Source organism: Magnolia sinica, chromosome 3 (assembly GCF_029962835.1).
Source record: "Magnolia sinica isolate HGM2019 chromosome 3, MsV1, whole genome shotgun sequence".
Lineage (NCBI taxonomy): Eukaryota > Viridiplantae > Streptophyta > Magnoliopsida > Magnoliales > Magnoliaceae > Magnolia > Magnolia sinica.
In genome coordinates this window covers 16,400,184-16,472,272 of record NC_080575.1, presented here as the reverse complement: position 1 = coordinate 16,472,272, position 72,089 = coordinate 16,400,184, and the positions used below count along the sequence as shown (strand labels likewise).

At 39.4% G+C, this 72,089-nt stretch overlaps 1 protein-coding gene across 4 annotated transcripts; it reads left to right on the top strand.

Moving 5' to 3' along the window:
* Nucleotides 1-15,711: 15,711 nt before the first annotated feature.
* LOC131239614 (cyclin-dependent kinase F-3) lies at nucleotides 15,712-59,659 on the top strand. Of its 4 annotated transcripts, none has more exons than XM_058237400.1 (18): nucleotides 15,714-15,924; nucleotides 35,470-35,862; nucleotides 35,973-36,051; nucleotides 44,095-44,163; nucleotides 48,287-48,376; nucleotides 51,056-51,194; nucleotides 51,322-51,424; nucleotides 51,552-51,604; nucleotides 54,701-54,767; nucleotides 54,886-54,994; nucleotides 55,082-55,147; nucleotides 55,268-55,336; nucleotides 55,413-55,476; nucleotides 55,600-55,707; nucleotides 56,054-56,088; nucleotides 56,569-56,614; nucleotides 58,649-58,733; nucleotides 59,195-59,659. In XM_058237400.1, exons 2-18 carry the CDS (start codon nucleotides 35,855-35,857, stop codon nucleotides 59,334-59,336), a joined length of 1,332 nt encoding a protein of 443 aa, XP_058093383.1. In that variant the 5' UTR covers nucleotides 15,714-15,924; nucleotides 35,470-35,854; the 3' UTR covers nucleotides 59,337-59,659. The 4 variants fall into 4 exon arrangements, with proteins under 4 accessions (XP_058093386.1, XP_058093383.1, XP_058093385.1 ...); XM_058237402.1 differs by having other exon boundaries at nucleotides 35,456-35,862; nucleotides 55,603-55,707; XM_058237399.1 differs by having other exon boundaries at nucleotides 35,456-35,862.
* Nucleotides 59,660-72,089: the final 12,430 nt, after the last annotated feature.

The following is a 72,089-nucleotide window of genomic DNA, read 5'->3' as shown; positions in this document are numbered from 1 at the left end:
TGGGCCCGCCTTCATTTCGAAGAAACACTGCGCGTTGCAAATTTCGAGAGAATCTTTACAATATGTCACATCAAATCAAGTCAAGTACACCACCATACCTCAATGCCACCTCACCCCATCACAAGTACAAGCAACCATCACTCTTTTTCCACAAGTCAACTCTCTCTCTCCCTACCCATCCCTCTTTTACAAAAAATTCAAACAAACTCATGCTTTTCCATTCCCCTTCCTTACAACACCCATCCCATATCAATCCATCATTCTTCTCTCTCTCTCATTCTCTAGCAATTCCCAACTTCCATGAGAGCTCCAACATCCAAGCTCTCTCTTCCAAAAACTAAGTGTGGCCCACTTTCCCACCCTCTCATCTCACATCTCAACCATCAAAACTTCATCATCTTCCATTGAAATCTAAGCTAAGACGACTACGAGTCCAAGGAGCTAAAGGAGAAGGCCAATAGGTGGGTGATCCACCGTTGATTCCTATTTTAAGGGCCCACTTGTTGTGGGACCCACTTGATGAATGCATTATATAAGGGAGGGCCCAATAGTGGTGGGGTACCTCCCCTTCACGTCCCTCTCTCTCTCTCTCTCTCTCTCTCTCTCTCTCTCATGGTGATGATGGTGTAGAGGTGTGTGGCCCACCTGGTGTGTGTGTGTGGCCACCACTTAGATGTGTGGTTTAAATCCACACCGTCCGTCCAAGCGTCCAGAGGGTCTGGACGTTGGACTCTTTTCTAAGTATAATATAAAATTATATTTATATCTATATATATAGTTATATATGCATTGGTGGGCCACGTGTGTGGGACCCACCATGTGGTATGGGTTATATCTATACCGTCCATCCGTCTGATTGGATGGACGCCAACAAGTCTGGGGGTACGATCATAAGGTATGTGTTGTATCACAACCGTCCCTCCATTGGATGCGGACCCCACCATGGCACACGTGAGTGGCCCACATGGATGTAGTGCACGTGGGTATCACTCACCTTATCTCAGCAGTATATATATACATATATATATATATATATATTATTATATTATATAATATATTATATTAATAGATGATATGGTGGGCCACCCTCACGTGGGACCCACCTCTAATATAAAATCTGCACCGTCCAGATAGGTCTGGACGGTGAGCATGGACAACATCCTACCCTTGTGCAGGTATATAAAATATAATATTATATTATATTATATATTATATAATGGTAATATATTGGTGGGCCACTACGTGGACCACACCATGATGTATGGTGTTATCTGCACCGTCCAGTTGCTGGACGGTGCAGCTGACCTGTTATCCAGACCGTCTATCTAATGGAACGGTCCTGGATCCTCCCCCATGATGCATGTATTGTATCCCTATCGTCCACATGCTCTGGACGGTAAGGCCTCTGCCTGTGTGAAATCCAAACCGTCCGTATGTGGGGACCACCATGATGTATGGGTCTTAGCCACACCATCCAGATGGCTGGACGGTGGGCGCCACACGCTGATGTATTTGTTATATTTAAACCGTCCATCTATTTGGCAAGACTCGTGTCAAGGTTTGGGACTAAAAATAAGGCAGATCCAGTTATCAGGTGGACCATGCTACAAAGAAATAGTGGATTGAACGCCCACCATTGAAATCCCTTTTGGGATTACAGAAGTTTTGAACCAATATGATATTTGTTTTTCCTCTAAATCCAGGTCTTTGTGACCTTATGAACAGACTGGATGGGAAATAAACCCTATGGTGGGGCCCACTAGAATTTAATAATGAAAATCTTTATCACCACTATTATTTGTGGTATGGTCCAGATGATCCTTTGGATATGATTTTTAAATAATGCTCTAAACTGATCTCTAACAATGGATGAAGGGAGTAGTTGGTACAGCCCATTGGTATGGCCCATTTAACATATTAGGGGCCCACTTGATGAGGCTCGATTTGATTTATTTGGGGACCCATTTGATTTGGCCCATTTATATCGGCCCAATTAACTTGGTCCATTTGATTCGACCCATCGACTCAACCCATTCATATCGGCCCATTCGTATCGGCCCATTTGATCGACCTGGCCCATTTGATTCGGCCCATTGACTCGGCCCAATTGATTTGGCCCATTTGTAACGGCCTATTTGATTCGACCCGTTGATATGACCCGATGTTATATACATTGGCTCATGAGTGAGGCCCAATGTGATGAGTATATGCCCCATAAGCGAGGCTCATGATGATGTGTATTAGACCCTTGTATGAGACCGTGGACCTATTATACGATTGACCATATGAGCGTCATTCCTTAGGAGCAAGGTTGGTTAAAGGTCCACATTGATGGGCAATAATGGTTGGAAGCTCACATTGTAACCTTCCCTTAGGCCTTGTTAGGCCCTTACTCATCGTTCTCTCGTGGGTTAACTCTAATCAGTGGGCCCCATTCGCCATAAACGGATGGTTTCGCGTTGTCGGGTTTGATATAACCACGGTTGAGGGCTGATCTTTATATTATGGTTCGATCGACTGTTCATATATGGACCCCGCTTTGCTTATAGACCGATTATCGATGCCGATTATCGATGTCGATTATCGATGTTGTTATTAAGGCCGATTCCGATTGTCGAGGCCGATTCCGATTGTCGAGATCGATTTTGATTATCAAGGCCGATTCTGATTATTGAGGCTGATTCTGATTGTCGAAGTCGATTCTGATTATCCAGGCCGATTTCGATTATTGAGGACGATTCCGATTGTCGAGGCCGATTCCAATTTTCAAGGCAGATTCCGATTATTGAGCTGATTCTGATTATTGAGGCCGACTCAGATTGTCGAGGCCGATTACCGAGGCCCATTATGATGTATATGCGGCCCGTATTTGAAGCCCATTCTGATGAGCATTCAGCCTCGGCTTGATGCATTTGAGGCCTATGTAATGTATGTGAGGCCTATTGTGGTATATTTGAGGGCCAGGCGATGAAGCCCGTTGTGTTGTATATTAGGCCCATGTGAAAGGCTCATCATGATGTATATTAAATTCTTGAGTGAGGCCCATGGTATCATATATTAGGCCCTTGTGTGAGGCCATGGGTCCACTATATGTTAGGCTCTATGCGGGCCATTCCTTGGAGGCAATGTTGGTTAAATGTCCACATTGTCGAGGCCGATTGTCGATGCCGGTTATTGATACCGATTATGAGTATGTGACAGCATAACATCATGATACATGCCCATACGTATCATCTGCATGTTTGTTATGAGATATGGTTGACCATTGCATATGTCATTAGGCAGGATGTTATGAGACTCCCTGATAGGCAGAGATTGTCTCACATGAGCACACGGTATGCGCAAGATTGATGCATGACTGGATTGTATGACTCATGCATCTGGCATTGTGTGTTGTGATTACTGTACGCCCTAACGACATCAGGGTCGTAGCCTCCATAGGCATATCGTGGATGGCCAGATGGGACATCTAAAATATGTTATTAGCATCGGGCTGCCATTGATGGCCTTGGGTGAAAATCCCTAAACCCTCTTGGTAGCAGAGGACGCACCAATGTCGAGACCGAGTGGATATATATGAGCGCATAAGGGCCATATACCAGTAGGTCGCGTCTCCTACTGTGTCATGGTTGGTTAGGAGGGGGTGTGGCCTTACCCGCTTAAGGGAGTAGGCAATGCTAGGCTGAATCTGACCAGCTCGTAAATGGGTCCACTATCGACGAGCGGGGCCGATATTGGTAGGTGGATAGTGAGGTCTCTTCCACTTACCCAGTTGTGCACTTAATGGGGCGGCAAGCTGGTATAGAGTGTACTAGACCCCGGTGATGATCCCAGAGATGTACAATACTAATTTGTGAAGCAGGAGTTGCATACTCATTCATTCACTATTCACTCGGGCTGGTGGTGCGCAACTATTTATTACGTGTACCTTCGCAATGGCCAATATTTCCGTTGGGGCGCGCGACTAACCTGAGATCAGGAGTTTACCACATTGAGTCTGACTATCTAAATTAGGAATGTGACTGGTTTGGATAGAAGTCCCTTGTGATGGACCCCATAGCCTGCGATACCATGTACTATCATCCTGACTTCACATTCCAGCTTGGTCATTTCATTCGCATCGCATATTGCATTACATTCGTAGGCATATGACATTTTGAGTTGTTATGTTTTTGCACTTATATGGCCTAGATGGACTTAGTAGGATTTACATATTTCATTGTACCCTTGGCATCTGATATTTGGCTTATTATGATCTGCATTATGTACTCTGATATTGTATGACCCGTGGACTTCCCAGTATGTTTCCTCTTACTTGATATTGTATGATTCATGATCTTGACAGTATTGCTAACATTGTAAGATTATGGTATCGTATTGAATACTTAGCACTTACCTTGTGCACACACATTCACCACCCTCTAAGCTTTGTATAAGCTTATGCATGATAGATGCGTGCAGGTGGCATTAGGTTATAGCAGCGTGGAGCTTAGAGCATGTAGCTGACTTTTGGAGCTTTGATTTCAATATATGTATTTCCCTTTCAGCATTGTATTCAAATATTTATATTAGTGGATATGTGATGATAATGATGTTGCCTTTGTGATTTGGGGTATACTTGTGGTTATACTTATTATGAGTTAAATGTACATTAGAAAATCCTCCTTGTAGGATCCCAAGATTGGAATATGGCGTATGGACGCTAGGAGCCGAGAATGGGATACAATAAAGGCTGTCGGCACCGGATTCGACGATCGAAAATTTTGTGAGCCTAGTTTTCGATTTTGGGGCGTAACATGCCTGACTTTATAGAGCTCACCAAATTTTATACATAAAATCCACTCCATCCATAGGCTTTATCCTCAATTTTAGGGCATGAAAAAAAAATCAACTAGACCCACTCCACAGGTAGCCCAAGCAAAGGAAACGGGGGGATGAGATGCCAACCATATCAAACCCAATAACCATGCTTAGGTTACCAAAACAAATGAAAGATATAAAAATTAACCTAATCCAAAAATAAGTAAACTCAATTAGCAAGCCATACCATAAGAACTAAGAGGTTTTAATAGCAATTTTAATTTTTAATTTTTTCTTTTGATATGGGAAAGGTAGTTTGCATGTCCAGTTAAAACAATAGTAATTAGTTAATGAAAGGTATGAATTTACATGTAAGACATAGTACATATAAAAAAATTGGAGAGGATTTCGGTCCATGGAGGGGGAGGAGAGCTAATTCCACTAGTTTCTCACATGGAAACAAGGCACAAGTGTGTAAAGATGAGAGCACTAGCCATCGTAACAATTTTGGATGGTATATCTAAAATTATGAGTGGTGAGATGTCGTGGGCTATAAGTGGAAGCTTGACAGAGCTAAGAAATGATAGATATGTCATAGATGGGTAAGGTAATTAAGACCAAATAAAAATTATACATTTCAAATACAATTGCTTACTTAAACTAATATGTAATTTAAACTAAGCAATGCAAAATTCTAAAACTTTCAAGCCATTAGATGGTCCAATCACATGACTTCGAAGGATATGACAATTAAGCAACTAATTTGTAAACATGATAATATATATGTATGTGTACGATATGTTAACTATTAACACCTAACATTCATTTTATTATGCAAATATATAATTAAACATTCACTACGTAAGCATAATTAAACAAGTGCTCAAATAACAATTATAAACACAAGCATGTCTAGTGATTTAGTTTACCTACTCCACTCGTGGCGGACTCACTCAACCCATAAGTATACCAAATTTTACTATCGGAAGTTTTAAATCAGGTTCACTTCTAACCTTTACAATTCTACACAAAGACTAGCTCCTGTAATAGACTTCACATAGTTTTCTATAGGCTCACTGTGAACCTCGGTCCTATACAAGAACCTACTAACGTACATTTCTGTCAGAGGCTCCCGCGGAAGATTTTAATTGGTTTTCTATAGGCTAACCAACAACCTTGGTCCTAATCCAAGGACCTATGTTTACTCCCGCCGGAGGCTCCCATGGAGACCAATACGTATGCACCCATGTCCAATGGCCTATATAAGAACTTTGATTTAGGCCCTACACAAGAACCTAGTTGAGTTTGATAATTCAAACTCTTACTCTTAAATTTGCACTTGTTGGAATATCTAAAAAAGGACAACAAACGTGTCTTGAGATATTGACTATTCAAGTTAAAACTTAAATTTACAAAATCTAATACTTTCAATTTCAATTTCTTCTTTTCTCCATTGCATACTACTTTCTATTTTTCTAATATAAATATTTGCACAGTTATTTAAGAGAAAAATAATGTCTTTTTGGTCGTGCTTAATATGAGATCAGTACAAGCCTTGCGGTGACCTCAACATCATTAACATGCTTTACAATATGTATTTGTATTATCGGTTGCTGTGATAATTTGATTTTGATTGTACATATGCATGTGTAGAAAATTATTTTCATCACCTTTCATATGATTAAAACAGAATTAATAATGTAGTCCTTCATGTAATCAGCCATTATACAATCTAAATCTCATAAGACTTAGAAACCGAATTAGCGTCAATAGTAGATTCTTTTACATACCTAGTGTAATATTCTTGAAAACTAACTCTATAGTAATGACATAAAAATCATCACGTGATACAATTATAATTATTGCTTAAATATCTCACGTTATTATTAAACCATCATCTTTGTTTTGGATTATTAGCGACAAAATTTACTTTAATAAACAAGTTTCACTTTTCAATTCTAAACAAAGTATTCTCTTTTTCATCGTAATAATAATACCTTCTCATTTATTATTATCTTATGCGTTTTTGTCACTTCTTGATTAGTAGAATCATTTCCATATTTTAAATAATTTTCTCATGTTTTCAATATGAGTTTATACTTCTTTTTACCATCTTTAAAAATAAGGGTTTAACGTCCTCAAGTTTAAAACTCATCATTCTTGCAAAATCCCTTTCATGGTTAATTGAAATATTTTTTTCTTTCAATTTATTAATTCTCAAATGCACCACCTAGCTAATGAACAATATAATTTATGCTTTTAAAAAAAATAAAAAATCCAACTTTATGCATTTTTAGATGCGAAAACACTAAAAATTCAAGCAATCTGATTTCTACGTTTTAAATATCAATATAAAATTTTAGATATAATTTTCTCATTATGATCAAGAGTGACTTAAAAAAATTTAAATTAGTCCGAGTTTAATAAGTAGAATTTGCGAACTTATGGTCTATCTAAAATTTAAAAAAGAAATTTTGATGATCTGATTTGTCTAAAAAAAATTACACAACAATTACTATCACTAAGAAAATATATCCATAAATTTTTAACTCAATCTGAGTTAAATGAATATGTTTTTCATTATCTAAAATGGTTATTTAGATAGAATGAAGAGTTGCTAGATTTCTGAAAATCATATTTTGATCATCACATAAAATTTAAACCACATTATCTTGGTATTTAATTAGAATTTTATATGACATTTTAACTCAATCAGATTTAGTCAAAATCTCTTTTCGAAAATATTGAATGCTTTATGCATCTAAAAGCATTAAAATTTTGAAAAAAAAAATGGATATCAAATAATCTATTTTTTTATGGAATCATCTTCACTGTAAATAAAAAATAATAATTTGAATTATTATTTTTTTGCTCAATTTGACTCATAAAGACTCGTGTTATGTTAGTCTGAGGATTTTACCAAACAAGGTCAATTTCAAAAAAAATTCAAATTTGGAAATTTTCATGTTTCAATATTTATCATTTTAGACACTGATCATAAATATGGTATTTTTCAAAAAAGATATTATCCTTTAATTATATTAAGGACATCTTAGTCTTAGCGAAAACAAAAATTTCTAATTATATATATATTTTTTCAAAACAAGAACCTTAAGCATGTCATTATTTTCATTTCATTCATGTAAGGAGCATTAACACGAGGGACACCAGGATAGGCTTCCACATCATTAGATCAAGTCAACATTCATGGGCATCACTAGGGTTTAGATACCCCAGGGACGTCCAAATAGATACCCCAGGGATGTCCAAACGTCTTCACTTATAGGTGAATGTGAGAACCCATCTTGAGATAGGGAAGGGCATGAAGTACTGATAAGCAGATCATCATCTTCCTCAAGTAAGCAAAACATTGAATCCACAACATAAAAGAAAAGAAAATTGAAATTGTATTATTTAATAAATCAATTTGGAATGCTCGACAACCCCACTTATATAAAAGACTTAAACCATAATAGAAGTCATAATTGAACTATAATAGAAATTACTCTAAATGATAATTTTTTTTTAAAATAGAAAGTTCTAAATTAATCTAACTAGAGAATTTTATAATTGAACTATAATCGAAATTACTCTAAATGATAATTTTTGAAAAAAAATAGAAAGTTCTAAATTAATCTAACTGGAGGATTCCTAACATGATTAGGAACAATTTAAAAAAAATGAAAATCTAAAACTCTAAAACGAATGAGATAATACAAAATTAGAATTTATTAAAAATAGTAATGTTTTTCTAAAATCACAATTTATATCTTCAAGTTGCACGTTTTTCAGAAAACTATTGTCGTTAACCCACTCTTTAGATCAAGATGACCCAATAAGCATCGTTACATAAAGATCAATAGGTTATGCGTTCCTTAACAATACTTGAATTAAAAGTTATGGCCGATTTATTGTCTAGACTTTAAACGACAAATTCTCCCTATATGAAATAAAATTTTTTGATCCAGACATGACTGGGGCCCAGTTACATCATGCCCTACGTAGGACTGAGCCCAAATCTGACATACCATGTTCACTTTCATTGAGGCTTCTTTTAATACAGTTGTATCAAGAATATGTCTATGGCCTGCTCTACGTTATATAATTTAGATTTGGGTCTTCTTCCAAAATTCTAAACATGAAAATCCATCATCTATAGTAGGTTTTAAAAGCAATTACAACACATGAGGATTAACATTGCAATTATAAGAAGAAGAAGAAGAAGAATAAATATATTCTAAAATAGAAATATGCATTCTTTACCATTTATAAAATAAGAAAATGAAAAATATATAGTAATGATAAAAACTTTTATAAAAATGAAAAAATTTAGCATTAAAGCTTTAAAACTTTAAAGGAGAATACATAAATTCTCCCATTAATTTACTTGTATTCTAAAACCAAATGCTATATTACTACTTTTGTTGGATTTTCAACTCATGAACAATTGTATACTACTTATATAAAGGATTGGGTACATTAATTCAATATAAGAGAAAAATAAAGAAAAATAAGGTTTATATTAGAACATCTCTTTGGTAAAAGACAATTTTCTACACCTTAATCTTCAAGCTACAAATCTTATTTAAGAGCTTTAACCTTCAAAAATTAAACATTTTAAGTTTTTATACTCGCATACCTTTTACGAACCCTAATTCTTAATCAGATAGAGAGAGAGAGAGAGAGAGAGAGAGAGAGAGAGAGGGGTAATATATACTCGGTAAATCCGAAGTTGATCCTCATGGACTGAAATTTGGTTAAAAATACTTCTAAAACTAAAGAGAATTTTAAGTTTTTAATCTATTGAATAAAAGAGTTGTAGAAACAATAATTAAAAGCAATCAAGGATCCAAGAATGTACTTCTAAGCAATTCACAGTGCCTAGTTTATCGATTCAACTTCAATAACTTAATTGGAATCAAATAAGGATTCCTTCAGATTGGAAGATAAAATAATTAATTCATAATTCAAAATTCCCAACAATATATGAATTTCAATTGAATAATTATCTCATGAAGTACTCAGTAATTGATCACTGAGAGTTCCAAGCATCTACTGTACCCTGAGTCGATAATAGATTAGTGAATTTTACAGATTAATATCTTCTCTAATCTAGCCAATTAATTGCAATTCTAAGCATCCAATGTTCTCGGAGTTTATAATGGATCAATAATTATCTAATTCAAAAAATTCTAACGTAAAATTCAAATCAATTCAATTAAATATCATCATTCAAACCAATGTATTGAATCAAATAAATTAAAACATAAAAAATTAACTAAAAGTTTTGCCCATTAGCCTTAGTTAAGAGATCAGCTAAGTATATGATGTAGGACAAGAAATTCAAGTATGATGTACAAGATTTTCAGGCTTTAGATCACACTAATTCAGAAACAGTTACACAAAATTTCACATCCCACACAAAAGTTCAAGTACTCAATCAAGGAAAATCTTATGCAGATCCAGGCCTACACATGCTAGGGCCGGATCAATCAAAATTATAGACCAAACAATAATTAAAGGAGAGTAAATTCATCCACACACGCACAAAAATAATTCCTTAGTCAAAGGGATTTACAGATTTCAATTCAGCGAACCTTAAAGTTGAAGAAAGTGCATAAAATTGGGGATTTAAATAATTTATGGTTAAGGTTAGGAATTTGGGTGAAAGAGGAGTGAAAGAGAGGAGAGAGACAAACCAGAGAAGCACCACACGCGTGGACAACAGCAACGACCCAGGCGCACGTGCTTGTGATCCCACCCGCATGTGTGTGGGGCCCATGAACCCAAAATCTCCCTCCTTGGGGCTAGTCGTCCAGGGGTGGGCTACAAAACTCCCGAATTTCAGCCCGATCCGATGCACAGTCTGTGCGTGGTGCTCCGCCGAAGTTTTAGCCTCATTGCAGGGCCAGATTCCGAAAATCTATTCTAGAGAGAAAAATGGTTGCAATAGAGGGTGGATTTGAAGCGTAGATGACTGTAGGAATAGGTGAATATGGAAGGTAAGAGATGGGGCGATTTGGGATAGGTGTGGCTCCGCACCACGGTAGTCAGCCATTCGAGGAGTGGAGGGTTTTACACCCAATTGGATCTCTACAATCCAGAAATTTAGAAGAGCATAAAAAAACATAGACCTTTTATTAATCTTCAATGAGAAAAAAGACTACAAAGGGTGCCTATTTATAATAAAACCCTATACCCCAAAACTCGCGCCATGTGCGCAACCTATTACTCGGAGACGAAGTAAATAAAAATAACAACTAATTAAAGCAATCTAAATCGTCCAGGATATTCCTAATAATAATAATAAGCAAAATCCAAAGTACTAGATTAATTAGAATAGTGGGCCATGATCATGAGAACCCATGGTGGGATTCACATGAATATCAGGTCCACTCTAACGAACTAAAACACAATTCTCTAATTAGGAGGCCCTCAGATCGATAGTGGGGCCCTCCTCCTTATGTACGTGTGTAAGGGGCGTGCGTGTGTGTGTAATGTCCCCATCAGTATAGTTAACAAAATAATGAAAACATAATATAGGAAGAAGAAATCGAATAAGTAACGCACCGATGAAACTCCGCCCTAGCTTTTTCTCTCACAAAACGCTAGGATGTTATCTAAACTCGTATAAAACCCTCGCTTAAATAGGAAAAATCCCACCGATTTAAGAAATTCATGAACTTTCGCACTTATGCGTACCATCAATCGATCGAAATCAATCGAGAACCATCGATCGATTAAAACTCTAATCCCCAATCGATTAAAATCATCCAAAACTATCCAACAAGCAATATTAAAAAATCTAGTAATTCTCAATTGATCGAACACATACTTTTGATCAATCGAAAGTGTCAAAAATAGTCCAGAGAGTTCAACCAAAAATTCTGATTTTCTCGATTCTTCTCTCAATCAATCGATGACCTATCGATCATATTGAATATCTGGTCAATGCATCGAAAATTATTATTTTTCTTTAACTTTATTTGCACTTGATCTTTGATCTTCTTTGTCCTTGAAATTCTTGCTTATTCATGATGTTCTAAACTGAAATTATTCATTACTTGATCTTTCTTGGGCTTCAACTCTCTATTTTTTAGCTAAATTTTCTCTTAGACTTCAAAATCCTTTTGCACATTGAAAATTAGTCTAACCGGGTCATATTGACATAGATTTTCATGGAGAAGCACTACAAAATAATGGATAAATGTGCAATATTTGGCGCTTAGCAGGGGAGTGAGACTTAAGGCTATAAATGAGTTGGATACCGTAATGCCCATGTCTGTTATTTGACAAATACATATTCAAATATTATCCAAAGAAGTTGGGGGGAGATTTCCAAGTCTTAAATGTGAGACCTAATTGGCTGTAAATGGGTTGGATACCGTAATGTCCATATTCAATATTCAACAAATACAGATTCAAATACTAACTAAAAGAAGTCATATATAACAAAGATACAAACAATAAAGTTGGAAATAAGTCAGGTAATCGAATATCCAACTAATATCTATTTTTTAAAATAAGTTAATTGCCTAATAAAATTATAACCAAATAAAAATAGAAAAAAAATAATATTTTTGCCATAGATAAACACCTATTAAATTAGTAATAAAAATAATTACTTCCTCATAACATAATTAATCAATGGTAAGCTAAAAATACTAAAGCATCAAATAAAATTTTATTGGTTTTAATAAAAGAAAAGGTCAATTAATAATAATGGTGACCACATTAACTTCATTATCTACATTTACATCTATCAACATCGAAGAATATAATATACCACATTTTAGTATTTAATATTTTAGTTAACAATCTTAATCCCTAGTTAAATTATGAAAATGCCCTCGAATAATTGAATACGCATATATGGATATGGAAACATCCATATCCGATCCGATTAGAAGTTGGGTAACTAGACAATTGGGTAGAATTTTTTTGAATTTGGTAAAAATCTCATATTTGTATATGATTTTCTCGTGTTAGATAGATTAATCAGGTAAAATGATATCTTTTGTTAGGCGGCCTAGTGACTCCTAGGATGTTCCTTGTGTATAGAGTTTCACATGGGCTTTGGTGAGTAGGCTTTCTCACTTAAATTGCATGTGAGCCATCAGCTATCACTAGGCACTTGGAATGTCTTCTCACGCATGCACTACACACCTTATTATGCACACCATCTTACAATTTTCTATATTATCATCGTTTTACCATCATGTGGGCCCGTCCCAAACATGATCCTACATGGTGATCACAAAATTTCACATTTGGATTTTGACAGATTACTACCTAAAGAAAACATATATTTAAAATATAAATCAACATTGTTTTTTTTTTTTTTTTTAAAACCTTTAACCTAAAACAATATACATGAACTCGCAGCTAACTAAGTCTGTCAACCTAAGTTATCTTTTATAGTGAAGCAATAGATACAACAAGATTACATACTATATATATTTATTTTGTTTGACTATTTATACCCTACACTTTCCACTATACTAACCTAATTATATGCTCATGTTATCTTGAGTACATGTGACTAACCCTTAGGTCTAAGGACATTTATATATGGTATTTATGAGTGTATGCTTCTTACATGAGACTTATGAGCATTCCTCATATGATATCATAATTCAGTATCCACACCAACTATATTGAATATACATGCCTATACTAATGTGAGTAAAAAAATCAAATTGATCGAGATGAAAAAACACCACTTAATACAAGTTATCGGATATGACAACTCTACTCATGTAGTAACACCAAAGATGTGATGGTTTTGAATAACGTTTTCATGGATAACGTAATCAAGGTCATATCTCTTATACAACACTGGCATAATCATATGTACAAGGCATGATACAATACTCGTGAAGAACTTCAATCACAAAGTCAATTATAATGCACATATTAGTGCAACCTTGATGCTTAGGGTTGTACGCATGGTTCATGTTACACTTGTTGAAACAATATTCATGAGAGTTTAAGGCATTAATTAGGTTTTTAGGGCACAAACCCAATAACAACCATTTCATTTGGGATGCAATATAATGTTTTACCCATTTATTTCTTTTGTAGGTTATATTTTTACCTAAGACTAGCGTGATTTTTGCAAATATATCTTCACATTTGTAGTGGACTTGATAGATGGATAAGATCTTGTATCCGTGTACCATGATTGCACATGTTTTTGGCATGTATAATACATTAACATTGAGGTCATTTGTACTCATGAATATGAAAAATGGATAAATAGCATACTTAACAGACCACTTGCATGCTCTATTCAAGCTGGGTAAGATCATCCTATGTGTGAACCATTTGCTATTTACCATTTTCTTGCATCATGCTTGACAAATGATGTGTTTTGAATGAAATAAGATGATATGTAATATGATATATATAATTTAGAAGACCTAACAGTAGATGGGTATTTTATGTATAGAGTTATTATTAAAATTTAGTATTTACTAGTTTTATTATTTACTTTTAATTAAATAGATATTAGAGTATTTTACAAACATTATACCATTCGAAAAATATTTTAAAATATAGTAGCTTTTACTGCACAGCCGACGAACACAACTTTTATTGCATGGCCCAAAATACCACAACCATCTTGGTTTGTATTGGTTCTATCTCCGATTCGCTAATCCATATGATTCTTTTTAGGGTCTTTTCCTTCTGTGATATGACTAGGGCGGTGGGTTCTTGATTTCTGCAGCTCGAATTCCTTTATTTTATTTTATTTTTATTTTATTTTATTTTATATGTGAATTGGGAACAATTGCCTGATTGAAGTGATTTTTTTTTAAAATTTATATTTTAAAATATAATAGCTTTTACTGCACAACCGATAAACCAATGTTATACTTCTCTTCTTAACCATTGACATGCAGCCCAAGTTGCCCAAGTTAAAAAGACCATGATACATCACATCAACTCTTATACCTCCGTGGCCCATCACATCACCATGCAAACCAAAAAACCTATGTAACCCTTCACATCCACTCTACAAAATAAACATTAGGGCTGCAATTTTGGTTTAGGTGAACTTAAACCAGACTAATTCAACTTAAGTTTGTGTTGGGTTGTCAATATCCTTAGGTTGGGTTTGGGGTAAAGAACACTAACCTGATTTGGAGCTGGGTTGGATTTGAGTTAGGTTAAGTTCTATTGGGAAAAATCAGATGTATTTGGGTCTGATTAGGTCAAGTGCGGAAGACTGCGGGTTGCATCCTCTTCTGGTTGGATTGCGCTTCGGTTGACCGAACACTCGACCCAACGGGCTTGCGCGACTTCTAAAAACCCGTGTTTGCATAACCAACGTCATTTGGGTTTCCTGTGTTAGGGTCGGAAAACAGAAATTCCTGTCACAAATCTACTCCGTTCATCAGTTTTGCAAGACAATGATAGGAGTTGATTTAAAGATTGAAACATATTCAAAACTCAACTGGGCCACACCACATGAAACAGCAGGGATTGAACGCCTACCGTTGGAAACTTTGCCGGGGCCACAAAAATTTTGTATCAGGATGATATTTGTTCCTACAAGTTATCTGAGTGGTAATAACCACACAAACGGTATAGATATATGAAAATCATGGTCGGAGGAAGGTTTCAACGGTGATCGTTTCTGATCCTATTGTTTCTTGTTGTGGGCCCACATGACCTTTGGATATGACTGATTTTTCGATTACTACTCTATCGTGGTCCTGCAAAACTGATGTACAGAGTAGATTTGTGACGTGAATATCTGTGAGCCCCACACTGCTTCTGACTACGTGAACAAGGTTACTTTCGTCATTTAAGTTGCTATTCTCGTAATTCTTGTAAAACGTGAGGGCGATTTCAGTAATTATGCATAAAAATATGGTAATCTATAGTGATCCTCTCCTTTTCCTTCCTCCCTCCCCTTATTCTCTCTCTTCGTTGTTTTCTTCCCTCTCCCCCTTCAAATCCTTTCTCATGGCGACATCAGAAATCGATTTCTCGCAGCCTTTTCTCTCCAATCCCTCTCTGTATTGCTGATCGAAAACCCTCTTTCCTTTCCTCCTCCGATCGCTTCCAACGGCCGCGATCCCTCCGTTGATCGTTTGATGAGCGATCGTGTGGTAAGTCTCATCGGCCCCCCCCCCCTCCCTTTTTTTTTTTCTTCTTTCTTCTTCTTGCCGTCTTTTCCTTTTCTTGAATTCTGCGTCTTGGATTTCTATTGTTTGTATTGGTTCTATCGCCGATTCGCTGATCCATATGATTCTTTTTAGGGTCTTTTCCTTCTGTGATTTGATTACGGTTTTTTTTTTTTTGGGTGAATTGGGAACGATCGCCCGATTGAAGTGATTTCTTCTTCTTTTTTTTTTTTTTTTAAATTTTCTGAAATCGTGTGAGTTTTCGATGTAGCTTTCGCTCTCAAGGGCTGATTTTTATGATATGAGCAAGTTAGAAAGTATTTGAGAACCGTACGTGTCATGTGGGCGTAGGGTATATGAGATCAGCTTGTTCTTATGGTGGGCTGATGTTCCATATCTCTATGCTTACACTAGACGGCTAATCGTAACCCTCCAGTGGAAGAACTTTGCCCTTTGAAGAATGCGGACCGTTACTTCTTTTTGCCTTTTGTTAATCTTTTAATGCACATTTGTAGGTTGCCATTCCGATGGTTAGGGTTTGTCCGGTCAATGTGGGTTGAGTTATGGACCCTGCACATATAGGGTCATGACCACCTTGGGTTTTGAGTTATGGACCCTGTACGTATAGGGCCATGACCACCTGGTGAGTGGTCAGGATCTCGTCCACATTTGCCATGTCCATGGTCTTTTGAAGTTGGAAGGACAGTTCCATGTCTGTGTCTGACAAAGAATTCGGATCTATTAATGGAGGAACATAGCATGCTATGCTCACCGTGATACAATTTTTCCTGCCAATGTGTCGCATGTGCAAGAGATCCGAGCCTTGCAACTGGTGGGACCTTCTGTGAAAATCGCTGATCCATTCATCAGTTGGGCCACACCTATATGTTGGGTCAGATCTTCTGATGTTCACGATCCAAGGAATGATCAACTTGATTTTTGCTCCAGGTGATCTGCACATAGGCCTCAACTATTGCTTGGCTGAGATCTCCTGCACATGTGAGTGTAGCGTGGTAAGCTTTTGTATGTGATCATTCCTCCAATTAATAGTTGACAATTGTTTGATCATTTAGACAGGTTATCGTCTCTGCAGATTACAATTTAACACTTGTCATTTGTGAAAGCATGTCTTTAGATGTGCTACTTATGATTTTTCTTACAGAACTTGCTGATTGAGGATGTTGGTTCCATATTGGTCTTTGATATCTCGGATGATATGATACATACATGTCAGATTTTTGGTCCCTGACATGGTTCAATATTTGCATCTACTGCCAATGCATCACTAAACCATCCAAAATTCATTTAGCTACCGATGATACATGGTGCGTATTGTCTGACATGCAACAGCGTTGTTTTGGGGGCTGTGATATGTGCTCCAATACCAAGACTTCAAATCTTGGATGTAAAATTAAATAGTTTGATATGTGAATTTGGTGATAGAGGTGCGTATTTGATATCTCTATGAGGTTCATTCTCATTTGGGTTAGAATTTGATATCTATGATGTTCATTGTCAAAAAAGAAAAAGAAAAAGAAAAAGAAAAAGAAAAAAAGACATCTATATTATGTTATTAAATATGTTCTATTGTTAGGAATCGGACAGGGATTGGAATTGTTGAGGCATTGGTTGTTGGAGAGACGTTACTTCGGAGATGTCTATAGGTTATTGTTCTATGTATTATTCAGCTCTGTATCAGTCAATGCATTAATTTGCCTTCTGCCTGAGAATTGTTTACTGGGGAACCAGGTTCTCTTGAATTTGTTATGAGTTTACAAGGTTGCTTACGTAATCATTTTGCAGCAGTTTGATTCAATTCCTGATAGTGACAGCTCGTGAATGAAGCATTTGGTTCCTTGCCGTTTTGTCTTGACTGTAACAGCTCACAGAAACATGTTTGGTGCCATATAAAAAAAACATAAAGAATTTGCTGCAAGTACCACTTCATTTTATAGAATAATGAAAAAGTTGAGAGAGGGATAGAAAGTCTGTTGCGTGGTGGAGGAGAGTTCCTTGGTCATATGCGTTCAGAAGCAACTAGTGCCATATCTCATGTCTTGCTTTTAGGAATGCACCTTGTGATGTTGAGATAATTCTTAGACCAAAATCCTAGACTTGCTCCAGACCAAAAATTTAAGGCTCTTCCTTGTTACAAATTTGGAGAACTTGTTGAATTTCTCTAGTACTAGATATGCGCACAATTGCTTCCAATTCAAAAAGCATTCATAACCTAATTTCAAGTCATTTTCTAATCTATTAATTATCTCTCTCTCTCTCTCTCTCTCTTAATTTTTTTTTTTTTTTTTTTAAAGATAACAGAAACTATATTAATAAAAACAGATTACAGAGAAGGAGGATCCTCCCGCTGAGTTAGCTGAAGGGAAGACCTCCGATAGAAAGCAAAATACATTCCTTAACATTTACTAAATTAGAGGCCCAATCTGCGAGATACTGCTGAGCTTTCTGAGCACTGAGCAGTTGAATCCGCCGATTTTGATATGCCATTGAAAGTTGAAACATCTCCCGTTTCTTTCTTCCCAAACAGACCACCAAACAGCCATCAGGCACATTCTCCAAAGTGTGGTTCTTTGTTTCCCGAGTTTTGGACCAAGCCAAGCTTGAAACAGACCATTGGCTGTGTTCGGGGAACACCAGGGAATGTTGAAGAATCTGAGAATAACTGACCACACCTGAACTGTGAAAGGGCAATGAACGAACAAATGATCCACTGATTCCTCAGAAGCCATGCAGCAGAGGCAAATGTTTGTGATCGTCATTCCCCTCTTCCTCAAGTTATCAACGGTCAGCACTCTCTTCTTTGCAACAAGCCAGCTGAAAGCTGCAATCTTTGGGGGGATTTTGAATTTCCACACTTTCCCTATCATGTCCTTAACCACCGCTGCAAAGTTTGAGTCTATATAAAAGTATAAAGACTTAACCGAGAACAGAACTGAGCTATCCCGCCTCCATACCTGTCTTCACTCGTCTGGTCAGGCTAACAGACGATGATGCGACGTTGAAGAGTCGCAAACTCCTCAATCTCCCAATCGTTAAGATTTCTTCTACAGATGATATTCCACACGTAATCATCCCTGACTTTTGAATAACAGTCAGCCACCTAATCTATTAATTATCTTGGATCATTTGAGCTGTATTTGCATGGATTTGGAGGGGTTTTTGTTCGATTTTTTTTTTCCTGAATGCTTCTTGTTGAAATAATGTGGCTGAGAAGCATAAGGTGGTTTGTTTGATTTCTTTTTGTGTGATATTGCAAAAATAAGATTTTACTAAAATAAAGAGGATATAATGGTGGGGCAAGGTTTTCTGTGGTGGTTATTATGATGATGAAAGATGAAAATAAAGGGCTGAAAGCCATAATACCGAAGGCCCCTATGAGGGAGGTTGCGAATGCCAAGTCATTCAGGCTTCCAGTTAATACAGAAATTTGGGGTTTTTCGGTTTCCTCTCATCAATCTCTATCGGATGAATTTCATGTGCTTTTAGTAAGAACCAAACTTCAAGGCTAATAAAATAAGATCCATTTCTATAAGAAATTCTACCATATAAGAAGCACTTAATTCATTGGACCTCCTCTTGTGGGCTTTGCTGGGTGTAGGCAAGTCTTGGAAAGTAGTCTGGCTTCTTGTTAATATGGGAATATTCTGGTTCATATAGAAGGACCATAGCAGTCTGCATTTCCAAAACACAGCTCTTCAGTTGATAGGGTAATTCACTCTGTCAATTGCGCTGTTTCGGAGTGGGTTCCTTATGTTCAAGCTGCACAGTCTGCTGATCTTTCTTTTTTGTTCTAGCCTTTCGGCTATGTTTTCTTTTCCCATTATCTTGCAGTTTTTTTTTTTTTCATATAAATTTCAGTTACCTATCAAAAGAAAAAAAAAGCTCTTAGATTTTCTCTGCAATGAGAACATTGAATTAGGCCACAAAGATTGAAGGGAACAAGTGTTGGTCTTCCAGAAATGGGATGCCATCACCAAGGTAGTGCATTGTCCTTTAACCATTTGATTAGGTTAAACAAGTTAAAAAATAACACTTCAATTGGTATTGTAGACTATGGTAGGCCTTTAATTCAACCCTAGTCCAAGGAATGCAAATGCCTTCATTGAACTCTATCACTCTGGTCAATCTAGAAAATCATAGATTACATGGTGCTTAGTATTGAGATAAATTCGCGTGGTAACCAAGGTATTCAAAATCGGTTACGTTTCGGCCATAACGGCCGATACATAACAGTAATGGTTAATACCGTTACGTGTTACGGGGTCGTAATGGCCACCCCCTCTTTTTTGTGCCCGTAACGGCCGTTACATTCCATAACATACCTTTTTTTTCTTTGTTTTTTTTTTCTTCTTCTTCTTCTCAGGCTGCTGCGGCTGCGGCTACGGCTACGGCCCTTCTTCTTCTTCTTCTTCTCCCTCTCTCTCCTTCTCCTTTCCCTCTTTTCTTTTCGGTTTCCCTCTCTTTCTTTTCATTTCGGTATTGGAGAAAGGAATGGACTGACAGCCATGCACTTAAAATTTCTTTTTTAACATGTTCTACGATGCATGCTGAATAGTGCACTTGCACTGTTTTGTTACGTGGGCCCCACCTTGATTTATGTGTAGTATATCCATGCCATCCACTATAATGTTTATTTTCCATCGAACCTGTTGATAAGGTCACATAGACTTTGACCTTGATGAAGGGAGAACACATAGTAGCTTGATCCAAAAAAAAAGTCTTAAGAAATTTTTAATGGTGGGAATTGAATCCACTTTTAAAGGGATATCACTAGTGGTCCACCTAAGATTTAGATCTATCTGAATTTTTGGACCATGCCTTAAAATGAGTTGGCAAAACAGATTGATGGCAAATACATCGAGGTGGCCCGCCTGGCCCACTAGTGGTCCACCTGAGATCTAGATTTACCTTTTTTTTTTTTTTTCCAATGCCCTTATAAATGAGTTGCCAAAACGGATGGATGACATGGATATATAATACATAATCGAGTGGACCCCAATACATGGCCCTAAAAATTTATACATGATGTATATATTAACTCAAAATTAACCAATTAAATTTTGGGACCATTGTTGCTAAGTCACAATCCCAAAATTAAATAATTCCTACAATTTTCACCATTAGTTTGCGGACACTTGTTTTTTGAAATAAGACCATTTGATATTTTTCATTTTTCATTGTCCAATAAATGTCCACCAATCCATTAGTGGGATAAGTGCCAATAGATTGCATTAATTTAAGGCTAGTTTGGGGCATCAAATGGTCCCCAAACCAGCCCCGAATTGACAACACTATTTACCTCAATTTAATTTTAATTTTTAAAAAGATTTATGGGGGAAGATGATATTAAATTGTTAGGTATATGAATTACATAATAGGATACAAAAGTCCCTAAACTCTATATATTGAAATTAAATGCATGTGATTCACAAAGTATGCAATGCACTAGTACTACAAATAAAAGGAAAACTTGAAAATATAAGATGTTTTGGTATTACATTCATTATAGTAAATTTATATAGCTATTATATAGTTACAAAACTAAATATAAAAGGTTTGTAATTAAATTCCAGGTTGTCAGGTTCATAAATCCATCAGACAACCTGTCACGCCCCAGACTCGGTAACCGGACTCACAAAGAACCCGATGGCCGGTTCTAGCCGCAACAGCCTCCGTAGTATCCTATTCTTGGCTCCTGAGCTGGTAGGGGAAGCAAACCGGAAGACTGAGGGTCCTGAGTCTGTGCCAGCTGGGTTGCGATACATACTGGACCCAGGGACCGGACATACGGATATCCCCTATGCTAGTGCTGCGGCTGCTGCTGTCTTTGCTGCTGTTGTCTCTGTTGAGGAGGTCTGCCTGGTTGCCTCCGCTGCTGAGGAGGAGCCCTAGGAGCGGCGGGTGGAAGCTGCGCTCTTTGCTGCTGTTGAGGAGGACAAGGAGGGGGCAACTGCGGTGGCCTCTGCTGCTGAATGGGGAGATGACACTCACGCCTCCGATGCCCGGCCTGTCCACAGCCGAAGTATACACCAGAAAAGGGGCCGAAAGATGAAGCGGCTGGCGGTGCTGATGATGAGGAAGAAGCTACTGTCTGAATCGCGGGCTGTCGAAACCCTGATCTGCCCCTCCGTCTTTGCTGACGGAGCTGCCTAGAACTGGCGGCTGGTGCTCTCCTCTTCCGGTCTCCACCGGAACTCTGTTCTTTCGATCTTTGGGTCATAGCCCAGTCCTCCTCATAAACCAGTGCCCGATGAACAACCTGGTCAAACGTCTCAAAATAATGCCCTACCACACGGCTACGAAGGGCAGGGCGCAAACCAGTCACAAAATGACGGGCCCTCATCTTCTCATCGCTGGTGAGATGAGGAGCAAATCTAGACAGCCAAGAAACGGGCCTCATACTGAGATACGGTCATATCACCCTGCACTAGGGTCTCAAACTCAATCGCCCGCTGGATCTGAACATGCTTAGGGAAGAACTTCTGGTCGAAACGAACCACGAACCCCTCCCATATCCAAACAAACTGAGGTCCGACAATCCTAGATACAGATGACCACCAATGACGGGCCTCACCCTGAAGAAGATAGGTCGTAAGGGATACTCTTTGACCCGCAGGACACTGAATAGTGTCAAAAATCCTCGCAACCTCAGTGTGCCAAGCCTCGGCGGCAGAAGGGTCAGGGTCACCACTAAACCTTGGGGGATCATGTTGCCGGAACTCTCGAGCTATCGCACTAGCACGTGGTAAATCAGACTGCCCAGAAACCTCGGCAGTAGCTGGCTAATGGGTCTGCAATGCGGTGGCAACAAGCTGCATTAGCTGCTGGAAATGCTCTGCTCCTATAGGTAATGTCGGAAAGGCAGGGGCGGCACTCGCCTCAGGCGGAGGCACGGGTGCAGCCGGTGGAGCAGGAGCCTCCGAAATCAGAACAACTGACTGAGGAGGGGGAATAGGTGGGGGAACCGGAGCAACTGGAGGAGTGGGCACTACAGGCTCAACTGGAGGAACAGGCTGGATCGGGACCTCTGGAATCGGATCCTCAACAAAAGGAGTAGGATGTGCTCGAATAGGACGGGTCCACGGGCACCACGATCACGGGCACCATGGCCACGGGTGCCTCGACCACGGGCACCACGTCCACGTAGCATTGTTTGCAAAATAATGACGACGTAAGGAATCAGGACAATTATAGGCTCAATACGGAGCGAAGGGAAGAATCTCGGAATACTACTTGTCCTATGTTCTTGGCAGACATGCGATGTTATCCTGAGTCATCCCAGAATTACTTGCTATGCTCTGATACCAACTCCTGTCACTTTATGGACAGCAAGGTCCAGATTTTTATCTTCCTGCTGTAGCAATGCTGCTGTCCCTGACTTTTGCACCCCATTTGAGTGGGCCCAGGTCCATGTAAATTTGGAAAAATGCAAGGACAACCTTCCTATACAAGTATACAGCAAGGTAGGGTCCACAATGGTGGCCCACCATTTCAAAATCAGGCTGATATTTATAATTTTCCAGCAAACAGTGTGGCTGAACAGTCCAGATTTTTCTGGACTGTCAACTCCTGTCACGCCCCAGACTCGGTAACTGGACTCACAAGGAACCCGATGGCCGGTTCTGGCCGCAACAGCCTCCGTAGTACCCCATTCTCGGCTCCTGAGGCAAGTTCCGATCCTGGGATCCTACAAGGAGGATTTCCATAACAGTATAATCATTCCAATACGAGCATACCCAAGATCACAACATGTATATCTGAGAATCACAAAGGGCACACATCACAAAATCCACTAAGAATTTGAACTTTTACAAGTTTACATCAGGCTCAAAAGGACATACATTAGATAATAGGAAAAGAGAGAGAAATCAACAACACTGGAGTCCTCAAGCTCAACTCTACTCCACGCTCTGCCTCTACGACGCTTGTTTAGGATCACTTGCATGCATCAATCGTGCATTAGCTTATAGAAGCTTAGAGGGTGGTGAAAGTGTGTCAATGGTGTACAGAAGAATAGCAAGAGGTACAAGGAAAGAACATGCTCAATGAGAATATCACTAGCCTTACGAAGGCTTATCATGAATACCATGTAATGAGTACCGGACGCCATACTAAGGCAATGCATGAAGGGGCTTACACAGCCAATGCTAATGCGATGCAAGTAATGCCAGTGCTCATATCCAAACCATATATCAAGTACATTTCCAATCATAAGGAAATCACCGGGGTCCAATACACTACTGAATGACTGCCGCTCTACAGACCCCGTGCAATTAAACAAGCGTAAGATACCTCACTACCCGCCTGTGGACAGCCAATCACCAGCAAGGCCCAACGGTAGCGGACCCATTTACGAGCTGGTCGGACTCAGCCTAGCAATGCCTCCTCACACCAAGCAGGTAAGGCCACACCTCTATCCAATCGACTATACGATAGTGGGAGTCGTGGCCTAACGGTATAAGGCTCTCGTGCGCTTATATATTCTACCCCGTCACAGCGTTGGAGCAGATCCTTGGTACCATGGAAGTTTTGGGAATTTCACCCATGGGCATCCTATGCACCTGGTATGCTCAAATAATATTTCTGGTGTCCACACATACGGTTATCCACGAACGTCCCTGTGGAGGCAAGGCCCTGATGAAGCAAGGGCTGTATCATCATGAAATGCGATGGCAATGCATGAGTCACACACACGAATCATGCACTAGCCGCAGGCACATAATGTGCACGAGAGGAGAAACTCCATCCCTCAATGACCACCACACAATGCAATCAATTCATACAGATGATGCATATGGGTCACGAAATTTAAGTGGGCTACCTGTGGAAATTATGGAATCCTCCATCCTAAGGAGGGTCAAGGTCTAGGCATGTAGACAGGTATTTTAAGAACAAGAGAAATCCTCTAGTAGGGGCCCAGTAATTTGGGATGGCCCACATGCTAAGAGAGAGCCATGGCCCTAAAGAGGGACGGTCCTAGCCAACCCAAGGTGGGCTTTTAACCACCTATAAAGGCCTCTATGGGCCTACCTTAGGGCCACCAAGGAGGACATCCAACCTCAACTGGGTCCCAAAAAGGTAGCCCGCTACGCATATGATAAGAGATCTAAAGTCTAAGCAATGTATAGTCTAGTGGGCCATACCCCAAGCCCAAATCATAAGCCATGAAGTGCCCTCAAGTGAAGTTTGGGCCCAACCATAAGGATCATGGGTTCACTCATTGTGGTGGGCCCAATGGACAACCCATTTTCCTAACATATGAGAAATCCTTATATTTAACACAGGTAAGTTGGGCCTCACATCTCGGCCCAAGTATGGATTTATTATAATGGGCAAGCAAGGGCCCAACTACTTGAGTATTTGGCCCATAAGACCCATCATAATGGTGAGGTAAATATAGGACCCAAGGGCCCAATGGGCCTATCAAAAGTTCCAGCCTAACCAAGGCTATAAGGCCCATTAACTAGAAGACTAGCCCGAGAAGAATCCAATTGAAATGAGCCTTTAATCATGCACTAATTAAGCCCAAAAATAAAATTAAAATTGTAAGATAACCGACTTAAATCTTCCCCAAATCTAATGGGCCATACTGCCCCAAAACAGACATTTATGGGGCGGCAACATTGGGCCCATTGCTGAATTTCCAGCCCACCCGTTTTCTGGGTTTGTTGGAGTCTAACAAATAAATTGATTTATAATATTTATTTTCTGATGACCCACACATCACTGTGGGTCCCACCAGATGAGAGGGGAATGCACAACACACACTAGGAGTGGGCCATGCTGCTGGAATACAGGTCCAACAATAGCCCAAGGTAGGGCCGTCCCATGGTGGGTAGCCCTACGGGCCTGGGTATTTGGCCCAAAATTGACCCAAATTTGCAGGCCGCACCATGGTTAGCTCGAATGTCAGTTGGGTCTGAAAATTTGCAGAGTGACACTTCCATGGGTGGGCCACACCCTCACAAAATTTCAGAATTTTTGGGTATTCCTAAGTATTTTAATTAATTTAAATAAAACATTCTGTCCAGAAAATCAGATTGACCTGGACGTCCCAACGTGGTGGGCCAGTCCGGCCCTTGCCACGGTGTGCACAGGGGTCCATTGGTCCCAAAATTTTGTAGGTGGGTCCCACCATGGGTGTACCACCTTCCTGTAAATTTTCATAATTTTTGGATACTCAGAAGTATTTTAATAAATTCAGGAGTTACAATGTGTCCAGGGTGGAATGTTGCTGGAAATAACTGTTCTGAATTTGGGCCTTCAAAATTTTTGAAATTTGGACCCAAGGTCCTTCATCAAGTCTACAACATGGTGGGACCCAGAAATATGGCCCACCTTCTTAGAAAGTATTTTTAAAATTTTGTTTTTATGGGACTGCTGCTGGACTGCATAGCAGAAATTTCTGGCAATCCAGTATGTTGGCCCACCCCTTTGGATGCCCAAATGGGATCCCTTGGCCCTGAAATTTTGTAGGTAGGTCCTACCATGGGTGGGACACCTCCCTGCAAAAATTTAGAATTTTTGGTATAGTAAAAATATTTTATTTAACTCCTGCAATTTATGGACAGCAAGGTCCAGATTTTTATTTTCCTGCTGCAGCAATGCTGCTGTCCCTGACTTTTGCACCCCATTTGACTGGGCCCAGGTCTATGTAAATTTGGAAAAATGCAAGGACAACCTTCCTATACAAGTATACAACAAGGTGGGGTCCACAAAGGTGGCCCACCATTTCAAAATCAGGCTGATATTTATGATTTTCCAGCAAAGTGTGGCTGGACAGTCCAGAAAAATCTGGACTGTCCACCCTCCTTGGCCCACCCTTTTAGGTGATCAAACAGGGACGGATGAGGGTGAAATTTGTCATACTTCTAGGTGGGGTCCACACCTCTAGAAATAATCAAATAGTGGAGGTAAAACATCCTTTAAATCAGTCCATAGACTATGCCAAAAACAATCCAAAAATAGTCCAGAATTTTTCTGGACAGCAAGGTATGTCTTGAAATAACTAATCATAACCACTAATTTAAAGGGGGAAATACCCTATAAGATTAGTGTTGTGGTCCACCTCAGTGGGCCCCACAAACTTCCAGACAAAAACCCCTTCACAAAACCCATTGCATGCATCCAAATAGGAGCAAATAGGGTGTCAACGTCCAAGGAATGGATAGCCATGGGCATCCACCTTGCTTGGATGGTCTGGATATTCCAGGGCCCCTAAGTGGGCCACACACATCAGAAATGAAGGATAGATTAAGGGAAAAAAAATTCGGCCACAAGGGAGGGTCTCCGCCACTATTGAGGCCCTCCCTTCATCACAACAAATACATGTCATGCATTGATTCACATACAAACTAGATCTAGCTCCATGCATGTACTAGGAATTAATCATATGGTGGGAGTGCCTTCTCCCACCAAAATCTATGGTCTAGATGACCCCTACATGATATGCATCAAAAGAAATTGCCATGATGGGGTCCATGGAGAATGGCCCCATCCATGGATCATGCATGCAAGAAAATAGGCCATTGGCCTCAATCATGGAGACATGGGGGACCTCCATCATCACTTGATGGGTCTCACAAGTCTCTAAAGATGAGATGAAGGAAGATTTAAGAGCACCCACCTTGTTTGGATCTTCAAAGTTCTTGATGCATTGAAATCCTTAGGCTTCAAGGACCATGAATGAAGGGTCAAGATGGAAAGTGGAGGATTAGATGAGGAGGGAGATGGAAGAAATGTGGCTGAAATTTTCAGTAAGGTAGGATGTTTGGGTGATCTTGCAAGGAAGAGATGAGAAAATGAAGGAAAAGAGAGAGAGATGGAAGAGTAGTAGAAGTGTAATGATGAGGGTGTAAGGTCATTATGAGTTTTGGTAAGAGAACCCATCATAGCACATGGGGTAGAGAATCCAATGCTGGTCTTGAGAAGAAAATCCATAATGAAATTGCTAGGCCAGGGCTATAAGTAATAGGCTAGGTAGCCATAGGTAATGATGGAATCTAGGGTGATGTCACCCATCTAGGAGAACGTGCACAAGCACCGGGTGGGTCTCACATCATGATCAACGGTCCAAATATTGCTCGGCCTACATCTTTTGATGGACACGTCGAATTTACGCATGAGACGCGACGATGGAACCGCAGCGATGATGCGGTTGCTATGACACTAAATTTAGGTCCATCCGGGTCGGGTCTACGTGACGGACTCGATGAAGAACGCAAACGCTAACCGAAAGTCGTGGGTCACCGGAATTCTACCGGTAGGACTGCGGGACCAAAATAAACGAGATGCATACTCTCAAACACATGCATACATGCGAACTCGGGTCGGGTCTCACAATCCTCCCCACCAACAAAGAAATTTCGTCCTCGAAATTGATAAAATCGGAACAATAAAGATGCATAAACATCATCATATATGTATACCTCAATCATCAAGCACAAGAGAAGATAATGCAAGAAATACAAGCAATCAATCATTGAATAAATGAGGATAACACTCTCTGATCTCGGCCTCGCGTTCCCAAGAGGAGCCTCGGCCTCCGAATGATGACCCCATTGCACTTTCACCAAGGCAATGACCTTGGTCCTGAAGACCTGCTCCTTCCGATCAAGAATACGAATCGGCTGCTCAATGTAAAAAGCATCCTCATGGACCTCAAGTGGCTACCAATCAATCACAAGGATAGTGTCTGACCTACATTTCCGCAACATAGAAACATGGAATACATCGTGGATCGCGGACAACTCGGGAGGTAAGGCAAGCCTATAGGCCACAGCGCCTACGCGCTCGGTAATCTCAAAAGGTCTAATAAATTTCGAGGCAAGCTTGCCCTTCACACCAAAACGAACCACGCCTTTTATAGGCGAGACCTTGAGATACACCATGTCCCCGACTGCGAACTCGAGGGGTCGATGCCGATGATCAGCAAAACTCTTCTGTCGGCTCTAAGCTGTGCATATCCTCTGCCTAATAACATCAATAGCCTCTGATGTTTGCTGCACAAGCTCAGGACCTAAGAGACAACGCTCTCCTATCTCGGCCCAACAACTAGGAGATCCGCACAGTCTACCATAAAGTGCCTCAAAAGGAGCCATGCCGATAGTCGCCTGATAGTTATTGTTGTACGCGAACTCGGCGAGGTGTATATGCTCATCCCAACTACCCACAAAGTCGATCACACAAGCCCTGAGCATATCCTCAAGGATCTGGTTGACCCTTTCGGTTTGCCCATCCATCTGCGGATGATAAGCGGTACTGAGACGCAAAGTAACCCCCAGCGCCTGCTGGAAACTCTTCCAAAACTGAGACGTAAATCTGGAGTCTCAGTCTGAAATGATCGAAACTGGAACGCCGTGCAGTCTCACAATCTCCTCAATGAACACCTTTGCAAGCCGGTCCATTGACCAGGAAGCACGCACTGGAATGAAATGAGCCGACTTCGTCAGATGGTCAACGATAACCCTGAGACGCAAAGTGACCCCCAGCGCCTGCTGGAAACTCCTCCAAAACTGAGACGTAAATATGGAGTCTCGGTTTGAAACGATCGAAATTGGAACGCCGTGTAGTCTCACAATCTCCTCAATGAACACCTTTGCAAGCCGGTCCATCGACCAGGAAGCATGCACTGGAATGAAATGAGCCGACTTCGTCAGACGGTCAACGATAACCCAGATGGTATCGTGATCGCGCTGAGTTCTCAGCAAACCTGCAATGAAGTCCATCGATACGTGCTCCTACTTCCACTCTGGAATGCTCAACGGCTGCAAGGGATCAGGGGGTCTCTGATGATCGGCCTTGACACGTTGACATGTGTTACACTCGGCCACAAAACTCGCAATCTGGCGCTTCATCCCTTGCTAGAAGTACTGCCTCCTCATATCACAATACATCTTCGTGGAGCCCGGGTGGATAGTAAGTCTCGATCGGTGTGCCTCGGCCATTAGATCACGACGCAACTCTGGTACGTCCGGGACACAATCGGCCTCTAAAGCGCAACCCACCATCGGAACCAATCTGCTAATCTGACTGCTCCACAGATGTGGCCTCTGCTCGGTACTCCTGAAGTGACTCGTCCGTTTGCTGAGCTTCAATCACCTTAGCCACCAAAGAGGGTTGAATCGATTAACTCGAAAGCTGAACAATGGAAGACTACAGGCCGAACTCAAAGTCATACTCTGAAACATCCTCGAGCATTTGCCACTCTCGCACCATCGTCTGTGCCACCAGGCCTCGTGGCTGACGGCTGAGCGCGTCCGCCACCACGTTTGCCTTGCCCGGGTGGTACTGAAGGTCAAAATCATAGTCTTTCAGCAACTCCATCCATCGCCTTTGTCGCAGGTTCAACTCGGACTATGAAAATAGATACTTCAAGCTCTCATGATCCGAGAAGAGCTCGAACCTGACCCCATATAGATAATGCCTCCACACCTTCAGTGCGAAAACGACTGCTGCGAGCTCCAAATCATGGGTGGGGTAGTTCAGCTCATGGACCTTAAGCTGGCGCGAGGTATATGCCACTGGCTTCCCGTGCTGCATCAGTACAACACCCAAGCCGACTCTAGAGGCATCGGTGAAAACAACAAAACCCTCACTCTCGTCAGGGAGAGTGAGAACAGGAGCGGACGTGAGGCGGTCCTTCAACTCCGTAAATGCCTTCTCGCAGGCGTCACCCTAGATGAACTCGGTGCCCTTCCGCGTCAACCGGGTCAGCGGTGCTGCAATATGGGAGAAACCCTCAATAAACCGTCGATAATATCCCGCTAGACCAAAGATATAGGCTGAGCAATATTTGGACCGTTGATCATGATGTGGGACCCACCCGGTGCTTGTGCACGTTCTCCTAGATGGGTGACATCACCTTAGATTCCATTATTACCTATGACTGCCTAACCTATTACTTATAGCCCTAGCCTAGCAATTTCATTATGGATTTTCTTCCCAAGACCATCATTGGATTCTCTACCCCATGTGCTATGATGGGTTCTCTTACCAAAACTCATAATGACCTTACACCCTCATCATTCCACCTCTACCACTCTTCCACATCTCTCTCTTCCTTCATTTTCTCTTCTCCCCCTTGCAAGATCACCCAAACATCCTACCTTGCTGAAAATTCCAGCCACATTTCTTTCGTCTCCCTCCTCATCTAACCCTCCACTTTCCATCTTGACCCTTCATCCATGGTCCTTGAAGCCTAAGGATTTCAATGCATCAAGAACTTTGAAGATCCAAGCAAGGCGGGTGCTCTTAAATCTTCCTTCATCTCATCTTTGGAGACTTGTGGGACCCATCAAGTGATGATGGAGGTCCCCCATATCTCCATGATTGAGACCAATGGCCTATTTTCTTGCATGCATGATCCATGGATGGGGCCATTCTCCGTGGACCCCATCATGGCAGTTTCTTTTGATGCATGTCATGTAGGGTTCATCTAGACCATAGATTTTGGTGGGAGAAGGCACTCCCACCATATGATTAATTCCTAGTACATGCATGGAGCTAGATCTAGTTTGTATGTGAATCAATGCATGACATGTATTTGTTGCGATGAAGAGAGGGCCTCAATAGTGGTGGAGACCCTCCCTTGTGGCCGGATTTCTCCCTTTTTTTCCCTTAATCTATCCTTCATTTCTGATGTGTGTGGCCCACTTAGGGGCCCTGGAATATCCAGACTGTCTAAGCAAGGTGGATGCCCATGGCTATCCATTCCTTGGACGTTGAGACCCTATTTGCTCCTATTTGGATGCATGCAATGGGTTTTGTGAAGGGGTTTTTGTTTGGAAGTTTGTGGGGCCCACTAAGGTGGACCACAACACTAATCTTATGAGGTATTTCCCCCTTTAAATTAGTGGTTATGATTAGTTATTTCAAGACATACCTTGCTGTCCAGAAAAATTCTGGACTGTTTTTGGATTGTTTTTGGCATAGTCTATGGACTGATTTGGAGGATGTTTTACCTCCACTATTTGATTATTTTTGGAGGTGTGGACCCCACCTAGAAGTATGACAAATTTCACCCTCATCCGTCCCTGTTTGATCACCCAAAAGAGTCAGCCAAGGAGGGTGGACAGTCCAGAATTTTTCTGGACAGCAAGGTATGTCTTAAAATAACTAATCATAACCGCTAATTTAAAGGGGGAAATACCCCATAAGATTAGTGTTGTGGTCCACCTCAGTGGGCCCCACAAACTTCCAGACAAAAATCCCTTCACAAAACCCATTGCATGCATCCAAATAGGAGCAAATAGGGTGTCAATGTCTAAGGAATGGATAGCTATGGGCATCCACCTTGCTTGGACGGTCTGGATATTCCAGGGCCCCTAAGTGGGCCACACACATCAGAAATGAAGGATAGATTAAGGGAAAAAAAAGGGAAAATCCGGCCACAAGGGAGGGTCTCCGCCACTATTGAGGCTCTCCTTTCATCACAACAAATACATGTCATGCATTGATTCACATACAAACTAGATCTAGCTTCATGCATGTATTAGGAATTAATCATATGGTGGGAGTGCCTTCTCCCACCAAAATCTATGGTCTAGATGACCCCTACATGACATGCATCAAAAGAAACTGCCATGATGGGGTCCACGGAGAATGGCCCCATCCATGGATCATGCATGCAAGAAAATAGGCCATTGGCCTCAATCATGGAGATATGGGGGACCTCCATCATCACTTGATGGGTCCCACAAGTCTCCAAAGATGAGATGAATGAAGATTTAAGAGCACCCGCCTTGCTTGGATCTTCAAAGTTCTTGATGCATTGAAATCCTTAGGCTTCAAGGACCATGGATGAAGGGTCAAGATGGAAAGTGGAGGGTTAGATGAGGAGGGAGATGGAAGAAATGTAGCTGGAATTTTCAGTAAGGTAGGATGTTTGGGTGATCTTGCAAGGAGGAGAAGAGAAAATGAAGGAATAGAGAGAGATATGAAAGAGTAGTAGAGGTGAAATGATGAGGGTGTAAGGTCATTATGAGTTTTGGTAAGAGAACCCATCATAACACATGGGGTAGAGAATCCAATGATGGTCTTGGGAAGAAAATCCATAATGAGATTGCTAGGCTAGGGCTATAAGTAATAGGCTAGGTAGCCATAGGTAATGATGAAATCTAGGGTGATGTCACCCATCTAGGAGAACGTGCACAAGCACCGGGTGGGTCCCACATCATGATCAACGGTCCAAATATTGCTCGGCCTATATCTTTTGATGGACATGTCGGATTTACACATGAGACGCGGCGATGGAACCACGGCGACGATGCGGTCGCTATGACACTAAATTTGGGTCGATCCGGGTCGGGTCTACGTGACCGAACTCGAGGAAGACCGCAAACGCTAACCAAAAGTCGTGGGTCGCCAGAATTCGACCGGTAGGACCGCGGGACCAAAATAAACGAGATGCATACTCACACACACACATGCACACATGCGAACTCGGGTCGGGTCTCACACAACCCGATATAACATCCTCACCAAAGAGTGGACTGTTACACCACCATAAACATGTTCCAAATTATAAATGAATGCATATTTGGAATATTTAGAATATTCCGGATTTAATGGGTATTTTTCCATAATTTTTTGACCAAAAAATAAAATAAAATTGCACCGTTGCACAACCCGTATCGGCCGTTACGGCCTTGTATCGGTCGATATGGGGCGTATCCGTATTGGTAACGGTGGGCACCGTTAAGCCCACTGATACCGTTACGGAACACCTTGGTGGTAACCCTGCAACCACATCTAGAAATGAACTTCAACCAGCTGCCAAGGGAAGCTTCCTACCCGGATGGAGAACATGCATTAGGGGCATAGGTCCTGCATTATCGATTCAATACTTATTTGGGCCTAAACTATTCCATGGTTTTTTACCTTTCAAAAAGAAGAAAAAAAGGAAGAAAAAAGGTTTCTGCTTGTTTTCGCTCTGATTGGAAACAAGTGGGCTATCTGTTTTATGTATAGAAACAAACATGCTATCTGTTTTATGTAAGCATTTACAGATATCAATCCCATTCGATGTCTATTTCACTACATCAAAACACACCCGTAAAAGTTGCATTCTGAATTGAATCTCCAGCTGACAAGGATATTGACAAGGTGGGTAATACAATTTGGAAAGATTGTGCCCCTGAATAAACAATCCTTTTAAAGGAAAGATTGCTATGGTTCACTAGAAATATTATATTTCAAACATCCCCTGAGTTTTTCGGGAAACTCGTAAAATCCCTATAAAACCTATCCATGGGAGATGAAACATAAGGATAATTATTTCATCATCATCATCGTCTAAGCCTTATTCCAATTAATTAGGGTCAGCTACATGAATCCGGTTTCGCCATTCCACTATCAGGGGCCATACCTTCAGTTAGGCCATGGGTCATCATGTCTTTTCTTACTCCATCCATGTCCTTTTGGGCTTTACCCTTGCCATTTTAGACCCTATAACTTGTACCAACTCACTCCTAACTGGCGTGGTTCTTGGTCTCCTTTGCACATGACCAAAACCATCTAAGTTTACTTTCCCTCCTCTTATTACCTAATGGTGTTGCTCCTAATTCCCTCGAATGCATTCATTCTAATTTTATCCTTCCTCATCTTGCCACTTGTCCATCTTAACATCCTCCTTTCAGCTACACTCATCTTATAGGGCATGTTGTTCCTTAACTGCCCAACATTCTGCTCCATAAAGCATGGCTGGTCTTTATAGCTATGCTATAAAGTTTCCTTTCAGTTTGAGTCGTACATGACAATCACATAAAACTCTAGAGGCACATTCCATTTCTTCCACCCAGCTTGAATTCTATGGTAAAAGGATAATAAATTAAGTTATTTTATTATATGCTTCTATGAGAAAAGAATGAAAGAAAAGAGAAAATTTACTCTATTCAAACCATGCTTTTAAAAACCAAAAACATGACTCAATTTGAAAATTGACTCAACTCGACTGGAAAGAATCTTGATAAGATCTTGAGTATCAAGACCAAATTCTAAAATATAATAAAAATGTTAAAAATTTTAAGGAAAGGAAAAATAGGAAAGCCCCCCTTTTGTTTCTTTTGTTTGCAAAGAAATCTTTTCTTTATGTTCGAGAATGAGTCTTTCTTAGAAAAGACAAGACTTGTTGAAATCTCTGTAAGTTGAGATGTGCATATTTGCTTTCAGATTTAGTTTTGGTGAAGTGAGCTCAAAATATGGTTGACTTGATTTGAGTTCTCATACCACGATTCAAACAGTTATCTGAGCGATTTTGTTCCATTTCTTGTAATGAGTGTTTCAAACATGAAGGGGTGGTTGAATATTATTTTTGAATGATCCAAAGCAAAATTTGTACGCTCTTGGTCGTTTAGATCTGAATTGTCAATGCAGAACTGGGCTTATTGTTTCTTATTTACCAAAGATGACTTGTTACACCTGCTTTCTGTTGTTACGTCCTACTCTTCATTTACTGAAGCTTTTAACTTGGATTTCTACTGATTCTTTTTCCTCATTTCCAGCTAAGTTGCCCCAGTTTCTGACAGCTGGGTAATATCTGAGGTAAATGGAGCAGACATTCATCACTGTTTGGGATTTTCTTCAGATTCAGTTTGACAGTTCTCCAGCTGGAGTTGTGCCAGAGCTGCCAGAAACACCATTGGTTGTTTTTAGATGATATTTGTTGATTGCAGCTGATAGAGGCTGCACTTAAGCATGTCGATCATCTTCTGGGTGATGCTTAGTCACTCATATCATGAGAAGTGGGCTTTTCACAACATTTTGTATTTCATACCACCATTCACCAGTAATCTCTACTTACAAGCAAGTGAAACTGAAAGACACTGCAATGTCAGTGTAGAAGCCTTTTTTCAAAGTTCATTGGGACACTGCTAACCTTCTCACTGGGTACAACTCTAACAATGGAAAGGTGAGTTGTTGCATTGTTGGGAAAATTTCTCATATTCCATTACTTTCTCACCTTTGCATTGCATTGATGCGGGTTTAAAGTGTGCTTCTTAATGTGCAATTGGGCTGCAGATACAAAGCTATGAGAGAGCTTGGAGATGGAACTTGTGGAAGCGTGTATAAGGCAGTCAATCTAGAAGCCAACGAGATTGTAAGTAATAATGTCCTTTATGAGAAACTTTTGAAGGCTTATACTGGGTGGCAGTTGGACATAACACTGTGGCCTAATTTCTAGTTGATTTCGGATGAGGTTTGTATATGTAGGGACTTTTGGCTAAACCTTTCTTAATGTACCCTAAGGGCTAAAAAGTTAAGATTTACTCAGTGTTGTCTGTGCTGGACATTTACTAGGAACTATCATGCTGCTCGACGCCAAGGGTCCAAGTTAAGATTAATTGTCAATAGGCCTGTCTATAACCGAGCATAAAATGTATTTCAAAATTATTATTATATATTTTCTTCTTGAGTAAAATTAGATTCCTTGTAATCTGTTTATTGCCTCGTGAGATAATATATGTTCTTCGTCTACATTACATTTGAGTTATATATATATATTGAAAGATGATGTAATTTTATTAAGGCCAAAAGAAAGAGAAAATAACAAAAACACAAGAACACAAAACAGAAAAGGAAGAATACAATCCGCAATTCTGCACCCAGAAATCAAAGAGGACCTGTTTAAGAACTACATTTGCTGGGCTACTCAGATTCCGGAAAACACGATTATTCCCTTCCAACCAGATTGTCTAGATAATAGCCAGCAGCGCAAGTCTCCATCTACAGGACCCAAAAGCCCAGCGCTCCCCCCACCCAAAATGTTTGGCACAGAAAAGACTATCTTTCAAAGAAGGCATCACCTAGGAAATACTTGCAGACTGTAGGATGCCAGACCACACCACCCCTGGAGAAGGAAGAGTGAATGAAGAGGTGATCCACAGGCTCCTTAGCATCCAAACACAGCAGATACATGGAGATCCATGGACTCTGCATATATTTGAGTTATATATTGTTGACACTAGAGTATTATATGCATGCATATCTATAGAAGAGAATTTTGTGTGCTTGTAAAAATTTCATAGTTTACCAACCTATTGGATAAGTGGCTCACTTCCCTATCCTGAGTGACCATCAAATACACTTTAATATGAAAATTCTTTAGGGAAAACAACAATTCTTCAAGGAATGGAAAATTTTATTGTCCTTACTGATGTCATTAGTCTTCACTTTAGGTTATTTAAATAAACTTCAACTCCTGGCTCCAATAGCCTCAACTATGCTGCTAGGTCAACCAATACTAACCTTGTAGGCGATAGGCTGTTTTGCTTCTCATCGCACATGCAAAGGTGTAAAAATCAAATGCATTAATATGGGATATCTTGTATGAAGTCACCTTGATGTAGGATAATGGAAACTACCCTAGGATGCAAGAAGAGAGATCAATTTACACATTAATTTCAGCAATCAACTTGTAAAATCAAACATAGCCACATAATAGATTCGGAAATTCAGATTTATAACATGAAGGTCCTAGCATATACACGGTGCACAAAAATATAAAATAATTCAAGAGTGGTCTACTTGGAAGTAGGGACTTCTAATCTAGCGTGGGTAATGCAACAACCACATGGACAGACGATGATGCAAGCAAAATTCTAATTTGGGGAAAATTTCACAAAAAAATTCAGATTTTCATTAGGGTTTTGTATTCATGAATGGAGATTTAAGAATAGGGTTTCTAGGGATTCAAAGGATCTAGGGATTAGGGAGTTTTGGAGGGAAATCAAAGAGGGAAAACCCCAAACGGGGGCCCACACGTGGCTGCCGGTATGGGTGCCCATGCGTGCGTGCGTGCATGTGCACATGCGGGTCCACACATGGCTAGGTAAAGGGGAAGAAAGAGAGGGAGGATTTAGCAGGGTTTTAATGGGTTTAGAAGGTTGTAATGGAAGGGAAATGAGGAAGACGAGAAGAAGAATACCTATTGAAGAAGAAAAAGAGGAAGGACGCACCTTGGGAAATCCACCACCAAACAAGCCTCTACGTTTTCACAATTCAATTGGAAGGGAGGGCTTCTCACAAATCCTATAACACAAGGAGGAAAATTCCTTCACACAAGAGAGTTTCTCTTTATTTTCTTCTCAATAACTCCACTAGGGTTGGACGTCCACCCCTCTTGTGCTTTTATAATTAAAAATTTGGAATAAATAACTATGCAACTCACTTAAGTGAAATGGCCCGTCATCCAAAATAAGAAAACTAAAGCACTTATTATCGATCTCATTTATCAAATAAATCCTATATATATATATATATATATATATATATATATATATATATATATATATATATAAGAAACAAGATCAAAGTCCAAGGGGCCCATATCTGGAAGATTTGGTGGCCCGATGGCCTGATTGACAAGATCCAACGGTCGGATCGACACAAAAAAAAAAATCCCATGACTAAAATGGTCTCCTAAGCAGCCCACATGCATCATCTCAAAGTGGGGTCTTCCTAATTCATGTCCAATGCATGTGGGGTCTTCAAAATGGCCCGGCGGGCTATCTGGAACTCGTTTCCCATCCACAAAAAAACTGCGCTAATGTGGGTGGTTGCCTCCGTCTCTGGTACACCCGAGTAGGTCCTCTGATGTCCCCATCACACCCATTACAGTTAAGTTGTATTAACTTAGGTAATGGAGGTTCCAACAGCCTAACATAATCTGTTAGGTTGGAACTTGCATCAATGACTGTTAATCTGAGGTCATAGAGGCAAGGCCAACTGAGCCCAGGCACAAAACCAGTGCTGCCATATCATGGCATAGAATTTTTATAACAAATTACTGAAAATAATCTTTAGCTCACCATTGCCAAAAAAAAAGAAGGAAAAAAAGAGAACAAAAGTAAAAATCTGTCCCCCATTTTTTATCCATAAACTCTTTTATTTCCAAAGTTTTTCTACATTTTCATCCTTCCCACGTGTGTAACTTCTAGCTGGACTGCCAGCAGTTGTCATTGATTTGTGTTCTGTGTTGCATGTCCTTATCTTTATAGACCTCTTACAATGACCTTCTTAGTATTTTTCTTCCTGTTGCTTCATAAAATTCAAACCATGCACTTGATAGAAAAAGCGACACAAAAACTTTGATTCCGTTTACCTAATTCTTTTTGGCTGGCAAGCCGAAGGAGTGATCATCAAGAGACTCATCCAGCAATTGTTACTCTAACCAAACTCCTATTTATTTAAGAAAGTATCCAATGCTAAATGTATATAAGTCAGTTATCAAGCACTCAATCTTATTACATGTGGGACACATGTAAGAGATCCAGATGATTCATCTATTGTGCTTTGCTTAGGAACTTGATATACCTGCTGTGAAAATCACCATTTAGATGATCTTAGCCATCAATAGAGAATTTTTGTCCATTGAATGCTTGACTATTGGTTGGACCTTTTTATGGCCACCCATTTGTAAAAGAATCCTCAATGGTTGGCTAGAATCACTTGACTGGTTTTGCTCCCCATAGACGTGAGTTCAATTCCCTTCCTCGTGCTTTACTTGATGCACGTGGTTTGCTGGTGATTGTGTGCATTCATAGGGAATAGTCTCGCCTTAAAAAGGGGCGGGGACACCCTGTCATCATAAAAAAAATCACTTAATTGGTTCAATTTTTTTGATATCCTCCGCCATGTTAGGCCCCAACAGATGAAAGGTCCAGATCTCGTGTATACTTGTGTGAGTGTATTCTAATTAACTCAGAATGCATTTTTGAAGAGGCCATATGTATATATTTGTGCATGTGTGCGTGCGTGCGTCTGCGTCTAACATTTTTTGCAGAAAATAAAATATAATAAACCATCAAGGTCTATTGATAGGGGATCTAATGTCATGTTGGATTGGTTGGCCCACTGCTATAATTGCATAAAATCAAATCCCTCGAAAGGGGTGATGTCACAAGTAGAGCTGGGCACGGGACCACTCGACTCGACAAACTCGACTCATCCGACTTGTTCAGACCCAACTCGATTCATCCGACTTGTTCAGACCCAACTCGATCCGAACCGAGTGGGTGGGTCGATCCGAACTGAGTAGACTTCCTCCAATCTGAACTCAAACCGAATTGAGTTCGAGTCACCTAGTAACTTGGTTCGACTCGACCCAAAATCCAACTCGGTACTGACTTGACGTGATTCGAAACCTGATCCGCGCGCGTGCGCCCACACACATATAAACCTCATATTTGACGTTTTAGATTTGAGATGCCGTGTAGCTAATGGAGAGGCTACAATTCTGGTAGGTTCACTTAGGTTTTGAGTTGTGATTTCAGCCCGTGGATAGCTATTTGCACCCGACCTGACTCGGTGCCGACTCGGCCCGACTCGGTACTTGTGACCGGGTCGGACTCGGTCCGGATTAGTCCAGCAGGCCAGGCTCGGATTGGGTCAAGCATGCTGGACTCGGTATTGAGTTGGGTCGAGTTCGGGTCAGGTCTATTTCAAAACCGGATCGAGTTTTTTTTTTTTTTTTTTTTGAAAGATAACTTGTATTAAAGAGTAAAAAGAAGGAAAAAAACAGAGACAAGGAAACTGCTGAGATAGCAGATCCTAGGAATCGTGAAGAAACACTAGATCAACGTTAATCCCATTGATATGGGAGGCCCATTCAGCAATGAAGCACTTAACAAAAGAGCACACTAGGAGAGGGGTCTTGGATTCGTTCCGAAAACACCGATTGTTCCTTTCGATCCACACAGCCCACCAGGTCGCCAAAATCGCCATACGCCATAAATGAGATAGAGGTTTGCCTAATCGAACCCCATGCCAGGCCTTGAGTAACATATCCACATCTCTAGGGAAGCACCAGTTTAATCTGAAGCAAGCAAGAATGGCTGCCCAGATTGAGCTGACAAAAGAGCAGTGGATCATGAGGTGGTTCACTGTTTCTTCATCGGACATGCAGCATAAGCACACGTTAGGGAGGATCATTCCTTTTTTCTTGAGGTTATCAACGGTGAGGATTCAACTCTTTCCAACCAGCCATCCAAAAACATGAAGTTTAGGGGGGACGACATACTTCCAGATGAAATGAGGATGTTGCGTAGGGGGATCATTGATAGAAGCCAATAGTTGCTTGAAGAAAGATCTGACGGAGAAGACAGACGTTTTGCCTACTCTCCAGATGATGCTATCCTTACAGGCGTGAGAAGGGAGGATGTGATGGAAATTGCTTTGGAGTTTGGTCAGCCCTAACTCGGTCCGACTCAACTCAATGCCCATCTCTAGTCACAAGCATTGGAGTCTTATGGGATATGTCTCCATTGTTAAGATTCGTTTGTGCACGAGGGCTAATGCCATGCAATGGAGAAATACACGCATGGAGGAGATAAGATGGGTGAGTTTCCAGCCATGTGAGTCTCAAACCCCGGTAAACGGTTTCATAGGAGAGTGTGCATGCGTGGAGAGGCATAGTGCTATAGGACTCATCATGAGTTGGTTTTAGAGAAATTGTAGGAACTTTTCCTCACATAAATAGGGTTTGTTGAATAATTTCTTTTGTTTCTATAGTTGGTTATTTAGTAGTCGCTTTGATTTGGTGACTCAAGCGTCCTCATTGGACTTGCCTTTTTTTATTTGTATTGTAAGGGCTTCTTATAAAAGCTTACGTATGAAGGGATGAAGGAGTTTTTTTTTTTTTTTTTTTTTTTGTTTTGAGTGAGAGTGTTTTTTGATCTTGTTGTTTATCTCTAGAGATATAGTTAAGTATACAATGTATTTTATCGATCTCTTTGATTTGTCTTTCACTAAATCTCCATTATCTTTCCTACTAAATTGTGTACTGTGTCAAGTGGTACCAGAGCAGTTTCTTTCAATACCTTAGGGCCACAATTACTTGTAGACTCTAGTTGATCCAGAGGTATTTGTACATAGATCCAATGGTCGGATTTGATCCAAATCAATCTGGAAAGTTTTGCACAGCAATTCAAACGGTGACCAAGGTGGAAATGGAGCTGGAAGAGTGACTAATCCCCAAGACGGTGATAATGGGAGTATTCCAGTAGCACGTGACACAAATGTAATTTCAACAGCTTCAGTGACCTACTAATGAGATTTGGACTTTGTTGGGGCAGTTAGTTAGAAACATGGGCATGATACCTTGCATGGCTCTGGTGATTCAATCGTGAACCTTTGTCCACCCCATCAACCTCCATGTCTGGGAACAACTATGTTTGGTAAGTCGAGTAGTGAGGAGGAAATTGAGCACCAACCACATGGTCATCAGCGTGGACTAGGGGGTGGTGATCACAGAGTGGGCTGCGTGGACTAGGGGGTGGTGATCACAGATTGGGCTTGAGAGTTTCAAGTTAAAGTGGATTTTCCTGAAGGACTCCAGTGTTGCAGAAGTCCCTGCCTTGTTGCAAGCCATCAAAGCGGCGTTGCAGTTCAAACTTTTCCTGGTTGACATTGAAGGAGATTCACTCGATGAAATTTCATTGGCTAAGTCTAAAGTGAGCCCATGGAGGGTTGGCTGATCTGTGGAAGGAAGTTTTCAGTCTATGTGATCATCAGTGCACTTTGTGCGTGTGCTTAGAGAGGCAGCGATGAGCGGGATTGACCTTCCAAGAAGGGTGCTCTCTGTCCTATTCTTCACATGGAATGATTGAAGATAGAATATGAGCATGGCGCTGATTTTTCTTTGGCTTCCGGTGTCTTGTTTGGAGTTGATTGGGGCCTCTGCTATTGAGCCCTTTGCTTGTTCTATATCTTTATCCTTTAATAAAATTTTGATTTACCCACCAAAAAGCAGATTTACTCAAATTTTAAAGTCCAAATTGAGGAATTCCTTGATTGGATTGTTTAGTGGTGGTAGGTAGGTTCTCTGTTTATATGGAAATTAGTGATGATTGGAGGGTAAAATTGGTGGTGAAAGTCAATGGATGCATGTTGGCATGCTGGGAGCAACTTCAAATCAAGTATTACATGTAGGCACTCAAGAAAGATGTATTGACAGTTTTCCTCCATGACGCGTGGTGTGTACATGATACATCAAGTTAACCATCATCATTGTAGGTGAAATTGTTTCCTGTGTACATGACATGTGTGCCCTTGTTATGACCATGTTCTTTTATAAAGTGCATAATTATGATGGTGTTGTATCTTTCCTATGAATTATGGAGGTTTATACAATGATCAGGCTGAAAAGAGATGCAGTGCTGCAGGGTTTTGGGATTGTACAACCTGGGCCCAGTGCTCAATGATCCTTGCTTGGTATGGCAGGCCTTACCATCAAAGGGTGATGGATCAAAAACCCCCCAGATGAAGATCCTAGCTGTATAAAATTTGTACTTTTTCTAGGTTGAATGCACCCGTTGTTGTATAATCTCTCTTAATCACCTATCTATTGACCACCTATTGAATGGTTAGGAGTCTACCAATCTAGGGGATATATGGTGCATGACCATACATGGTGGGTTCTATAATTTCAACAGTTTGGATGAGAACCATGTATCCCACTTGCCCTCGCACAAAATGAAAACAGAAACTCCGTTGCACAAGCTTTCTGTCCCAGCATGTATAATACCTTGAAAGTATACCATATGACTGTGCTCTATATTGTATTAATGATTCATGCGTATATAATATTTGAAGTGATGATGCCCCCACTTGCACAAAATCAAAACAGAAACTGCGTTGTACAAGCTTTCTGTCCCATCATGTATAATACCTTTTTTTTTTTTTTTTGGGTTAGCTTGTTAGTACACCCCACTGTCAGTCCACACTCCACTGTTAGCCACCCCCACTAGGGAATCGATACCATGACCTCAGGTGTTGAAACGAGGTATCTTCTCTCAGTCTACCATCATGTATAATACATTGAAAGTATACCATATGACTGTGCTCTATGTTGTATTAACGATTCATGCATATATAATATTTGAAGTGATAATATTTGATATTGGTTAGTAATAATCATGAAACAATTATTGAATTGTATAGGCAAACATGGTGAATGATATGATATTGTGTAGATTTCTCTCTACTTGACATTTATGTGATTCTCTATGTTTAAATAGGTTATGCCACCTCCTAACTGCTAGCTATCACTGAAATTCCATTCCTTCCAAGGGTTGGAGGGATTTTTCTTTCTTTTTAATCATGACAAAAGGTTGGAAGTTGACATCTTGCATATTGATCATAGGTTGCTATCAAGAAAATGAAGAGAAAGTTTTACTCTTGGGAAGAGTGCATGAATCTGCGTGAAGTCAAGGTATGTTACTCATGCTGGATGCCATTTTTATTTTATTTCTTAGGGGCTGTTTGGCTTTGCTAGAAAAAAGCTTTTTTTTTTTTTTTTAAAATTAATTTGAAAATCAAAATTTTAGACTTTTAGTGTGTTTGGTTACCCCACTTAATTAATCAATTTTAGAACAACAAATTTCCAAATTTGCATTTTTTTTTTCACGCATAGGCCCTGTTTCCTATAGTTGTTTCCACTTCTACTAACTTGTGTAAAGCATTCATAAGATTGAAGACCTCCCTTGTTGGAAGGTTTGTTAGTTGCACATGAGTGTAGAGCCATACACCTCCACTCATGTGCCATCATGGTACATAGGTCTGAGAGCAATTCAATCCATCAGTTGGTCTGACCATTTTTTCCCTAAAATTAATCTGGTCCACTCAAAACGTGGGTACTAATATTGGAAACAAGTGGATAGGTTAGAAAACTTAAGCCAAGTGTTTTAGAGCTATACATGAGGTGTTCAAAAATGGTTACGTATCGGCCGTAACAGCTGATACGTAATGGTAACGGCCGTGACCGTTACGCGTTACGGGGTCGTAACGGCCACCCCATTTTTTTTGTGCCCGTAACGGCCGTTACAGTCCATAACGGCCATTACGGTACCGTAAAAACTGCTACGAGCCTAAAGAAAATAGGAAAAAATGAAAAAAAAAATGAAAAAAAAACATACTTTTTTTTTTCTTCTTCCTCTTCTTCTCCTTCTTCTTCTCGGGCTGCGGCTGTGGCCCTGGTGTGTCTCCCCCTCTCGTTTTCTCCTTCTTTCTCTGTTTCCCTTTCTTTCCCTCTCGTTTTCTCCTTCTCTCTCATTTCCCCTTTCTTTCCCTCTCATTTTTTCTTTTTCCGTCTTATTTCTCTCTCCCTCTCTCTTGGTCTTGAAAAAACAGCCACGCACCTTATTTTTTTAAGTGGTCTGCGGCGCACGCTGCTTAGTGCACTTGCACTGTTTTAGTGCATCACCTTGATTTATGTATCGTATTATATATCCATGCCACCCATCAGTTTTTCCTTATCATTTCAAGATATGGTCCCTAAAATAAAGCAGATCCAGATCTCAAGTGGACCGCATAGTAGGATTGAATGCCCATTGTGCACTTGCATTGTTTTAGTGCATGTGGTCCACCTTGATTTGTGTGTTGTATTATATATCCATGCTACCCATCAGTTTTTCCTGATCATTTCAAGGCATGGTCCCTAACATGATGCAAATCCATATCTCAAGTGGACCGCACAACAGGATTGAATGCCCATTGTTAAAAACTTATTATGGCCCACTGTAATGTTTATTTACCATTGAAACTACTGATAAGGTTGCATGGACCTGGATCAAGGAAAACACAAGTCGCAGCTAAAAAATAAAAAAATAAAATAATAACACAAGTCATAAATCAAGGATCTTCTCGGTTAAATCTTTCTATAGGCATATCGAAAAAGTAGCTGCAAAGGAAGAAGAGATTCACACTGACAAGGTTTGGAAGTACCAAGCTCCCCCAAAGATTGTGGGGTTTGCCTGGCTAGTGGCCAAAAATAGAGTTCTTACGGTGGATAATTTGAGAAAAAGAGGGATGATCATTACAAATATTTGTTTATGCTGTATGTCTAGTGAGGAATCGGTGGATCATCTGTTCATCCATTGCCCCTTCATCTTCCGTATTTGGACAAATATCCTATCTCACTTTGATATAGCATGGGTTGCCCCTAATTCCATAGGTAACTTTTTAAAGGCCTGGCATGGCTCATCGTTGGGTAAAAGAAGGACAAAGTTGTGGAGAATGGCTTTCCTTGCAGTCTGGTGGGTAGTTTGGGAAGAGAAAAATGGTATGTTTCAATGGGACTTCAAAATCGGCGGAACAAGTTGCTACTAGAGCTAGGTTGTTTGTAGTCGAATGGGCGGTGAATGTTGATAAGTTAAAGGGTTGTAATTTGCTTTTCTTAGGTGCGTAGTTGGCGGAGCCGCTCTCTCGGCGGTGTCGCCTTACGCCTTTTGTTTTTCTCTCTTTGTTTTTTCTCTTTATTAATTACAATCAGTAACTTTTCAAAAAAATAAAATAAAATAATAATAATAATAATAGAAGTTTTAATTGTGGGAATTCAATCCCTACTGTGTGGTCCACCAAAGATTTGGATTTGCCTCATTTTTTGGACCATGCCCTAGAATGAGTTGGCAAAAAGGATGGACAACATGGACATACAACAAATGCATCAAGGATTCAAGGTGCGTCCTATGTTCAGGGCGTCATTCACTAGCGGTCCACCTAAGGTTTAAATCTGCCTGTTTTTTTGGATCATGCTTTAAAATGAGCTGGCAAAATAGATTGACGGCACGGATATACAAGTACATTAAGGTGGACCCCAATTTCAAGGCCTCACCCACTAGTGGTCCACCTTAGAAATGGATCTACCTCATTTTTGGACCATGCCTTAAAATGATTTGATAAAACGGATGGATGTCATTAATATACAATACATACAACGTGGTGGGCCCTATGTACATGGCTGTAAAAATTGTCCATGAGGCATACATTAACTCAAAATTAATAAATTAAATTATGGCACTATTTTTGCCATGTCACAATTCCAAAATTAAATTATTTAAATGATTTTCACTGTTAATTTGCAAACACTTGTTTTTCTGAAATAGGATCATTTGATATTTTTCATTCTTCACTATTCAATAAATATCCACCAATCCATTAGTGAGATAAGTGCCAATAGATTGCATGAATTTAACGTTGATTTGGGCCATCAAATGGTCCACCAAATCAGCTCTAAATCGACAACACTATTTACTTGAATATAATTTCAAATTTTTTCTTAAGATTTATTGGGAAATATTATATTAATTTGTTAGATATATGAATTATATGATGGGACATAAAAGTCCCTAGATTGTATGTTGTAATAAAATGTACACAAGTCACAAGGTATGTAATACACCAATACTTACAAATATGAGATATTTTGGTATTAGATTCATTCTAATTAATTCATATTGATATTATATAGTTAGATAATTAAATATAAAAGATATATAGCCAATACTAGGTTGTCAGGTTCATAAGTTCATTGGGCAGTCCGTTACAACTTCTCTTACACCACCATAAACATGTTCCAAATTATAAATGAATGCATATTTGGAATATTTAGAATATTCCGGATTTAATGGATATTTTTTCATAATTTTTTGAGGAAAAAAAATTGCACTGTTACAGCCCCGTATCGGCCAATATGGGGTGTATCCGTATGGGTAACGGTGGGCACCGTTATGCCCACCGATACCGATATGGAATACCTTGACTATACATCAAACGTATCGAGAATGTATGGATCGAGTGAAATACTATTGAATAGCTTTTGGGTGATGGCGTTTCATACTCAAACTTTGCTCTCATAATCGTAATTAAGTACAACATGAGAATTTGGCGAGCATCCTGTTTTGCGAACTGTGGCCAACCCGACCAGTGGTTCAATCTAATTCTTGGGCTAGAGCATCAATATAGTTGTGCCTTTCTAATGAATGGATTGGATGTTTGACCTACGTCCCATGATGGTAAAAGTTAGGCATGTACATGAGTTGCATTGCACACACACATGGGCTTAGCAGATTTCATATCTAGAGAAGCCGGATGGACGCGGCTTTCCTATAACAACAAACCCCACCCCCTGCGTGCATTGTGGGGCCCACTGCGATGACCATGCGGCATCCTCTTTGTCCATCCGTTTCACCATATCATGCTAGTCTCCGAAAATGAGGTAGATCTAAGACTTAGTGGGCCATTCCATAGGAAACACTGAGGATTCAATGCTCAACATCGAAACCTTTGTGGGGATATTGTTTTCCTTGTGCATGTTTACCAAACATGCACACTGCACACTTGTTCACACAAGCAATTCTCAAGAAACAATTCCAGAGAATTATTTCCTGAGAATCAATTATGCAGTTGCCAGAAGCAACTCCAAATAGGCCCTTGGTAACAGAATGCAGGCTTTACCAATAGCTCTGCAGACCTGGTGTTCCTTCCCTTGTTCTTAAATTAATATAATACAATGTTTCTTCTGCAATTAATCTAAACGTACATTGTTTATTTTGCAGTCCCTTCGTAAATTGAATCATCCCAACATTGTCAAGTTGAAGGAGGTCGTTAGGGAAAACCATGAGCTTTTCTTCATATTTGAATACATGGTGAGGAATTTGAGTTTTTGTATTCATTTTCTTTTTCTTATGTAAGTACTGATTCATTGTATTGGTTATGCCAAAACTTAATTTCTAATTTGTACTCCTTGCATAGTATTAATGTCAGCAGCGGAATGCAGGGAAATCAAACAAAAGCAAAATTGCAAGCAAATGTAGATTTTATCAGTTTTCATGACCAAATTAATATTTAATTAATGATGCAATTTGTCTAAATCTTGCCCTTCAAAAAATTGTTTACTGATGATCCTAGTGAGGCCAATTGTATTGCACATACTCTCGTTAAGGGCGCTTAAGCCCTATATTTGTATATGACCATCCTATCCATTGCCTCAACTGACCTTAAAAAAAAAATCCATTGCCCCTACTGACCCTTGTAAGTAGTGATTTCTAGTCCATTGGGCTTCTCAAAATAAAAAAAAAAGGAGAGAGAGAGAGAGAGAGAGAGAGAGAGAGAGAGAGAGAGAGAGAGAGGACCAATGGTTCAAAAACTCACTAATCAACGAAAAAGTCTTTTTGGGTTTTTGCTTGATGACAGTTGGGTACACTCTAACATGCCTGGATGCAGTGTTCAAAGTATTGGTATCGTTAATGTATCAATGATTGGGGATACGGAAACATGTGCCAGTAAGAAGCGAATTGCGTCCTACCCCCACCCGTCTTTAGCCAGGAACGGGCAGGTCTGTGTGGGGGCTCACTGTGATGTATATGTTTATCCATGCTGATCATTTTAAGGTATGAGCCCAGAAATGAGGCAGAACCAACACTCAAGTGGATCACACGACAGATGACTCTGGCATTCAATGCAACGCAAGATGACTTGCATTTAATGCTCTGTGCATTTAATGCAATCCAAGCTTACTATTTGGTGTGGTCCACTTGAGCGTTGGATCTGCCTCATTTTTGGGCTCATACCTTAAAATGATCTGAGAAAAGAGATGACATCACAGTGGGCCTCCACACAGATCTGCCCGTTCTTGGCTAGAGACGGGTGGGGGTAGGACGCAATCTGCTTCTGTGTCGGTATTGCTGATATTATTGCCGATACTCGTACAAGTATTGCTGTCTTAGGGAAACATTGGGGGAACGTTGGGAAAAAGTGGAGTTTTCAGTGAAACTTTAGGAGATGTTAAAAGACACATGTTTATTGTTTATGCATGTAGGAATCAAAATATTGAAAAAAAAAACAACTATAGTTAATAAGTTTCCATTTTATATGGGCTTAACCATCTGTTGTCGAAAAAATTAGTGTAAAATAAATAAATAAAATTTGAAGTCAAACAATAGATTGGCCAACACTCATTAATATATAAAATTTCCACATTAGTTAACAGTGAAGAATACATTTCCCAATATAAAAAATGGAAAAATTAGGACATTCCCAATTTCCTTCATTTTTCAATTAAATGTTAGTTTTTCCACCACAGATGCATGTCAATGCGTAAGAATCATGCATAGACATGAATTTCCATTGCAATCCATGGCAATGTTTGAAAAAAAAAAGTTTCTATGGACCTTTTGTCACCTTTGAGTTCCAGCCCATCTTGGTTTCAAGTCGAGATTTCTATCCAAATCCAGATTCTTATTCAATAAAAACCAAGAGTGATCGAAATCGCTTTAGGAACAAAATTCAAAAAGAAGAAGAAGAAGAAGAAGAGGAGATTTTTTTAGGTTTTGTAAATTTTCTCAAATTTCTGTCAATTTTCGCCTACTTACAGATGTTTCCTTGGTGTTGGGTTATTATCGCCACTATTGAGGATGTTATTGACAGTATTGCCAATACCAGTGAACTTTGATAAGGGATTCTTCTAGTTTGGATTTCTGGCCCACCATCAATTGTTTATTAGGTTGGATTTCTAGTAATCGGGAACTATGTAATTGTCCTTTCCTAATTGCCTTTGTTTTTGTTTTTGTTTTTTTTTTTTTTTTTGGGTGTTTTCATTGATTTGTTTTCTTTTTGACTTTATTTATCAATTTATTTGTAACTAAACAATATTTACTAGTGTCCCCATGTCTGGATAGTTGACATTTACCATGCCAGATTTGTAAACTTTTCCTTGATTTTTTCAACCTCCTATGGTCATTACTGTGATTTTTCTCATCTAACTTGCTTGAAGCATTGCTCAGATTTGGTTCTTTTGTAAACTATTAGATGGTCTTGAACCTTGATATTTGGATTTGTCAAAGCCACATCCTTGGTTATCTCACACATTGACACCTATAGACTTTAATAGGCCCTTCTGGTTTTTGTTATGATTGTGAATTTTGTGTCTAACCCCCTTTCTTATTGAAAGTCTAATCCTTCGCCAAATGTTGTACTTGCATCCCATAGTTGTGGAAGTCAGCTAACACCTTACCATTAACACTAAAATTACGTGGATTCATGCCAGTTCAAGGAATCTGTGGAAACAATTACCCATGTAGCCAACGAGAAATGCAGATTACTGATTTAAGTCCTGCACACAAGCCTTAGATACTATAGAACTTCTCTATGGTCTTGTCTTTTTGTTCAAATCAAAATTTCTGGTTAGGGGTATGATATTGTCATGTGACATTGTTGGAAGTGGTTTCATATTAGGTTTAGAGGCTTCTAAAAAAAGCCTACCGTTTTCAGTTCTGGTCGAATTAACAGATTTGATTGTTATTGTTTCTGGTATTATATGTACCCAGGAATATAATCTATATCAGATCATGAGGGACCGTCAAAGCCCTTTTTCAGAGGCAGAGATACGGAGCCTTTTGTCTCAAGTATTGCAAGGGCTTGCCTACATGCATAGAAATTGTTACTTCCATCGGGACTTAAAACCTGGTATTTCCATGCCCCATCTTGGAATTTAGTGGTTTTTGGTTCATGCAGAAAACCTTTCTCCATATCTTAATATGAGAGAGATTAGAATGTACTTGTTTATGGCTGAATATCCTTTGTCTCTATCAAGAGAATCTGCTGGTGACGGGAGACGTTATTAAAATTGCTGATTTTGGACTGGCAAGAGAAGTGACATCTAGACCTCCTTATACTGATTATGTTTCTACACGGTGGTGAGTCTGCTTAGTTATATCAGATCATTTCTTTTCTTATGTCTTCTGTGCTTATTGAAAAAAGTTACAAGTTTTCAATGCGTCATTCTATAGCTTTTTGTAAGTTTTGCTTCGTTATGTGTGCAAGGTATCGAGCACCAGAAGTTTTGTTGCAGTCTTCATCGTACACCCCAGCAATTGGTATGATATATACTATTTCCTTTTCATTTCATGTGTTCCTCAAGTATTTGTTTTAAGATATAGAATTTTCTGCCTCCATTCAGGGAAAATCTTAAACAAGGGATGCTGTGAACAGCCACGCGGATAGTTAAGAAAATGTTGACATAGCGGGCAGGCTGATTTTCAAAACAGTGAAAATCCTACATTAATTCTCAGACATTAAATGTCAGCAGTCAATTGTTCCTACCATGAATCTTAAAGTGCCTCCTTGTTAGTGTTTTTTTTTTTTTTTATTTAAAATTTTAATTTAAAATTTTTTTTTTAAATTTTTATAGAAAGATAAGAATTTATTAGAAACGGCAGCGAAGGCCACCCAAACAACTGTACAAAAAAAAAAAAATAATAATAAAAATCCCCCCACGCTCCAAACACGCAAACTCCCCTAACCTCAAGGAGCCCAATCATGAAACAGAACCAACACTTTAGAAAAAACTACAGTTGAGGAAACATTGAGATTTATGAAAACATGATTGTTCCTTTCTGCCCACACAGCCCAAAGAACAGCCATCAAGATGGACCGCCACTTTCTTCTGCCCAAATTTCACCCTGATCTGCATGCCACATGCAAACAAGCTGATCCAGATAAAGGGGCATTCCCCAAGAGATATCTGTGAGACGGAGGACACTCCACCAAATTTCCATGGCGAAGGGACAGTGGATGAATAAATGATCGATGGACTCCTTCTTGAGACACAAGGGACACACATTCGGCAGCATCATCCCTCACAGGATTCTGTTCCTACAAACAAGCCATCCAAAAGCAGCCGCCTTGGGGGGATACAGTAAGCCCATACCGACCCTGTATGACAGCAGGAAGAGGAAGAGGACCTAGCACTAGAGAGAACAGTATAGAGGGATTTGACCGTGAAAACTCCAGATTTGGTCTGATTCCAGATTTTGAAGAGTGAAGTTTATAAACCTGCCTTAAGCAGTCTTCTAATATGGGTACATGTGGACCCATATATTGGTTTCCAAAACCAGCCAAACTTGGCTCTATGCCATTCAACTAAGCAGCCCCTAAACATCCTATGTTACTAGACTAAACATACAGCTGGCAACGGGATAGGCCTGGGTTGAGCAAATGACAAATTTGAATAGGTCTCTAGCCTGATAGTTCCGAAACCTGCAGTTCAAAATTTGGGCCTGGAGCCTCTCTAGGGCCAACGGTTGGTGGTGGCCTCCTCTATGTAAATGTCCCCTTACATGCCTCTAGTGTAACCTTCTTAAGCAATAATGCTAAAGTTTCTTGGGTTCCTTGGGTGATATCGGCACAATGTCAAGATGATATCAGCACAATTGCCGTTGAAATAAAAGATGTCAGTGAATTGTGAAGTGGATGTTACCAAAAGACCCCAAAAACTTGTGTTGTTCTTCCTGTTTTCCCCTTTCATATCTATATTGCACAACCAATATTGGGGGATCCTTATTGACAGCGACGACGGCGACAGTGATGATCTGCCACAACCAATTTGGGGCCCTTATTGATGATAATGATTATCTGCTGCACAACCAATTTGGACCCCTTATTGATGATAATGATAATCTGGCCCTTTTAATGTTTTCAATCCCTATTCCTTTATTTCTTCACACATGATATTGTGTGCCACTTTTAGTTAGGGTCATCTGACCATCTATTTGGGCTGCATCATTTTGCATGATCTGTTTCTGTTCAGTCTTTATGGAAGTTGCATCCCAGTTATCTTGATTAAGTATATAAATATGTTCACGACTTCACATTCATTTGCAGATTCTAACTACTGTCCATTGAAATACTCATTTGATATTTGACAAAATTTTTGCCACCAACCAATGTCTTCAGTATTGGTATCGATGCATGTGTCACACCCTTGGTATACAGAAACATATCAGGAATTGCACAGGAAATTTCTCAAGTATCGTGTAATGTATTGCTTTTTTTGGCAAAATTGGGAAATTGGTCGAGTGTTTCAATGAAACTTCAAGGGATGTTAGAAAAGACATTATTATACACTTAGAACTCAAAAGATCACAAAAAAAAGTATACATAATAAGTTTCCTTTGTATAGGGCCCTAACCTATGCGCTGTTTGACATAAGTGATGCAATTATATTCACAATGAGTTCATATATAATTTATAGATCACAGAAGACATTTATCAAAGTTGAAAATCGGAGGCCAAAATCGAAAATCGGATTTCTCCCAATTTTCCCAAATTTGAAAATTGAAGGCTAAAAGGCATGCTAGATCATTCAGAACATGTAAAATCATGGATTATGAACTTCTTTTCACTGATTCCAAGTGATTTAATCAAGAAAAAACTGTTGATATTTGAAAAAACTCACCGATTTCGTTTCTACTGCCACGCTCTCCAATCTCGATTCCACACCCAAATTCCCTTGTCTCCAAACAATCGAAAAGGAGTGATTGAAAGCACCTTAGGAAGATAACCAAAGCAAAAAGTTTCACAAAAAAAAGTGGATTTTTGGGAATTTTGGTGAATTTTTCAAAACATTTTGCATAGGGGGCTGAGATGGTATCAACAAAACATATCGATGGTATTGGTGATACACAAGAGTTTATATTTATGATATTTTCAAAATATTGCAATGTGTCGATATATTGTCAATACATTGCGATATTTCCCAAATATCTGCATGATATGGGGAAGAAAGTGAACTTAAGCTCAGTTTCATATCACCCACATGTGATATCAGTAGTATCGGCCAATGCTATAGATACTGCAATCATTAACACCAACCAACGATGGGCCTTGGTAGTTACAGCCGGATATATCCGAACCAATTTCATGTAATATCTCTTCCATCAAAATGTCTGAGACATTAGTAAACAATTAAAAAAAGTATACTTGATGCTTAAGACATCCTTATCAACAGGCACCCCGAAAAAGAAGTTTGTAGTTTGTACTATTAACTTGGTACACCTATAGCATTTAGTTTATATTATAGGTCAAGAAATTCTTCGTGTTTCTATATTATTCTATTTAGTATTAATTTTTTCCCCTATTTTTTGTTGCCTTTGCCTCATGGATAGATGAGTAATAATTGGATGTTTTTGCAGATATGTGGGCTGTTGGTGCAATACTAGCTGAGCTTTTCACGTTGTGTCCTCTTTTTCCTGGAGAAAGGTAAGATTCCATCTCCCTGGGCCCAAAATCCTTAATCCCTGGCAGAAAGTTCATGATATCATATTGGCTTCCCTTTGCAAGTATTCAGCTTTTGTGACTGTTTTCCTTTTCCATGCAGTGAAACAGATCAAATATACAAAATATGCTGTGTCCTTGGTACGCCTGATTATACTACATGGCCTGAAGGGATGAACCTTTCACGCTTACTCAATTTTAGGTTTTCAGAGGTAAGCTGTTATTTTCCAGTCATCATTAAATGGGTTCTCTTCATTGATCCATCCTTCATTATCCCTTTTTTTTTTTCAAACTTACAGGTCATGCCAGCCAATCTTTCTGATATCATTCCAAATGCCAGCTTAGAAGCAATTGATTTGATTGCGGTAGGTCTTGCTGATTCATCTGTATCCCTTTTTTAAAATTAGCGTCAATTGTGGTGATTTTTGTGTGGTTATATGGATTCTTTTCATATGTTAATGCCCATGGGATGGAACTTCTTATAGCAACTGTGCTCCTGGGACCCACAAAGGAGGCCAACTGCAGAACAAGCACTACAACATCCCTTCTTCCATGTAATATATTTTTTCCCCATTTTACTCTAAGCTTTGCTTGATGGAGATTTCTCTCTAATGTTCACCCCTGGAACAGGTGGGATCATGGATTTCTTCTCCACTTCAGGATCCTTTCCAGCGAACCATGCGAAATCACACTGGTGAGTCAACAGGCATGATCAACGTCTATGATTCTTGAATTTTGCACCTCAAGTGCATGAACCACTGTTTTCAAAATGCATCAGATATTCTATTCAGCTCATCATGTGATTTCCTGACTGCAGCAGGATCAAAGCCAAAGCTTGAGTTGAATCTCTGGGATTTTGACACCGAATCAGATGACTGCTTTCTTGGCTTAACTCTGGCAGTGAAACCCAGTGTTTCTAACTTAGGTAATAATGCTGTTTCACCCAAGTGTTTTATAGTTAAGAAAACCAGAATATGCAGACTTTCATAGTTATTTTCAGAGTACAAGAAAAAAGTGGAGTATGTTGCTTTGAAAATTTAAATTTATATTGGGTTGAGCTTTTGACCCATTTGAGCAGACAGGCCTGCCAGGGCTTGCTCACTTTCGACCACCTGATGAGTGGCCTGTAGGTCATGCATTGGTGCCACAAATTGGCCATCAATTTGTCCTAGCACGAACTGTACTGGCATCTTTTTGAGGAATCTGTTTTTGATCTTATCTGGATGCCCTTCGCAAATTTGAGCTCTCTGATAAAGTTTCTTTTCCTTCAGAGGTGGTCCATCAAGTCTCCCAAAATGCGCGAGAGGTGAGTTACTAGTTGGGTGTAGCTTGTATGGGCATCCGGCATGTAGTAATATAGGCATGTTATATGGGCAGTGTTTACAAATGTTTATACATTGTACAAACATGTGTGCGCTACATAGGGCTGTCAATGGGCTGGGCTTGGGGTTGGCTTCAGCCCAGATTTTGAACTATTCGGGCTGGGCTGCAGGCCAGGCGTATTGAAAATTTTGATTTTGCTTGGCCGGGCCCAGCCCATCGACAGCCCTAGTAAGACGTATGTGGGTGGGTGTGCATGCGCATGCATGTGTGTCCATGTGTGTGTTGGTGGGTGGGTGGGGCCGTGGGGGTGGGGTGCATGTGTGTGGGCGTGCATGCGTGGGTGGAGGGGTGTGTGCGTGTGTGGGTGCATGCATGTGTGGATGGGTGTGTGCGTGCGTGCGTGTTTGTGGATGCAAGTGACTAGTAATTGCTTGTTTTGACAATTTGCTATCATGTGTAACAGGAGATACTGTTCTGCTCCGGGTTTCAGGACCATCCAAGGGAAAGAGGTAACTCTCATCTTGTCCATTCGTTGGTATTTTATTGCAAGAGGTCGATGTGCCTGTGCCATGGTTGGTTCCAGGAGGTTGGGTTAAAGAGGAAGGTCATCTGGTGGGAAGCTGACCATAGATCTTCTGCCAATCTGCAATCTCTAAAGCCAACCCCAAATTACTGGGAGCAATGTTGTCAAAATCATCATCGTATTGCAAATCATACTAGGGGTCGAATTGTATCAAATTGCAAATCGTACCGTAAATTGTAATATTTTTTTTCTTAAAAAATTGAAATATATATATATATATATATATATATATATATATATATATATATATATATATATATATATATATATATATATAACTCGTCAATCTTCCTCTTGACATCAATGTGCACAAGTAATACATTGTCATGATAGTGTGAAAGGAATCTTATTCCTTTATTTTTATCTTTCAAGAAATTTTCCTTAATAATTTATGTACTTGTTACCTTTCTAGAATGTAGATTCACAGTGGAAAAGTGGCCTTTGATATTGTAGACCAATGAAAAAAGATATTTTTGATTTTGAAATATCTTTCCATAACGCATACAAGTCATCATGATCGTAACCATTCATAATAATATTACAGGCAAGTCATGCATCAATTTGGTGTTTCGACTAGTTAAGAATAAGAAATCACAAAAAAAAGCTACATGATTTAACGTTGAAGAGAATATATATCATTTAATCTCTTACAAAGAACAAATAAAATAATTTACCTTTTCTAAATGATTCTTAAAGCACCCACCAATTTAAAAACATAAAATGAAAGCCAAGTAAAGCTTAAAATAAAAGAGAACAAATATAATTTGAATCGTAAATCGGGATTTGAATCATAAATTGTAGGATTCATACAAAAAGGGATTCAAGGTTGGGATTCAAATCGCTTTGCTTAAGATTTGACTAAAATCGATTCTTAAAGCATCCACCAATTTAAAAACATGAAATGAAAGCCAAGTGAAGCTTAAAATAAAAGAGAACAAGTATAATTTGATTCGTATATCATAGGATTCAAATCATATAATCGTAGTGTTTATACAAAAAGAGATTCAAGGTTGGGATTCAAATCATTTTGCTTAAGATTTGACTAAAATCGTATATCGTAAATCGTAGGATTTTGACAACAGTGGCTGGAGAAAGGCTATGATGATGTGTTGATGTTGTAGGAGATTGAAAAGCTGCCAATGACCTTGGTTTTTGGGAACCGATATCTCGTGCTTTTGGTATTAACAATGCTTTTTCCAGTAAAATGATGCATACTGATGCACCCATAGCGACAGAAATCTTGTTTACGGCAATTTCTTGGGTGATTTTCAAAATTTAGAGGTTTTTCTCAGAATATTGTTCGAAAAACTCACTGAAAATAAATCTATTTAAAATTACTAATAAATAAATTAAAATTTAAATAATATTTTTATAATAATTCCTTATTATGTTTTTACTATTTTTTGCCATAATATCGCTATTTTAAAATCTGCCAATATTTTGATAATGTTGCGATAATATCTTTTAGTGTATTAATTATTATTTTTGCGATATTATCGTGAGATTTTCAAAATCTTGGCGATATTTGTCACACGATCATGGTGTGCCGTAAAGGCCGTTACATAAAGGTAATGGTGGCAACCGTTACACGTTATGGGGTCGTAAAGGTCGTAACAGCCGTTATGGATAAAATGACCCGTAAAGGCCGTTACAGCCCCCATAACGGCCCGTTACATCCCTGTAAAGGCTGTAATGGCCCCGTAACGGCCCGTTACGAGGCCGATACAGGTATTTCGGGTTTTTTTCAATAGAAAAATAAAGGAGAGACCGTAACAGCCATTATGGGGGCCATAACGGCCGTTATAGTATTGTAAAGGTAACAATGGTGGCCGTTACAGCCACCGTTACCGTTACGGAATACCTTGCACCGGATGCACCCTCTTTGTGCATGCAGATCTTGTGTATTTGTGTAGATGTGGTTATACTGCTGCAAAATGTCACGAAATGTTTTGTATCACAGTTTTTTGGCCCCTATTATCTCCCAATCCCAGAGGAAACGATGTTCCGGTTAAGTCTTCCTTCTCATCATCGTATATGGTGGATAGGTGAGAATCTCCAATTCCCAAAGCGTTCAGTTATTATATTTTCTTTTCCATATTTCTACTACTAGATAATTTCATGGCGGAATGCTAAGATGCACATGAGTTTCCATTGGGAGTCATGGCAGACGTATTGAAGATCCAGGCCATTTTGAGTTGCAGGCCACTCCGTGATTGTGTAAAGTCCAAGAAATAAGGCTGGCTGGACAACCCTAATTGATTAGTTGGGAACAAATCAACCACTAAATTTTGTGCCCTGTTCTGATCCTAGAAATTCCTATTGGCCTGAATTTTGGGCTGCGAGGTAAGCAGGATCTGGATCTTGTACAAGTCCACCCCCAACTTCAAACTTGTGCATGATTATCGTCCACACTAGCATACCTAAAATCCAATGTTATGATAATATAGCAATGGCAACCTTTTTGACTAAAATACAAATCATCACTGATTCCTTTACTATTTTGCAGTCAAGTCTCACGGCCACCAATTGCGGCCCCCCAGTCTGCTGGATTTACCATTGCTACTCTGCAAACTAATAACATACTCGACAGCCGCTCATTCGGACCGATGATGGCCATTCCGTCGCCCTTCCAGCAGAGTCATGCCTGAGCAGAATTTGACCTAAATTATATTTTGGAGTGGCAAAACAAATTTTTTTTTTTCTTCAATTGCCTTGCACATACGATAAAGGATTGCGATAATCTAATAAACAACCGCAGCAAATCTGTAAATTTAAGTTTTGTTATTTTCTTTAATTTTTGTTTTTCCCCCCCTTTATTTCTGGAACCCCATTCAACCATTGAGTTAATAATGGTGGGGAAAATACCTTCTGTTTTCATCTCTTCATTTGTTTTGAAGACCATCTGTAAATGCAAGCATGTGGGGTATTGTATTAAACTGGAAACAAGATCTTCAGCAGTATTTTGTGCACTTTTCTTCTTTTATACTTTGTAAGACTTCAGAAGTTCATGATTTCAGGCTGCATTTTTAGCTCAATGGCAGTTTCATGTGAAGAAAATCTCTGGTGGGAAATGTTCACATACAATGATGTATGGTAACTTTAGCATACATGACTTTCTTCCCCAACAATGTGTCGCTTGTATGATCCTTAGCCCATGCAAATGGTGGGACGCGTCGCAAAGATCAAACTAGGCAAAAACCAGTATGGTCAATTCATCAGGGAGGTTACACAATCAAAATCTACGGACAGCGGGATGTATAGTGGATTGTTCCGATTTTTCTTCCAGTTGATCTTCATGGTAAGAACCGCCATTTTCATGGCCCGGATGCTCCGCTGAAGTGGATACGGTAGAAGAAAATGTAGGACGGTTGCCATACAGTGCCCAATGTGAACAGTTTCTCATTTATGATTTTGGAATTTCTACCTTAAAAGTAGAATTTCCAAAAGTTGCAAACTGAAGCTCTTTTGCTATGTATTTGAATTTTTTTAAAAATAGAGGTTTCATTTTCATGATTTTTAGTTATAGGGCTAGCATCACTCCCAAAAATTGCCAATAATTTTTCCTGCAGCCTGGAAAGAGGTGTACTGTGAATAGAACATTTATAATTGAATTTGCAATTGGCCTTTATCATTAAATTGTTTCTTGGGCATTGCCCATTAGTGGGCCCTATGAGTTGGATGGTTTGATTATGCTCAACTTAGATGTGACATGTTTTTGGACCTTAGATTTATATCCCTCTCATTTTTGGTATAAATCCTTAAAAATGGATGAAACAAATAAATCATGGTGGGCCCATAGAGCGCCGACCACCAGCCACCAGGCCTGTGGCAGGGGAAGTAGCCAATCCGTTCCCCAAAAGAAGCATCTATATTTAAAGAAAAGAGTTGAATGAGAACTAATTTGAGAATTTGATTTTAGTTTATTTATTGATTTTTTTAATTTCAAATTTTTGTTCAGGCCCATTTTATCAACAGTTTAGAGCATTTGAATATAACAGCAAATATAAAAGGTAAAATTTCAACATCTGCAGCAAACCTCTAGTAAAAAATCTTTAAAGATTGGTATCAGTTAACCTGACTACCAGGGCAGCAGATTCGGTCAGGTTGGAGTAACTAGTTCGGTCAAGCTGTGACTGTGGGCTCACCTTGATGTATGTGCTGTATATCTATGTTGTCGATCTATTTTGTCTTCATTTTAGAGCTAGAGCCAAACATGAAGTAGATTCAAATCTCAAGTGGTCCACCCCAAAAGAAACAGTGGTGATTGGACTCTCACCATTAAAAACTTTTTAAGACCCACCAAAATGTTTATTTGCCAACCAACCGGTAAGGTCGCACACATGCTTGGATGAAGGAAACAAATAAATATTAACTTGATTCAATACTGTTGAGCTTACAATAAGTTTTTAATGGTCAATCACCGCTACTTTTGGTGGCATTGTTATAGTGCAGATTTGGATCTACCTTATGTTGGAGCCATGACTTAAAATGAGCTGGTAAAATGAATGGATGGCGTGGGTATACAACACATACATCAATGTGAGCTAGTTCGGTCATCTAAACTTGAATGTTTCCCAACAACCAGTCATACGCCGCTCATTTAGTTATGCCCCTAGAGACACCTCCCATATTAGGTATTAATGTAGGTTGTGGGTCAAGCCCTTCTCAATTCTTTGGAGGTTCATATAGTGTGTTGTCTTTGGATACAATTATTAAAGAGGCAAAATTACAGTTGGATTGCAATTTTTATTGTAGCTTAATAATAATAATAACAAATACTATATGCGCCTGTCGCAAGTGGGCCTTGTATCGAAAAGTACTCTCATTTTAGGGCTCATATCCCAGATATACAAACTGCACTTTTTATTGGGCTGCATGAGGGTTTTGGTTGTAGGCAATCAGTACTTGATAGAAATTACTTAGAAATAGCACACATGACATGTAAGTAATTGACATAGGTAAGAACATGTTGAGGTCGAGAACCATCTTCCTCAAGGGATAATTACTCCGAATCCTTGGAGCTTCTTTGGACTCCTCACAGAAATGCCATGAATCAATGAAGAGAGATAGAAAATAGAATAAATTTCCTAATAAATTGATTGATGATGAAAAATGATCTTACAACCTCTTAAATAATAACATAAACCTTGTGAATAGGTCTCGGAATCATATTATAACTGAAACTCCTAGAAATTGTGACTTACTATAAATAGTAAACTTATTATTTATAGGATGGTCATGATTTCCACTAGACCTCATGGTTTTCAGCCAAAAATAGTAAGTGTCCTATTTGGCTCAACCATGCTATTCTCCTAAATTTTCTAAGCACTTTTCATATAGGACACAACTCCTAAAGCCCAACAGATGAAAAGTTATAATCAAACTAAAACTTATTATAAATAGTAAAAATGGAAATTAGACTGTTGATCTGATGGAATATTGCAAATTCGGCATGGGCAACCTGACATAGTAGGTAAGGTGACTAAAGTAGCTTGTCTTACCACAAAATCATATATAGTACGTCGGATAACTCATTTCAGTTTGTGAGATACGCCCATTTTAAGGTTCCGACGGTCTGGATCACTTTCGCCTCCAATCGGGACTTTTCTGGTCCATCTTGGCCATGAAATTATATGCAATCCACACTACATAAGTAATTCAAATTAAACTAGCTTGATTTGCTATTACCTTAGCTTATTTGTAAGGTAGATAGAGTAAACATGCATCGCATTGCATTGGAGAGTCGAATTAGACCAATAAAAATCAGTATGCTATAATAATAAATAAAAGACACTTCCAAATTGATTTCATTCTTTAACTTCAAAATTTGCATATTGGCTTTGGTGCGACACATGATAAAAACAAATTCGATTGTTAGATTGATGGGCATTTATTGGAATGCAAAAAATGAAAAACATTCAATGGTCTTATTCAAACAAACAAGCATCTATGAAAGGCTAGGATTGTTTTTTATAAAAATGTGATATTTGGACCAAAACTTAGTTTGACCTAATACATGAGGCATGTAACATGTCTAAATGCCTTCTTATCGATCCTCATTAGTATCAAACAAATCTTTGGCAACTTTAGACCTCCACGACCTTGTATTAATATACACCACTATGCAATATATATATATATATATATATATAGAAATTACTCCATATAATGATTTAATCCACCATTTTCAAGGAGGTTACCAGGTGCGAAAGGATAGTGGTGTATATTAATACATCTTGAAATTGGTGAAAATATTATATTTATTTTTCAGAAAATAAACTCACTCATTTTATGGAGAAATCGTTAAAGAATGTGACAAATATTGACGATTATCTCCCAGAAATCATAGGCGGCGACTCTCATACATCTGAATGCACATAATTAAGCACACCCATACTTATATGTTTTTTAGATTTAAAAGACAACCATGATTGTTTACCATACATGCAATGCTCACATATATGAAAATTAACATTTTTAAATGCGAAAATCAAACAACGATCAGAAAGTATCTTCCTACCGCGCTCGCTCATATGGCCGAGGCGCACACGCCACAAACGTGCTGATGCAGACTCTATTATAGATGTTGCAGCTCCACCCCTTTCAGTATTCCTAATCATGTTGTAAAGTTTATCGCTTTGTTGCGCTTTCATAACAATGAGTATCCATTTTAAAACATTTAGGACATGATCAAACTCGGTGAACTTGCACCAAAATGCCTCGAGAGCACTCGGAGATATCATACTCTTCCTTATATCAGGAACGTATCTCACATTTGTCAAGATGCACTACATTCCATCTAACATCTTGATGTGTACTGATTAGATACCAACAACTTTACAGGTAAAGTCATTACCCATAAATACCTGACCACCATCGTACTCGTTATAACTGGTGAACCAATTTCGATGAGAAATCATGTGGTATAAAGCCCTTGAATCCAAAATTCACTTTTGTTGAGATACCCGAATTTAGATGCATTCAAAACATCACAACCACCCACCTCCTCACTGGATTCTGTTGCGTTGGCCTCTTTCGTCGATTCGTCTGATTTATTTCTCTTTTGAGCTTTGGGATTCTGACAATACTTCTTCCTATGCCCCAACTTACTACAGTTCCAGCACTTCATCTTCCCTTTGCACTTAGAGTTGGACCTAGATTGCAAATTCTTCTTTTCTCACTCAGAACAATCTTCCCCTAGTAACCAACGCATTTGTAGAGGAACCCTTGATCCACTATCTTTCTTTCTCAGCTGCTTCGAATAAAGGGATGTGATAATAGTTTCAACATGAATGGTCTCCCTACCATGGCATATAATACTTATGAGACTCTTATATGTTTATAGAAGAGAATTCAACAGGATCAAGGCTTAATCTTCTTTGTTGATCTTCACATCCGCACTCGTTAACTTGTAAAATAGTTGATTGAATGCACTAATGTATTCATTAAGATTCGACCATTCCGTCGTCAATTCAGATTATAGAAATGTTTTTTAAATACAAATGATTTGAGAAAGATTTTCATGTATAAGCTTTTTAAGTTGTCCAAAGTTCTGTGGTGGTCTTCTAAATAATGACATTATAAAGGACGTCATCCGCCGATATTATTAGATCGAGGTAATCGCCCTCTAATCAAGTTTTTCCCACTCTTCTGTAACGCCCTGGAATTCGGGGGTCGCGCATGCACTCGATTCCCGAGTTCCTGAGAATCACTTATAACCGATTTTCATTAATGAGCATTTAATCCAGTTTAATTGCACAGCCTGAAAATTTTTTAGAACATGAACATAACCACACAAGTCTACTGAGATGAAAGAGATCTATCATATATACAGGTCCAAACTATAAATGGGTCGCACAAAGCGTTGCCCGACCAAAACAACAAAAGAATACTATGTCCCAAAAAAAAAATACAGCTGAGCCCACAGCCCAACAATCCTGATCCTGCCCATCAAGCCGATGGAGAGCCGTCCATCAACTGGAAATAAGATAGCTCGTCCTCCTCGTCGAGGCTCGCCTCGCCAGGCTCCTCCAGCCCTGGGTCACCTGCATCTATGAACGGGTCTGGTTGGTGTTTTAAAACACCGCCCCAGAGTGGGAGTGAGTAATCAACTCAGTGGGTGCTATTAATCTTAAGTTATCGCAGACATCAATTATAATATGATCTTAATGAAAAGTAGTCAATCATAAACATCTAACTAGTCTTATTAATGCGCATGTATGCAGGATGATATGATATATGCCCTCACTACAACGCTCCCTCGAGCGACTCCATCTAACGATCGCGTATGACAACACTCCCTCAGTGCGACCTCGACTGCCGAGTCGCCACCCTAACTAGTGCGATGCAGTGCGATTATGTTAACTAAGTTATTATTTAGGTTCATTCATCCAGCAGATTAGGGAATCTGGTACACCCCACGTATCAACGCCTTAAACTAGTTGTGAGCCCAAGACCCCCCAATGTGTGAGGCCGAGACCCCGCGGTTCGTGATCCCGTCGGGTTCCTCATCCCGGACTCCAAGCACATGAGGAGTGCCGAAGGGAAGGGATCGCTCGCGGTCACTACGGGGAGGCACGGTACCCCAGCATAGGCCGATAGCTCGGACACAGTGTCCCATTCCACCATGCCCGGCTCACGAGGCTGTGGACCAATTTCTAGTGGGTTATTGATGAGCTACAACGGTTGTAGGGTGTCCTAGGTTCCATACATGTGTGAGCAAACAGAATTAACAAACAAGGTTGGTTAGACAGTAGGCTAAACCACACGAGTCGGGCGAGCGCGAGGCAAGTGACATCAGGCACAAGGGACCCACGTAGTCGAACTACAGCCATCCGAACACACCCGCCCAAACCCGCGTGTTCGACCATAGCGTAGTCCTACCGATGGGACTACCATCTCTACCTAAGTTCCTGACCAACCCAAGAGGGTGAGGGAACCCATAACATGTCAACTATCCAAATTATCAACAAGCATAATAATATCATATTCACAGACATCTCAACCATACAAAAATGGATATTCCTGCAAGCAAGCGAACATTATCAAGAACAAAGTGCATGTGATAGTGTGGGTTTGTGAGGAAGTTAAACACTTCCTCCATCTTGAGAAATCATATATACAAGGGTAATAAATCATACATCCTATGAAGCAACAACACATGAAAAAATCAAACAAGGCATGAACATGTGATCATCCATACACCAAATCATGTGAGAGGCAAAAACAATCATCATAAGAGTTAAACCAACAATTCCATATTATTTCAACAAACCTACAATTCCTAGGGTTTCCCTAGATTTTCCAAATATGACGTCCAAGCAACCAAAATCATTAATCTCGTATTAAAATTGGTGCTAGGCCACCTAAGAACAATAGTCCGCACCTTCGGATTCATTGGAGGCTTGAGAACGACCTAGGAGTGTGGATTTTTGGGATCGAATTGCCGGAATCCCTAAAGCATACATTGTATGTTAGAATCTCATGTAAATCTCTCCTCTACACAAGGGTTTTAAGCAAAAAAGGATGAAGGATCTTACCTAGATGATCAACGGACGATCCTTGGAGTTGTAGTGTTGGGTTTTTCCTTTGGAAAAAGGATAGAGAGATGCAAGATCGGCTTCCTTAGTCCCCACCTCGATCTAGGGTCCACCTTGAATCTCCTCCTCTCACACTATCCTCTCCTCTTAACTCATTCACTCTCTTTCTCTCTTGATGGTTGTGGCAAATGAGAGGGAGTTATGAGAGCTAGGGTTTATTCCCTAAACTTGGGCCCTTTGGCCTTAAGTTTCCTCAAATTCCCAAAATAGCCTACTAGGACTCATTTTTGGAGTTGGTGTGACCCTAACACTCCTTTGACCACCAAATTTGGTGGGTAGGTGCCCTATGGCCTGATTAGGGCCCATGTAAATTTTGGAAAAAAATGGATGAACGGTTGTGGGGTTTGAGTCAACGATTCTGATCTTTAAACGGCCCTGAGGGGTCCATTCTGGTGATTGGAGTGGTTCTGGTGGCCCTCTAGCTATAAAATTTTTAGGATAGTTGTTTCATGGCCCGATGAAGGGCCATTCGAAATTTGGGGACAATCGGATCTGGGGTTTGGTCGTACAGGCCCAATTTGTGATCGACGGTCACCGTTCCATGATCGGGTCCTAGAGTTTGTGGATGAGCGTAGAAAAATTCATTAGACCTCCACCGTAAATATGGAAGAGATCCGATGGTTGGATAGCTTGGTATTTCAGTTTCATTTGCAAACGCCAGATTCCGGTCCTGGCAATAGTGGGGTGCATTTAGTCAGTGCCAGATCCCACTTCTGGGTATCTATTGGGTTCGTGGTCTGCGATGGTCCACAAGCCCAGTGAGCTCTATGGTTTCCTAAATTTTTATATTTTTCTGACCCTCCCGCGTCACGGTATAGCCCGTACGAGCTGTTGCTAAGCGTAAACGGTCATTCGACTTGGCGGCCCGCACTTGGTCTGGTCATGGCCCATCTGATTTATTCCAATGGGCTAATCTTAGGTTAATTAGCTTGTGGTACCCCACCGTGAATGGTTTAAATGAATGATCCTGCGGAAAATTCTACGTGGATGCCCCAGGACACTGTACTAGTTGGACGGGTTATTACATCTTCATTGCTCATAGTCGTATGACGCTTCGTTATACTAAGGAGTGCATGTTTCAATCCATGCTAAATTAGAACGCCTCTCATCTCCACCTTCCATATTTCAAAATTATTTTTTTCAGTAAACTTTTGTCTTATACTTTACGTTCCATCCTTTCATCGTCATGTCTCAAATTTAAACTCGAATCTCAATGTATATCTTTGATACAACTTGTTGGGAGCCACGGAAGCAAACCCTGAATTCAAATCCCATAAACGAAAGATAAAAGCAAACAAAGAAACACAGAAAATACACAATTTTATGTGAGAAAACATTTGCGAGAAAAAACCATGACTTAAAGTGACAAGCAATTCACTATGAAAATAAAAGTAGAAGAGATATATTAACTTACAGATGTGAGAACCCTTCTAAAAACCATAGCTTCTCTCTAGAATAAGCCCCCCAATATCCTAATCCCGCATTACACCTATATATAGTGTTACACCTAAAATAGGAAACAAATCGGACAATTATGTAAAATCACATACTTGGTCGATTTAATCATTGATTGATCGAGCAACCCTTGATCGATCGAGTCCCCATATTTGATCAATCGAACATGCTCAAAAGTGTCTAGAGAGTTAACATGAATTTTCTAAATTATAATGGTCGCTCAAACCTCCAAAGTTGATCTATCAAACTATCCAAAACTGTTCATAAACAAATTTGTTTAATCAGGTTCACTCGATTGATCAATGGTCTCTTTGATCGATCAAAACCCTTGTTTATGCAAAGATTGAAGATATCCAGATAATATGTTTCAATGTGTGCATAAACCATTCATGTAGACAATCTTAGTAGGAATTTCCAACAACACCAACCCGTGAATTAGAAAGATCTGTGGGCCTATCTTACATGGTGTATGCATGCAATCCATTCCATCCATCACTTGCTCCAAATCATGTTAGGGCATAAGCCCAAAAAACAGGCAGATCCAAAACTCAAGTGGACCACATGACACTAAGTCATGGAAATTGAATCCTGACAATCAAAATAGTTGTAGGCCATAGTAGTTTTGGATCAGGCTAATATTTTTGTGTTTTCAGTTAATACTGGTGGAAATAACCTTATGAAGGGTTTGGATGGCATATACATATCGTGGTGGACCTAGAAGGTTTCAACGGTAAACATTTTCCTCCCAACTGTGTTCGTGTAGTGTGGCTGAGTTTTATTTTGGATCCACCTCATTTTTTGAGAAACGTCCTAACCTGAGCTGGCAAACTACTTGACAGATGTACAAAGAAATAAAAATTTGAACACTAGATATTGTACGCTAATGCCGCATCAAACAACCAATTGCTTTAAAAGCTCATTCCATCATAGGACGGTGAATCAATGTATATCAAGGGACTTTAAAATACTTGCACATACTTCCATTGATGGATGGACAATGTTTAAGATACGAACATGTGTGCAATCTCCCAGGGATTTACCAGGGCAGTTGTAGCGAGTCTTAAAAACAAAATGCACCATAGGGCCATTGTTATGTGTGTGACATCCATCCATAAGTTGCACCTCCTCCTATTAGGAGGTGGCCCCAAAAACTAAACATATGAAAAACTGAACTAGGCCACATCACATGAAATAATAGGAATGGGAAGCATATTAAGAGCTTCTTAGGCTGATATAAGTTTTGGGACATGAAGGGTTATAGGAATAGCCTGACATGGACTACTTTTATTTATTTATTTTTATATAACATGATTCAATGAAAAATCACCGTGTGCCCGTACGGAAGATGGGGCCTGCCTGTACGAAGCATCTATATTTAAAGAAAAGAGTTGAATGAGAAAACTAATCTGAGAATTTAGATTTTTATTTTTTAGTATTTCGAATTTTTGGTCAGGCCCATTTTATCAACGGTTTAGAGCATTTGAATATAACCGCAAATATAGAAGGTAAAATTTCAACATCTGCACCAAACCTCAGGTAGAAAATCTTTAAAGATTGGTATCAATTAATCTGACTACTAGGGGAGCAGATTCAGTCAGGTTGGAGTAACGAGTTTGGTCAGGTTGTGACTGTGGGCCCACCTTGATGTATGTGCTGTATATCTATGATGTCCATCTATTTTGTTAGCTCATTTCAGAGCATGAGCCCAAAATGAAGTTGATTCAAATCTGATATAGGGAAGGATGTGTTGAGGTCGAGCACCATCTTCCTCAGGGGATAAGCACTCCCAATCCACTGAGCATCTCTGGACTCCTTACAAAGATACCTCAAATCCACAAGAAAAATAATAAAATAGAATAATTTCTATAATTTCTAAAATAATTGATTGATGATTAAAAAAGAAGAAGAAGAAGCTTACAACCTCTTAAATAATAATTACATAAACCCTAGGGAGAAGTTTCGGAATCAAACTACAACTAAAACTCTCATAAATCGTGACTTACTATAAATAGTAAACTTACTACTTATAGACTGTCGTGATTTCCGCTAGACCTCATGGTTTTTGGCAAAAAATAGTGTCTTATTTGCTCAACCATGCTATTCTTCTAATTATTCTAAGTACGTTTTATGTTGGACGCAACTCTTAAAGCCCAACGGATAAAGAATTATAATCAAACTAAAACTTACTATAAATAGTAAAAAATGAAAATAAAACTAAAATTTGACTGTCGATTTGATGGAATCTGGCAAATTCGGCATGGGAAACCCGGCGTAGCTGAGTTGGGTGGCTAAATTAAGTAGCTCGTCCTACCCCAAAATCATATATGGCATGTTGGATAACTCATTTTGGTTTGTGAGATACGCCCATTGTAAGGTTCTGATGGTTCGGATCACTTCTACCTCTAATCGAACCTTTTCTAGTCCATCTTGGCCATGAAATTGTATGCGACCCGCTCCACATCAAAATCTCAAGTGGTTATGCCAAAAGGAATTATGGTGATTGAACACTCACTATTAAAAACTTCTTAAGGCCCACCAAAATGTTTATTTGCCAACCAACAAATAAGGTATCGTACACGGGCTTGGATGAAGGAAACATATAAATATCAGCTTGATCCAAAACTGTTGGGCTGCAATAAGTTTTTAATGTTAATCACCATTAATTTTGGTGGCATTGTTCATGGAGATTTGGATCTACCACATTTCGGAGCCATGACTTAAAATGAGTGGGTAAATGGATGGACGGAGTGGGTATACACCACATACATCAACGTGGGCTCCACGGCCATAGCCTGACTGAACTCCAAACTTGACTGTTTCCCAACTACCAGTCATGTGCAGCCCATTTAGGTATGCCCATAGAGACACCACCCCCCCATTAGGTATTGATTGAGGTTGCGGGTCAAGCCTACCTTTCCTTCTCAGTTTTTTGGAGGTTCATATAGCGTGTTGTCTTGGATACAATTATTAAAGAGGAGAAAATTAGAGTCAGATTGCAATTCTTATTGAAACTTAATAATAATAATAATAAATACTATATGCACCTATCGCATGTGGGCCTTGTAGTGAAAAATACTCTCATTCCAGGGCTCATATCCAAGAAATACAAACTGCACTTTTTTTTTAGGCTGTGTGAGGATTTTCGTTGTAGGCAATCAGTAGCCGATAGAAGTTTCTTAGAAATAGCACATGTGATGTATAAATAATTCAAATTAAACTAGTTTGGTCTGTTGTTACCTCAGCGAATTTGTAAGGTAGATAGAGTAAACATGCATTGCATTGCATTAGAGAGTCTTGAATTAGACCAGTAAAATTCAATCTGCTATAATAAATAAAATGCACCAAATTGATTTCATTCTTTAACTTCGAAATTTGCATACTGGTTTAGGCACGACACATGATTAAAAAGTAAAAATAAAAAATAGACTGCTGGATTGATGGGCATTTACTAGAATGCTAAAAATGAAAAATATTCAATGGTCTTATTCAAATAAACAAGCGCCTCTGAAAGGCTAGGATTGTTAAAAAATAAAAAGAAGAAGAAGAAGTGATATTTGGACTGAAACTTAGTTTGACTTAATACATGAGGCATGTAACATTTCTAAATGCCTTCTTATCTATCATCATTAGTATCAAACAAATCCTTGACAACTTTAGACCTCCATGACCTTGTATCAGTATACACCACTATCCTTTCGCTCTTGCTAAACTCCCAGAAAATGGTAGGTTAAATCAGTATTCGGAGTAATTTCAATATATATGTGTGTGTGTGTGTGTGTGTGTACTTATATATTTTTAAAATTTAAAAGATAATCATGATTGTTTACTATATATGCAATGCTCACATTTATTAAAATCAACATTTTTAAATACAAGAATCAAACAACGATCAGAAAGTACCTTCATACCGTACTCGCTCATGCGGCTTATGCGCACATGCCATAAACATGTTGATGCGGACTATGTTACAAATGCTATAGCTCCACCCATTTCGGTATTCCTAATCATCTTGTAAAAGTTATCGCTTTGCTGCGCTTTCATAACAATGCATGCTCCTTTTAAAACCTTCAAGACACAATCAAACTTATTGAACTTGCATCCAGGTGCCTTGAGAGCACCCATATATATATATCATATACTTCCTTATATTAGGAACGTCTCTTACATTCGTCAAGATACACTACATTTCATCTAACATCTTGATGTGCACCGATTAGATACTAATAACTTTATAGGCAAAATCATTGTCCATGAATACCTATCTACCATCATACTCACTGTAACTGGTGGACCAATTCCAATGAGAAATCATGTCGTATGAAGCCCCCGAATCTAAAATCCATTCGT

Bases quoted from the DNA above. Each gene is read 5' to 3' on its own strand.
- LOC131239614 (XM_058237400.1), top strand. The intron at 51,605-54,700 runs GTATGATATATA...ATGTTTTTGCAG, and splicing joins ATCGTACACCCCAGCAATTG to ATATGTGGGCTGTTGGTGCA. The intron at 54,995-55,081 runs GTAAGCTGTTAT...TCAAACTTACAG, and splicing joins TCAATTTTAGGTTTTCAGAG to GTCATGCCAGCCAATCTTTC.